The sequence below is a fragment of the Bidens hawaiensis genome, unplaced genomic scaffold, assembly GCF_021521415.1.
Source record: "Bidens hawaiensis isolate Kalapana, Puna unplaced genomic scaffold, B.hawaiensis_p1.1 tig00018141_1, whole genome shotgun sequence".
In the NCBI taxonomy this organism is placed as follows: Eukaryota; Viridiplantae; Streptophyta; class Magnoliopsida; order Asterales; family Asteraceae; genus Bidens; species Bidens hawaiensis.
The window spans coordinates 6222-78310 of NW_027492745.1; the positions used below are offsets into that span (position 1 = coordinate 6222).

The 72089-nt window shown below is 36.1% G+C and overlaps 2 protein-coding genes and 1 pseudogene across 2 annotated transcripts; 2 read left to right on the top strand and 1 right to left on the bottom strand.

The window, feature by feature from the left end:
• The first annotated feature begins 38222 nt into the window (after window positions 1-38222).
• On the top strand, window positions 38223-39383 carry LOC143555543 (uncharacterized). The gene is made up of 2 exons (XM_077045077.1): window positions 38223-38600; window positions 38799-39383. The coding sequence occupies exons 1-2, from the start codon at window positions 38223-38225 to the stop codon at window positions 39381-39383; spliced, it is 963 nt and encodes a 320-aa protein (XP_076901192.1).
• A 1299-nt stretch (window positions 39384-40682) lies between these two features.
• On the top strand, window positions 40683-54482 carry LOC143555545 (formin-like protein 18). The gene is given in 17 exon segments (XM_077045078.1): window positions 40683-40755; window positions 42113-42813; window positions 43696-43917; window positions 43996-46103; window positions 46200-46323; window positions 46433-46504; window positions 46909-47007; window positions 47176-47217; window positions 47646-47726; window positions 47820-47870; window positions 47956-48037; window positions 48868-48962; window positions 49123-49194; window positions 50287-50403; window positions 50653-50721; window positions 53787-53853; window positions 53965-54482. Coding segments are annotated over 17 exon segments (4416 nt in total). The 3' UTR covers window positions 54306-54482.
• Window positions 54483-60066: 5584 nt separating this feature from the next.
• LOC143555551 (CBL-interacting serine/threonine-protein kinase 6 pseudogene) lies at window positions 60067-61402 on the bottom strand (annotated as a pseudogene).
• Between the last annotated feature and the right edge of the window lie 10687 nt (window positions 61403-72089).

The window sequence follows — 72089 nt, forward strand, 5'->3', positions numbered from 1 at the left end:
ATAGTCATTAGAGGTGATCTGATGGCTCAGATATTTTAATCAGAATGTAATTAAAGAATTATATTTAATTATTTTTATATATTATTAGTTTTATAGTTATATAATAATAATGATAATAATAATAATAATAATAATAATAATAATAATAATAATAATAATAATAATAATAATGGTAACAGTGTAAAAGAAAAAAAAAAGAAAAAAAAACAAACACCCTTGACCCGGGTTTCGAACCCGGGTCTGCTGTTTACAACACAGTGAAGTTAACCAGTTGGTCTAAGTGTTCATTCAGTTTGAGCTTAAAAAAGATTATATATATATAATTACCAGATTCATCTTCTTCATCTTACAAGAACATAAACCCTAATTTTCCAATTGGGTTTTCTGTTCCATGTTTGTTTCGGTAAGTTTAGGGGTTTTGTTTATTGGTGTAACGGCATTAAAAAGCATATATCAATTACCTTTAGATGTTAAGATTTGGCCGAAACCCGGTTGCCGGAAAAGAATTTATAAGAATTCCCAATTACAGATTACTCAGTGTATTAGAGGGGGATTGAAAGGAATGGGCGAGTTGTAATGAAGCTTAGGGTCCTATTTATACTAGTAGGAGGAGCGTGGATGCGGTTATTACATTAATGGTGAATCCCGTGAAATCCGGCGTCGATTACGGGGTGTTTTACGGCAAGGAATCACAATTAATTAGTTGGTTATTGCTTAATATTGACGGAGAATCATTTTTATAAAAATAAATTCGAGTTAAAAACGCGTTTAAGGGTGTAACGGCTTCCTCCGGCGCCGGATTCCGGCCACCGGAGGTTCGCCGGAAAATCGGGACAGGGGGGCGGGAGGGGCTGGGTAAGGTTTATTTTTTTAATATAATTTGAATTAAAAATGTTACACTATTAGTCCCTGAAGTTTAAAGAACCTTTAAATGATAATATAAATATCTTTTAAGTTAAATAAAGTTTTCAAGTTTACATTTTTAACCCAAACTTTATAATTAAATTATAAAGTTTTCGGTTTTGGATTATTTACGCGTTTTACTCGCGCGGCTCGATTAACGTTAAGGTTCGGAAATTTATAAACAACGAACAACGAATAATGAACATTAAATGTCGGGAATCACTTTATTAAAATATAGTTAGTACATCGAAACGACCCAACGGGTCGGGTTTACAAATACGAAAACGAATCGAAAAATTGACGAATGTCACAGCATTCCCTACTTTTGAAAATTTCGTCCCGAAATTAGGTTTAAGAATCTGTATCAAACAAATGGGCGTACTTAGTTCGCATTTGGTCTTCCCGCTCCCAAGTAAATTCAGCGCCTCGTTTATATTCCCAACGAACCTTTACCAAGGGTATGCGGCTACGTTTGGTCTCTTTGTCCATGCGGTCCATAATTTCCACCGGCTTCTCAACAAAGTGCATAGATTCATCGATGCGCACTTCGTCAAGTGGTATGTGGAGATTCTCCTCGGCTAAGCATTTCTTAAGGTTCGACACATGGAACGTCGGATGAATATTCGCGAGTTCTTGCGGAAGTTCAAGAGTATAGGCCACGCTACCAACACGATAGAGAATTTTGAAGGGTCCAACATATCGAGGAGATAGTTTGCCTTTCTTACCGAAACGAACAACACCCTTCCAAGGAGATACCTTGAGAAGAACACGATCACCAACATTAAACTCGAGAGGTCGTCGACGATTATCCGCGTAGCTCTTTTGACGACTACGAGCGGCTCAGAGATTTTGTCGAATTTGTGCGATTCGATCAGTGGTCTCTTGGACAAGTTCGGGACCGGTGATTTGGGTTTCACCAATCTCGTTCCAACAAATCAGAAAACGACACTTACGACCATAGAGTGCTTCGAATGGAGCCATACCGATGCTCGTATGAAAACTGTTATTGTAGGAGAACTCAACCAAATGAAGTTTAGAATCCCAGTTTCCACCAAAATCCAAAACACAAGACCTAAGCATATCCTCAAGCGTTTGAATTGTCCGCTCGGATTGCCCATCGGTTTGAGGGTGATAGGCAGTACTAAGGTTCAAACGAGTTCCCAACGCGGTTTGCAAAGATGACCAAAAGTGAGAAGTAAAACGACTATCACGATCGGAAATAATACGCAAGGGTACACCATGACGACACACGATGCGCTGAACATAGATTTGAGGGAGTTGATCAACCGAGAATTTTTCGTTGATCGGAATGAAGTGCGCGGACTTAGTCAAACGGTCAACAATAACCCAAATTCCATCGTGGCGGTTTCGAGTGGTTGGAAGTTTAAACACGAAATCCATGGTCACATCTTCCCATTTCCAAATCGGGATGTGCGGTTGCACGAGTAAACCAGATGGTCGCTGATGCTCGGCCTTAACTTTAGCGCAAGTAAGGCACCTTGCGACGTACAATGCAATGTCTTTCTTCATACCGGGCCACCAAAATGTGGACCGTACGTCGAAATACATCTTATCCGCACCGGGATGAATAGAATATCGCGACTTATGAGCTTCGTCCATGATGAAAGTACGAAGATCGTCACGATTGGGAACCCACAAACGATTAAGGTAATACAACAAACCATTGCGCTTGGTTTCGAGTTGAAGCTCAGCGCCACAAGACATTTCGTCGTGCATATTACCCTCGGTGACAGAGACATGTTGAGCTTCAAAGATTCGGAGTTGGAGATCGGTTTGGACGGTCACACTATGAAGCAAGATAGATTTGACATGAGTTTTTCGGCTAAGGGCATCGGCTACAACATTCACTTTACCGGGGTGGTAGCGAATTTCGCAGTCGTAATCACTAAGTAATTCGGCCCATCGACGTTGCCGCATGTTTAAATCCTTTTGGTCAAAAATGTGTTGAAGACTCTTGTGCTCGGTGAATACCACACATTTTGTGCCATAAAAGTAATGTCTCCAAATTTTTAACGCAAAAACCACAGCACCGAGCTCGAGATCATGCGTCGTGTAATTCCTTTCATGAACTTTGAGTTGCCGTGAGTGTAGGCGATGACTTTACCTCGTTGCATAAGGACACAACCGAGGCCTTGATTAGAAGCATCGCAATAGACAACAAAGTCCTCGTTGCCCTCGGGGAGAGCAAGGATTGGCGCATCGCAAAGCATACGTTTGAGAGTTTGGAATGCTTCATCTTGCTTTGGCCCCCACACGAAAGGCTTATCTTTGTGAGTCAAAGCGGTTAGGGGCAAAGCAATCTTGGAAAAATTAAGGATGAAGCGACGATAATAACCCGCGAGACCAAGAAACGAACGAACTTCAGTAGGAGAGGTTGGAGTCTTCCAATTTCTTGATGGCTTCAACTTTGGCGGGGTCAACATGAATACCCTTTTCGTTTACTATGTGCCCCAAGAACGGAATTTCGCTCAACCAGAATTCACACTTTGAGAACTTCGCGTAAAGTTGTTCCTTCCTCAAGATATCAAGGATGGAATGAAGGTGCTTTGTATGCTCGGTTTTGGACTTAGAATATATGAGGATATCATCAATAAAGACAATCACGAATTTGTCTAAGTATGGCTTGCACACGCGGTTCATGAGGTCCATGAATACCGCGGGTGCATTGGTTAACCCAAAGGGCATAACCCTAAACTCGTAATGTCCGTATCGAGTCCGAAAGGCGGTCTTGGGTACATCATCTTCATGCACGCGTAGTTGATGATAACCCGAACGAAGATCAATCTTGGAGAAGCAAGAAGCTCCTTGAAGTTGATCGAAGAGATCGTCGATGCGAGGCAAGGGGTAACGATTCTTGACCGTAAGCTTGTTGAGCTCGCGGTAGTCGATACACATACGAAAGGAACCATCTTTCTTCTTGACGAACAAAACGGGTGCGCCCCATGGAGACGAACTAGGGCGAATGAACCCTTTTTCCGAAAGTTCTTGGAGTTGGGTAAACAATTCTTGCATCTCGGAGGGTGCAAGACGGTAAGGAGCCTTCGCAATCGGAGTTGCACCAGGCACAAGATCGATGCGGAACTCGACTTCTCGAACGGGAGGAAGACCAGAAACGTCATCGAGAAACACTTCAGGATACTCACGAACAACCGGAATGTCTTCAATCTTTTTCTCCTTCTTTTCAACAACGTGAGCCACGAACGCTACATACTTCTTGCGCAAGTATGTTTGGGCTTGAAAACACGTTATGAGGTTAAGACTCGAAGGAGAAGGCTTTTCACCAATAACACGAAGGGTTTGACCATCGGCAATCGGAATACGAATTATCTTTTCGAAGCAAACAATTTCGGCACGGTGAGAGGACAACCAATCCATGCCTACTATGATGTCGAAACTTCCCAATTGCATCGGGATGAGGTCGATTGAGAACGTGTGGCCATTAAGATTTATCTTGCAACCTCGAATAACAGAGTCGATCGTCACGGATTTACCATTCGCTACTTCAAAGGTGTATGAGCTCTTAAGTCTAGATCGGGGCTTAACAAGCAAGGACTCAAATTCAAAAGACATAAAACTCATATCGGCACCGGTATCAAATAAAATGGTAGCAAAGTGGTCGTCTACAGGAAACGTACCGTTCACCACATCGCCATTTTGTTGCGCTTGGTGGGCATTCATCATGAAAGCACGCCCACGGTTATCTTGAGGAGCTTGAACGGCTTGAGCGACTTGAGCGGCTTGAGCGGCTTGAGCGACTTGAGCGGCTTGACCTCATGAAGTGCAGGTGCTTGAATAGCTAGCAGTGGTGGAGCTTGATTAGCCATCAATTGAGGAACTTGTGGCTGAATTGCTTGGTAGGCTTGGTAAGCTTGGAGCTGGAATTGTGGGGCAGGAGCCAGCCGAAGTGTGTTAACGTTTGCGAGTCGTGGACACGCACTACGAAAGTGGCCAAGTTCACCACAATTATAGCAAGCCCGCATTTGGTTAACGGGTTGGGCATATGGCACGGGTCGGGGATTTGGTTGAGCAGCCCTTGGGGGAGCCGCTATGGTGGTTTCACGACAAGTGGGGCTAAGTTGCCCGTAACGGTTGCAACGGGTGCATTGTCGGCAAGAGGCATAGGCGGGATGGTGACGTTGGCAGGTGCTACAAAACGGGTGAGGTCCGCCATAGGGTTTCTTGAGAGGTGGCATGGGGTTGGCTTGGGTTGAAGGTGCGGGTTGTTGGGTTAGCGCGTAGTTCTTGCGCTTCTTGTTGCGGTTGTGGGAGGAGTAAGCGGGTTTGGATGATTCGGGTTTGGGTTCGGTAGCGGGTCTTTCGATCGGTTTCTTGGATGATTTTAATGTCAAAGTCCCTGCTTTGACATGGTTGTCGGTTAGGGTTGCGGCTAGTTTAATCGCATCGCCAAGTTCCTTAGGCGAACTACTAAAGACACTATCTTGGATTTGTCTTGGTAGTCCCCTAATGTATTTCTTGATGGCACGCGAGGTAGGGGTAACAAGATGCGGTACTAGCACGCTCAACTCGTTGAAACGGGTGGTGTAAGCCAAGTGCTCACCGCCCTCTTGTTTGAGGTTCCAAAACTCAGCCTCCAAGTTCATGAGCTCGTTTGGAGGACAAAACTCTTGGGTCATAAGATCCTTCAATTCGTTCCATGGCAAGGCCATGGCAGCTTCAACACCACGGGTCGACTTTTCCTTGACCCACCATGTAAGTGCGCCTTCCTCGAACATACCTGTAGCGAATCGGGTTCGCTTATCATCAGGACATTCAATTTGGTAAAACACGCTTTCCATCTTTTCGTACCACTGAAGTAGGGCAGTGGCACCTTGAGTACCATTAAACTTGGTAGGTTTGGCATCAGTAAAGTTCTTGTAGGTTACAACAGGAGCTGAAGGTAGGGGAGGAGGAGGGTTAACGTTGGCCATGATGTTCTGGTGCATCTGGGTCATGATATTAAGAAGGACCGCTGTCAAGTGCTTGGTAATCTGGGAGGTTATCTTGCTGCTAGATGATCGACGCTTAAGGTTGCGGGAAGCCATTCTGCGAACAAGGGTGACGAAAATCGTGAGACTCGGAATAGTGCATGATATACATAAAGAAAATAAATCTTTTGTAACGTTTGTTAAAATATAACAATCATAAATACAATAAGTGTTGTGAGAAACTTAGAGTTTTTGATGATCCACCATGGACTCTTGTATTCCAACACAACATCGAAATTTTGAAAGTAAATCGAACCCAAAAGCTGGCTATTCGTGTATCACCACGACTTGACAGACTTTCGGTTAAAGCACATTGTAAAACATAGAGGGTCGGAGTCACACGTTGCATGAACCACCATGACTTGTATGACCCCTAAGAGTGCAACCATATCCTTATCACAAAGAGGACATGATCACGGTTGAAAACATAAAGTGGTGAATCGTATGGCGTTTGGTGTAGTATGCTTTGGCCTAATAAGTTTCATGCCCTTCCCGAACTCTCCAGGTAAGCAACCAGGTCCCGCGGCTGATTGGGATTTATGCGCATTGCTTATCCTTAGGTTTCATTAACCTTGGTGTCAAGAGTTCGGGAAACAAGCACGTCCCCCTTCCAGTTAGTACATACCCGCCATGACGAGTCATCTTTATGCAGAGAATTATCGGAACACCATAATAGAAATTGATTTGAAAATTTTGAAAATTTTTGCTTAGGCATAAGCCTTGGACTTGTGTGTGCTTTGTGTACATGAGGCGTAAACGAATTAAGCAATATAGCAATAATAGTAAGTGCGTGCAAACAATCAAATAAAGGCCCACATAATTTTATAATCATGCAACCTAAACAATTTAAACAATTAAGCTATAGCTAAACTAGAACACTACGTCTAATGTCCTATCTTATAGCCACAGCTCTGATACCAATCTGTAACACCCAGGCTTAAGCGGAAACGCCCGAGTGTGACGTACAGATTGCTCAAACACACGTGGCACTATTAAGTGACCATAATAACATTAATTCATTTAATAAGTCAAGTAACACAAGTTCGAAAGTAACAATACAAGTTTAAACCAAAACATAACCATCATAATAGTTCTTTTATTGAAATACCCTAAGTAATCTAAGTGTCTTCAATACTTCAACCTCTAATCACGGTACCTTTAACATATGTATAAAATATGGTCAGCTATAAATATAGCTGGTGAGTTTCCACAGTTTAAATACGTACATAAAAACCATACAATTCATAGACATGTGATAAACGAGCAAGTAAGTCCTTTCCAGTTGGTACAACCAACGTACATGGATAATCGCGCAAGTAAGGTCCTTTCCAATTGGTAACAACCAACGTACTTGGATAATGAGGCCCTTTTCCACTCGGTACAAATGGACCAGAGTGCAAAGGGGGGCGTATGATCATACTTAATGAGGCTTCCCAATCGTGCAAGTAATATTCGTGCAAGTAATACAAGTAACACACAAGTCCATATACGAATTGTAGTTTTGTAATAGAAGAAACAATGCTTGAATTTTTCATAAGGATACATATGCTACCCCAAAACATTAAAAAATTAAAAAGGGGTGGTGAAAAACTCACCTTAGTAGTTGTAGTGAAAAAGGAATAAGAATAACTTGAAGGCGTCAAAGGAAACCGAAGCGGTCAATCCGTACGAACTATAAATAAGAATAAACACGACTTTTAACGACTATTCTAACGGGATTCTAAAGTTGATTAATTGCACGAATAATTTTTAGAATTTAGTCATTATTTTATAATTTTATTACGAATCTTATGGCTCTTAGATTATTATATTATTATTTATGTTTTAACGACGACTTGGTTATTAATACAATTTAAGCACTTTAATGGCGAGAAAACAAAATTTATATGTTCGAAAAGCTTGAACTATTGTTTATAAGTCGAAAATATAATTGTTGCTTTAACAAAACGATTTTTAGAGAATTAAAGTTTACTTTGCAATTATTAAATGATTTTTAATAGCGGCTTATGAAAACGAGAAACTTGGTTTTTAAGGGTGAGATGGTGAGTTATATTTTATAATTAATTTACGTAATTTTTATTTAATTTAAAAAGACTTTTATGATTTATTTATGATTTTTAAATGATAAAAATTATTATATTAATAAAACTGGTTGAAAAAATAAATAAATAAATAAAGTGTCTGACCCGGGTGGGTTTCGAACCCGGGTCTCTATGCTGCAAGTTCTGAGTGTTAACCAACTGGTCTGGGTCTAATATTCGTTATGAACATGGTTTTAATTATTTTTATATATTATTAGTTTTATAGTTATATAATAATAATAATAATAATAATAATAATAATAATAATAATAATAATAATGGTAACAGTGTAAAAGAAAAAAAAAGAAAAAAAAACAAACAAGCTTGACCCGGGTTTCGAACCCGGGTCTGCTGTTTACAACACAGTGAAGTTAACCAGTTGGTCTAAGTGTTCATTCAGTTTGAGCTTAAAAAAGATTATATATATATAATTACCAGATTCATCTTCTTCATCTTACAAGAACATAAACCCTAATTTTCCAATTGGGGTTTCTGTTCCATGTTTGTTTCGGTAAGTTTAGGGGTTTTGTTTATTGGTGTAACGGCATTAAAAAGCATATATCAATTACCTTTAGATGTTAAGATTTGGCCGAAACCCGGTTGCCGGAAAAGAATTTATAAGAATTCCCAATTACAGATTACTCAGTGTATTAGAGGGGGATTGAAAGGAATGGGCGAGTTGTAATGAAGCTTAGGGTCCTATTTATACTAGTAGGAAGAGCGTGGACTCGGTTATTACGTTAATGGTGAATCCCGTGAAATCCGGCGTCGATTACGGGGTGTTTTACGGCAAGGAATCACAATTAATTAGTTGGTTATTGCTTAATATTGACGGAGAATCATTTTTATAAAAATAAATTCGAGTTAAAAACGCGTTTAAGGGTGTAACGGCTTCCTCCGGCGCCGGATTCCGGCCACCGGAGGTTCGCCGGAAAATCGGGACAGGGGGGGGGGGGGGCGGGAGGGGCTGGGTAAGGTTTATTTTTTTAATATAATTTGAATTAAAAATGTTACACTATTAGTCCCTGAAGTTTAAAGAACCCTTAAATGATAATATAAATATCTTTTAAGTTAAATAAAGTTTTCAAGTTTACACTTTTAACCCAAACTTTATAATTAAATTATAAAGTTTTCGGTTTTGGATTATTTACGCGTTTTACTCGCGCGGCTCGATTATTGTTAAGGTTCGGAAATTTATAAACAACGAACAACGAATAATGAACATTAAATGTCGGGAATCACTTTATTAAAATATAGTTAGTACATCGAAACGACCCAACGGGTCGGGTTTACAAATACGAAAACGAATCGAAAAATTGACGAATGTCACAGCATTCCCTACTTTTGAAAATTTCGTCCCGAAATTAGGTTTAAGAATCTGTATCAAACAAATGGGGGTACTTAGTTCGCATTTGGTCTTCCCGCTCCCAAGTAAATTCAGCGCCTCGTTTATATTCCCAACGAACCTTTACCAAGGGTATGCGGCTACGTTTGGTCTCTTTGTCCATGCGGTCCATAATTTCCACCGGCTTCTCAACAAAGTGCATAGATTCATCGATGCGCACTTCGTCAAGTGGTATGAGGAGATTCTCCTCGGCTAAGCATTTCTTAAGGTTCGACACATGGAACGTCGGATGAATATTCGCGAGTTCTTGCGGAAGTTCAAGAGTATAGGCCACGCTACCAACACGATTGAGAATTTTGAAGGGTCCAACATATCGAGGAGATAGTTTGCCTTTCTTACCAAAACGAACAACACCCTTCCAAGGAGATACCTTGAGAAGAACACGATCACCAACATTAAACTCGAGAGGTCGTCGACGATTATCCGCGTAGCTCTTTTGACGACTACGAGCGGCTAAGAGATTTTGTCGAATTTGTGCGATTCGATCAGTGGTTTCTTGGACAAGTTCGGGACCGGTGATTTGGGTTTCACCAATCTCGTTCCAACAAATCAGAAAACGACACTTACGACCATAGAGTGCTTCGAATGGAGCCATACCGATGCTCGTATGAAAACTGTTATTGTAGGAGAACTCAACCAAATGAAGATTAGAATCCCAGTTTCCACCAAAATCCAAAACACAAGACCTAAGCATATCCTCAAGCGTTTGAATCGTCCGCTCGGATTGCCCATCGGTTTGAGGGTGATAGGCGGTACTAAGGTTCAAACGAGTTCCCAACGCGGTTTGCAAAGATGACCAAAAGTGAGAAGTAAAACGACTATCACGATCGGAAATAATACGCAAGGGTACACCATGACGACACACGATGCGCTGAACATAGATTTGAGGGAGTTGATCAACCGAGAATTTTTCGTTGATCGGAATGAAGTGCGCGGACTTAGTCAAACGGTCAACAATAACCTAAATTCCATCGTGGCGGTTTCGAGTGGTTGGAAGTTTAAACACGAAATCCATGGTCACATCTTCCCATTTCCAAATCGGAATGTGCGGTTGCACGAGTAAACCAGATGGTCGCTGATGCTCGGCCTTAACTTTAGTGCAAGTAAGGCACCTTGCGACGTACAATGCAATGTCTTTCTTCATACCGGGCCACCAAAATGTGGACCGTACGTCGAAATACATCTTATCCGCACCGGGATGAATAGAATATCGCGACTTATGAGCTTCGTCCATGATGAAAGTACGAAGATCGTCACGATTGGGAACCCACAAACGATTAAGGTAATACAACAAACCATTGCGCTTGGTTTCGAGTTGAAGCTCAGCGCCACAAGACATTTCGTCGTGCATATTATCCTCGGTGACAGAGACATGTTGAGCTTCAAAGATTCGGAGTTGGAGATCGGTTTGGACGGTCACACTATGAAGCAAGATAGATTTGACATGAGTTTTTCGGCTAAGGGCATCGGCTACAACATTCGCTTTACCGGGGTGGTAGCGAATTTCGCAGTCGTAATCACTAAGTAATTCGGCCCATCGACGTTGCCGCATGTTTAAATCCTTTTGGTCAAAAATGTGTTGAAGACTCTTGTGGTCGGTGAATACCACACATTTTGTGCCATAAAGGTAATGTCTCCAAATTTTTAACGCAAAAACCACAGCACCGAGCTCGAGATCATGCGTCGTGTAATTCCTTTCATGAACTTTGAGTTGCCGTGAAGCGTAGGCGATGACTTTACCTCGTTGCCAAATCACACCCAGTAGTCCTAGCGGAGGGTGCTAAGCATCCGACGCGCACGCGCACGGGCTTGGGCTCGGGCGAAATGCGATGGGCGCAATGTGGCGCTTTGATTACGCACTTTGCACTTCGCACCCTATGATCAGATCAGGGGGCAACCATAGTTTACTTTTTTTATAGTGTTGTTAACGTTGTTGAAAGCTCATTACTTATTTAAGTAGGCTTCGGTTTTCGGAGCAGCTCCCAGCTCAAACTATGGTGGAGGAGGTGCCGTGAAGATCTAGGAGTGTGAGCAGTACGAGCTGAAAGGCTCCCATACTTACCTCAACAAGGTATGACATTGTGCCATCGTGTAAAGTTTCATGTCTCGTACTTATCATTATAATGTTGGGTTTATACTAATATAGATATACTACATTGTGCTTAATTTAGGTGCTTAACACCGGAAGGCTTGTTAAACATAAACTTGCAAGGTGAGACATTCAAGTTTTTGCACAACTCATATTTGCGTGAGATAATTGATTTTCCAAAACTGTCATGATGCTTTACTAAAAACCATAAAACTCGTGACAGATAGTCTAAATATTTTCAAAGGAATTTAAATATATTACAGTGATTAAGTCTCTGTAGACTTACGGGATGGTTACTACTGGTATTGTGGAGTTTTGTATACAAGGCTTGCCTACTAGGCTATTACACGTTACTTATTGGACAAGTGTTAGCCAATAAGTAATATGACCACAGTCACAGATACGGTCGAGTGACAAGTACATTTTGGTAATTTGCAAGCAGGCAGATATAAAAACATCTTAATGCTGTAACTGTAGAATGTGTCATTTATAAATGAATGTACTAACCAGTATTTCCTGCTGATTAAATATTTTTAAACATGTTTCAGGTGACTTGTTAGAGACAAAGGAATGATGCCTGCGGGCTTCTAGCTTAAATAAGTGGTTTGTCACCAGAATAAAGAAACGTGCTTTATAAATTAGGGTTTATCCCTATAAAAATTATTTTTGTATAGAAATGGGTTTTTATCCCAGTTTATAAAATAAGAATTATGGTGTTTTTATAACTTTGATCAATTTTTCCTAACTACGGTTCTGATGAAATATTCCGCTGCAAATTATTTTAATAAACACCGATACCACCACTCAAGGTTCACGGCTTCCCTCCCGGGGTATAGGGGTCGGGGGCTGTGACAACTGAAGTGGTATTAAGCAATGTAGGTATTTTAACAATACCTAATTATGTGTTAGGAAATAAATGTATTAACCTATGTGTTAACTCTATGAATAAAATCCTAACTATATATATATAAATATAAATTATATGATTTTTTTGGAGTTTGTTGTTTTATTGTTTTTGCTTAACAGCATGAGTGAGCTTACAGAGGCTTTTGAGATATATTGGTCAATACGGAAGATATGGAGACAGTAAACCCAGCAACTGAAGAAAAACCAAATGAACCAATGGTGTTTACTGCCCAGTCCTCAACCAAAACAAAAAAGAAGAAAAAGTTATATGGATTGGAGAAAGGGAATGAGGAAACAAAGAAGAAAAGTCACAACTCCAGTACCACAACCACAGCCACAACCTCAACCACCAATTGAACCACAACCCCCTCAAACACAACCTTTTGCTGACCTCCCCATGGAAGAAAGGCTAGGCTTATGCCTTGACCAATGTGAATTCTTCCAACCAGTAGTTAATAACATGGGGGCAGGAACTTCAACCAACCCTGCTATACCAACCCAAGAAAACTCACTCCCCCCTGATGACCTCATAAACTAATCTCATTTTGAAGAATGGTGGACAAACGACTGACAATTTCACACAATGACAACGAATCCATACGTACCATTCCAGCCTGAAACTGCTAACTACCCCACGATGACACCGGAGATGACAACACAACTCCGTCATTACGGGGAAGAGCTTGTTGAAACCGCCAACCGACTGAGAGACATCAGGGATAGCATGATTTGGAGATTTTATGATAGAGAACCCTATATATAACATAACTAATATAATATATATATATGTGTTTATTATCGTAATTTCCTTTTTGTAAAAAAAATGGTGTGTATGTATAAAAATATAGTGATGCATATATAGATTAGATGTAGACTATAATGATGCATATGTGTAAATAAATAAATAAATATATATATATATAGAGAGAGAGAGTAAATGTCGCAAAGCTCGACGGTTTTGACATATTCTGTGCCTATGTGTTAACATGTTCTATGCTTATGTGTTATTAATATCTCGCTTATTTTATTATTCAATTAAGATATTAATATTCCTTCCTTGTTTGGAATTCAGATGTCAAATGAAGTATCTGTTAACAACCGTGAAAATAATCATGAAAATTCCAATCAAGAAAATGCTCTGAATATGAATGCTATTGACAATATGATAGCTCAGAGAAATGCTGAAGCAATCCCACAAATTGCTGCAGCTATTAGACAACCAGTAACTGTGATTAGGGAAAAGACTGAGAGTAACAGACAGAAGTCTGACGCTGAAGCTAGTAACAGTGTGAATGGAGGAAATAGAAATAAATTACCTAAACAGTTAAAAACTAATGGTTGTACTTACAAGGATTTCTTGGCCTATAAGCCAACCGAATTCTCTGGAAATGAAGGAGCCATTTCAGCACTACGTTGGTTAGAAAAGACAGAAGTTATTATAAGAATTAGTAAATGTGCTGAAGAAGATAAGATATTGTATGCTTCTAATCTCTATATTAGTGAAGCATTAGAATGGTGGAATACAATCCTCCAGGCAAAAGGAAGCAACATAGTTTATGTTATGAGAAAAGATTGCTACTATGTTCTTGAACCACAAGATGGAAGGTGTGAAATGTCGTGAGTATACGACAAAATTCTTTGAATATGCAACAATGGTACCGGCTTTGGCTTCGCTGGAAACAGTACTAATTTCTCGTTACATTTGGGGATTAGTAAGAGAAATCTGTGATCTGGTAAAATTGGCTAGACCTCAGACTATTGAGGAAGCAGTTGAACTAGCCAATACCATGACAGATGGATTAATCCGAACACAGGAAGAGAACAAAAAGAAGGATTTAGCCCAGAAAATTTCCCAAGAATTTCGAAAGAAAGGAGCAGGGCAATCCTATGCTCAGCCTTTCTGTAAAGTCTGCAGAAAAAGGCATTCAGGGAGATGCGCTTTTAAAAAGACTAAATATTGCAACTATTGCAAGATGGCTGGTCATACAGATGAAGAATGTAGAAGGAAAGAAACTCGTGTTTGCTATAACTGCAGAGAACCTGGCCACATCTGTCCAGAATGCCCAAAGTTGACAAAGGTTCCTGACAACAAAGCTAAAAATACAGATGGACCTAAGAGGAATGCACGAGCTTTTCAGCTTACTGCACAAGAGGCAGCAATGATTCCAGACGTCATTGCGGGTACGTGTCTTATTAATGACGTTTACGCTAAAGTACTGTTTGATTCTGGAGCAAATCAAAGTTTCATAAACAAAAATTTTTTCCAAGCCCTAAATCAACCATTAACCAAACTTAATCAAGTTTGCATAGTAGAAACAGCCGACGGGAATTCCAGTTGTATTCATGAAGTACTTCAAGGAAAGAATATAGACTTATTAGGTCACAAGTTTAAAGCAAATTTGCTTCCAATGAAGTTGGTCGGGTTCGATGTTATATTAGGAATGGACTGGTTAGCAGCCAATCATCCTCGAATCCTATGTAATAAGAATTCTGTTGAGATTCGTACGCCAACAGGAGAGACTATTACAATTCAAGGAGACAAAGTTTCTAGACCTGCAAAGTTTATATCAGTAATGAAAGCGGCAAATTACTTAAGAAAGCAAGGCATAGTATATATGATTTCTGTAATCATTAGCGCCAAAGGAAAGGAGCTAAAAGAAATTCCGGTAGTATCGGAATATTCTGATATTTTTCAAGAAGATTTACTGGGACAACCACATGATCGTGAAGTAGAATTCAAAATTCATGTAATCACAGGAACAACACCAATCACTAAAGCACCGTATCGCTTAGCACCAACAGAAATGTTATAATTGAAAAAGCAATTAGATGATTTGTTAGAAAAAGATTTTATACAACCAAGCTCATCACCCCGGGGAGCGCCAGTGCTGTTTGTTAAAAAGAAAGATGGGTCGATGCGTATGTGTATCGATTATAGAGAATTAAATAAGGTCACAATTAAGAATCCGTACCCCTTACCGAGAAGTGATGATCTACTTGATCAACTTCAAGGATGTAAGGCCCCGAACCCGGTAGCCCTACTTTAGCGTCGGATTTACTCATAAACACAGTTCTTCAAATCAGAGTTTATTAAAACTTTTCGCGGAATATAAAACATCAATCATTTGTTACAAAACATTAAATCTTTTCTTTGATACCATAACACAAAACTCTATATTTAAAACATCTTTACTTCTTTCTTCAGATGCCAGCCGTTCAATCCATGTCGTGTGTCATCCTCATGCTAACTCTATAATCAGCTCACCTGCGTGCATACTAAAAGTCAGCTACGTTGAGTGAGTTCTAGTTAATCGAACGCCATACAATACATACACATACATACATATCTGTAGATACATATCCATACTTCACTAGTTACCCTTCTGTTCTACATACATACTTGCTACCATACATACATACATATCTACAATCACTAACCTCAGTCTACCGAGAGTACGTTCATAGTTCACCGTCTATACCTGTACTCAAGGTCGTGAACACGTACAAGGTTCGCAGTCCTTACCTATGTTCACCATTTATGGTACGTACAAGGATCGCGGTCCTTCCCTATACCATAGTACATCCACAACACGTACAAGGTTCGCAGTCCTTCCCTATGTTGCAACCTAATTCATAGCACGTACGAGGTTCGCAGTCCTCCCCTATGCTACAAAATCAGCACGTATAAGGTTCACAGTCCTTTCCTATGCTGAAATACATCCACAACACGTACAAGGTTCGCAGTCCTTCCTTATGTTGCAACCTAATTCATAGCACGTACGAGGTTCGCATTCCTCCCCTATGCTACAAAATCAGCACGTATAAGGTTCACAGTCCTTTCCTATGCTGACACCTATCTACATTACGTATAAGGTTCGCAGTCCTTATCTACGTTTACATATATCATCTACTTCACGTATAAGGCTCGCAGTCCTTAACTACGCCATCACCAGCCGAGTCTATGTCCGACAGAAGCTAGAGGGATTTGCCATCCTAACTTACTATGTCGAACGTAGAACTCACATGCCATTCGTGTACCTAAATACACATACTTACATTATAACATAAGAACACTCTAGGCATTCTTTACCTCATTCATTTAACAACCATACCCCTTGTCGTTACGTGCAATATCCGAAGATCGTTCACGCCCCGACAAGTATTCATTTGAAATATTCATACATCTACGATATATAATATTCGTACCTTTATTTTTAACCTGACAGTACGCGCAATATCCGAAGATCGTTCGCGTACCGACAAACAATCATTCATATCTATCACACATATCACATATGACATACACTTATCACTTAGGATAAATGTATTAACAACACATCGAGTATGCACACAGCCCCGAAAACATAACAAGGAATGGGGCTAGAAACTCACCTGAATTCTGCTTCTTTTTCTGATAGCTGTAAATCCCTTCTCTAACTGAGCTCGGCTGACTGTACAAGTTACACGTATCAATACTCGTCTGATCTAATCTGGTGGCCTAGTATTAGCTTACTTTAACTTATCGCTTTATAATTTATTTTCTAACCAAACTTGGCTTTAGGCGAAGTTAACCCTCGGGCGAACTTAGCTCTAGGCGAAGTTAACCTTAGGCGAACTTAGCTTTAGGCGAAGTTAAACCTCAGGCGAACTTGGCTTTAGGCGAAGTTAAACCTCAGGCGAACTTGGCTTTAGGCGAAGTTAAACCTCAGGCGAACTTAGCTTTAGGCGAAGTTAAACCTCAAGCGAACTTGGCTTTAGGCGAAGTTAAATCTCAGGCGAACTTATCATCAGGCGAACTTAGCTTGCAGGCGAAGTTCATCAGGCGAACTTATCATCAGGCGAACTTAGCTTGCAGGCGAAGTTCATCAGGCGAACTTAGCTTGCAGGCGAAGTTCATCGCTTGAAGGCGAAGTTGCCCAGATGAAGGCGAAGTTGCCCAGATGTCCGCTGTTTCGGTTTCTGATCAACATTTCGGGCGATTTTAACACCCTTGTTAAGGTTCAATACCACCCACTACACTTCCCGACAATTTTCGGTCGTTTATACACTAAAAGCTCGGATCTTTAAACTTCCAAGATCAAGAATCATACCTTTTGAGCTTGTTTGGATCTCGTTTATCTTGGTATCACCACTAATCTTTCTCTCTTACCCGGACCTCGCTCGATCCTTCCTTCTTTCTCGGCCCGGCCGGCGGCGGTTTTGGGTGTGGTGTGTGTGTATGTGTGTGTGGAGTGTGCTTGGATAAAGATAGAATGAAGATATTTTGGGGTGTTAGGGTATTTATATCCCTGAGATCCCATGGACCTAAGGCCCATTCTCATTTAACCCATCTTAATTAATCCAAGTCCACAACCCACATCCATTACCCAACATTAGCCCGACCCATACCAACTCCTATTCTTTTATTTATTTCCTGATAACCCGAGTAAACTTTCCCTCTATTATTAAGTAATATAATTAATATTACTTTGAAATTTCGGGATGTTACAAAGGATCTAGATATTTTTCAAAGATCGACTTACGCTCAGGATACCATCAATTAAAAGTGTAGGAAGAAGGCATTCCTAAAACTGCTTTTAGGACAAGATATGGTCACTACGAGTTTACAGTTATGTCGTTTGGTTTAACCAATGCACCAGCTGCATTCATGGATATGATGAATCGAATATGTAAACCGTATCTGGATAAATTTGTAATCGTTTTTATAGACGATATACTTATTTATTCCAAAACTAGTGATGATCATGTCAAACATATTCATACACTTTTGGCACTGTTGAGGAAAGAGAAGCTTTATGTTAAATTTTCAAAGTGTGAGTTTTGGTTGCAAGAAGTGCAATTTCTGGGTCACTTAATTAACCATGAAGGTATTCATGTGGACCCTGCCAAAATAGAAGCGATCATTAAATGGGAAATTCCTAAAACTCCTACAGAAATTTGAAGTTTCTTAGGATTAGCAGGATATTATAGACGCTTCATTCAAGATTTTTCCCGAATAGCAGTTCTGTTAACAAAGTTAACATGTAAAAATGTTAAATTAGAATGGGGACCCAAGCAAGAAGAAGCTTTTGTAACCTTAAAGAAAAAGTTAACAAATGCCCCAATACTTGCATTGCCAGAAGGAACCGAAAATTTCACAGTATGTTGTGATGCTTCCAAATCAGGGTTAGGATGTGTATTAATGCAACGTGAAAAAGTTATTGCCTATGCATCCAGACGATTGAAGAAGCATGAAAAGAATTGCACAACACATGATTTAGAATTAGGGGCAATATTTTTTGCCCTAAAGATCTGGAGACATTATTTGCATGGTAGCAAGTTTACTGTATTCACATATCATAAAAGTTTAAAATATATATTTAGGCAAAAGGAGCTCAACATGAGGCAAAGACGTTGGACGGAAATTCTTAGCGACTATGATTGTGAAATCCAGTATCGTGAAGGTAAGGCTAATGTAGTAGCTGATGCATTAAGCAGAAAAGAGCACGAAAAACCTAAAAGAGTACGAGCTCTAAGATTAGAACTTCAAATCAATTTAATTGATGAAGTGAAAAATGTTCATAAACAAGCAATGGAAGGAAATATGGCACAGATCTCTCTGCACATTCACTAGGGAAGGCCTATTTATAGGCAGTCCTCCTCATTCGTTAACATCACTAACGAATGAGGCTTCTCATAGCGAATGACCTCCCATTCGCTAAACATCCTTAGCGAATGGGCATTACTTTAACGAGTGAGCCTCCATTCGTTAAACAGTAGTAACGAATGAGCTCTTACATTAACGAATATGTCTAGTCTTTAACGAATGAGGCCCATTCGTTAAACATCCTTAGCGAATGTGCCTCTATACATTAATATAAAGACTAAACAACCCCTATCCTATTCAAACAGCTGCGGACACCAAATCCGTGCACTAACAAACTCCCCCTTGTCCGTAGCTCTCGAATGCTTTCCAATACTTTAGCATCCAATACTTTAATGTCGAATACGTTAACAACGAATACGTTAAAGACCAATACATTAACGTCGAATACGTTAACAACGAATACGTTAAAGTTGAATACTTTAACCGTTAATACTTTAACTGCATATTATCAGCCGTACAACCAACCTCCCCCTTGGTTGATGATTCTCGGGCTTGAGCAAACAGACAAAATATAACTCTTTGTAAGCAAACCAACAACTTGTAGCTACTCGTATCAGATCTCCCCCTCAAACAAGCATGTCCAGGTGATCATTTCGATCATCCAGCTGGCATATGATATGGTTCAATCAAACGAATCAATTAGCAGCAAGTCATCGGCAACCAATACGCTTAGATGCGCTAATGCTTTGGGCATATGATTCAGAGTTCCAACCTTTGTTAATCAATACCGAACAATCACATTCTTCAATCAGATGACAAGCACGTATATTCTTCAACACGATCAACCCATTCAAGAATTGTCCCCTTCAATAGAAGCAACCCGCCGAATACTCGTAGCCAACATTGTCAGGATCAAAGTCCCTCAGAAAGAAGTAAACGGACAGACACTCGTATCCCACATAGTCAGGTTTCAATCTTGAACAAATCAATCACCAATTGAAGAGCAAACACAATCTTGAACTCGGTTAAATATAGCTTTGCAATCACATATTACCACCCGAATTACAGTAATTTTTTCAAGAAATCCTTGCAAATGTAGGAAAGATACCAATCGTTTAAACTCTTTGAAAGTTTTATCTCCCCCTTTTCTTGATAAATTAGGCAAGGTTTTGAACAATTCTTCGAAAATCTTCAAGAAAATTCTCGTTAACTTAGTCGGTTAATCCCCCTCGGCCCCTCGATATGCGTGAAAAGTCGGCCGAAAAATATGTCACCAAAATTTGCCAGAAGAGTATCCCGCATATTTAAAATATCCCTGAAAAATTTCGTTTAAGAAAATTTTCCAAAAATACTCATTCGTTAATACTCATTCGTTAATACTTAACGAATGTGTCATTCGTTACATTAAACCATACGAATGAACTCCTCATTCGTTAATACTTCAACCTATAACGAATAGCCCTCATTCGTTATCTCATTCGTTAAACAGGGTTAACGAATGAGCTTACAATTAGACGAATGTGTTACATTCGTTACAGTTTAACGAATGTAACATTACATTAGAGCGAATGGCCCATTTAGCCATATTTACATTAAGACCCCTATACTTTATACTAAATACATTAATGCCCTGATAAAGACTGAGACGTATAAAACGTGTATCAACAAACTCCCCCTCGTCTCTAGCTCTTTATCATACTTTAGCGTTGAAACATCTTTGTCTTCCAATCAACGCAGCTATGAATCTTGTATGCATAGCAGACACGAACAACCCTCTGAAACTGCATTGCAAGATCATAATCCTTTACATTAGCGAATCTGATCTGACTTGTGAATAACGCGTCATTGTCAGACTCAGATAGATTGACCAGCCACATTGGATCAATTACACGTAACGTCTTCGTGTGTGACCCCTGTCCATAAACAATAACCGCTCACCTGTACGATTATCATAATACCAATAATTAAATGAGGTGAAAAAACTCTGAGGGAATATCTTCATCGGAACCCTCTTCATCGTCTTCAGCGGTTTCACTATTAAAATTAACTTCCTCCATCCTGTGCATGCATCTATCTCGTCAATATATTTGTGTTTCGGCACCTGAGGCTGGAAGAATTTGAAACCAAAGCGGGTTTCATGTAATAACTGCCTGTAGAACCAGCTAGCCCATTTATCTTCTCCACGATTAACAAACGGATGATTAGCTAAGGTTCATAAATCCCATCTAGTCATAGATAATATATCGTGTGGGTGTTTGAAATAATAAATACCGTGCTCCCACTTAACGATATATACCTTAAGATCTGAATCGTACTGCCAGGCCACCATATCACCTTTAACGTCTTTAGCAGGCTTATACTTCTTCATCTGGTATGCAGATTCTCGGGCTTTCTCAACTTTCACATCTTCTCGATCATAATATCTGAAAGTCTCGATCACCTTATTTATCTTTTCAACATTATGCTCAAACATACCATCAAAAGCACGTTTCCTCTTCTTCTCTGTAGTGGACACATAGCTCGATTCAATAGCTTTTAACTTAACTTTTTCTTCCTGTAATCGATGCTCTGCTGCTTTGAAATGCTCAGTTGTAAAGAATGGAATACCTGAATCATTGTTATTATTTGTGTAAAACTCCAGATATTCTTCAACAGTAAAATCTTCCACTTCCACTTCTTCAAAATCAGGTACATTCCCATGAGGAATACCTGTATCAGTATGATCTTCCATCTCCACATGCACATTTTTACCCAATTCCTCAATCTCATCATCATTTAGATCCAGAAGTAAGGCAATGTGTTCTTTTGTTAACGAATGATCAACAAATTCACCTTCTTCGATCTCATCAGCATTCGCCATACTGTAAACAATCCCATCCAATCCTACAAACAGAAGCATATTAGCCGGAATAACATCTATTGGCTTGGCTCTCGTGTAATCTTTATATGGAACAATCTGTAGATTACTCGCTTCTGATCCACCACCAACACCAGCATCAGTCTTATTACCCGCCGACGGTGTAGAACTTCCGCCCGGTTGCTGATCTACCCCACCCCCTGCACCATCCTGGTCATCTTCATTATTTTTCAACTTCTTCAATTCATCTTCTTTGCATGTCAGTTGAAGAATAATCTCCTCTTGTTTGTCTAACCTCTCCCCCTGAGCAGTAACAAGGGCTCAAAGTTCTTTATTATCACGCTGAGCTATAAGAAGATGTCTCAGTAAGTTTCGTTGCGCTAGCTCATGTGCAGCTCGATCTGCATGCATTTGTGTGTGTTGTAAATGCAACAGATTCATCATATGAAACCATTGAGCGTGAGGATCCATGAGATAGAAATTAGGATGTATTGGTTGCATAGGACCCTGAGGACGACTGAATGTCATAAAGGAATGCTCAGGCCTCGGCAACGGTATAGGTGTAACAGGAGTAACAGGTGTAATTGGCTGCGGTGTAGGCATCTGTGCCAATACATTATGTAATATATCTCCAAACTGAATATCAGGCCTCATAGTAGTAAGAGTTGGAGGCATTGGAGACGTAGGCATTTGCACAGGTGTTGGAGAACGAGGAAAATCTGATATAATATTAGGAGTAGGAGATCGTGGAATTTGTGCACCTGGAACTGGAGAAGCAGTAGAAGATATAATAGGAGTAGAAACAGCAGTAGAAGGTACAAAAGGCTGGCTTGGAATCTCAATTCCCGAACCCCTTCTAACTCTTTGTTTCTTGACTTTCTCCCCTTCTTTTGTCATCGGTTCTTTACCTTTACGCTTACGCTTCTGTTCATAACTTAACTCAGCTTGTGGTCCTGGACCACCATCACCACCATCATCTCCACCGTAATTACCATCACCATCTTCACGTTCCAAATCGGAATCATCATGAATCCAACGATCATTAGATGGCGCGACATAATCAACATCTGCTAAATGACAAATCAAACGTTTATACCTTGGGCGATCTTCCAAACTCTGACCTCTATAAGATCTCAACCGTTTCATAGTTTCTTCGTTCATATGTTCTAGCTTCATAACATCAGCTTGATCTTTCTCCAAGTCTAGCACCAAGTCGTTGATCATCATTTGCAGAAAATGAGGATACATTAAGAATTTGTGTCTGCTGGTGATATTCTCTTTCAAATGATAGTAAACCAATTCAGAGAAATTGAATGGTTTATTCAGAACTAGGGCCACGAAAGCAGATTGTAACATCACCCTACACTCGTCGAAACCTCATTTCCGACCACTCAGGCAATGTATAAGAACATGAAGCAGATACTTGTATTGTTCACACAAGTTCACTTTGTTGTACATTGATTTGCCCAAATCACCATTATACTTTACACGACCGAATAATCCTCTTATCAACACTCGATCGAACTCACACCTATCATCAATAGTATCATGAAAACCCAGTGAGTCTTGAATAACTCCAACATCTATCACAACCCGCTTATCCTGAACAACTGCTTCAATCTGATTTTCTGCTTCATTAAAGCTGGCAGTATTCCAGAATTCCCTAATAATCTTCTGATATACAACTGTTCGGGTAGAGATGGCCTTGTAGATTCTCGAGCGGATGAGAAAACGAATCATACCCCCAAAGATAGGAGTATCTTCAAAATTCGGCTCTACAAATGCACATATGTTGTGGCTCTTATTCCAAGACAGTGCCATATCTGTTGAAGAACAACCATACATTAGTAAAATATTCCAAAATAATCAGCATATTAACGAATGACTATCACATTCGCTAAAAACTTTAAACGAATGTGACATTCGTTATACATTAAAAGAGACATTCGTTAATCATTAACCTATTCGTTACAAGTAACGAATCAAGTTTAACGAATAACTCAGATTCAACTATCCATTCGTTACATTAACGAATCAGATAGTTATTCGTTAATCCATTTAACGAATCATAATACATTCGTTATAAAGATAACAACTCAGACTCAATTATCAATTTGACTAACCCAGGAGTCAAATTATAATCAATTTTGACTAATAAAAGTCAAAACCGACGATATTCATCGATTAATCTTCTTGATTTCCAAACATTTTAACAATGAATCAGACCACACATGTTCGGAAATCAGTTGTAAGTACTTAAAACAATGATTTTTGGTCTAATGTTGATTCATTTAAGAATTTCAATAACATTCAATTCATCTTTGAATATTCATAGTTTTACTATAGCAATTAACACTCAAACACCGATGAAATTCCATGAGAATGGTATGGTTATTATCGCCATTACCTGTTGAAGACAAATAGATCAATCAATGAATCTAATATGCAAGCAATGGATTCTGATAAAATTTTGGCAGAGTTTTGTTTGGAAATGGCAATGGAATAGGAAATAGGTGAATGAACCGTCATTCGACTAACCTAGGGATTATATCCAATAATTTCACATGAATCGAGGTCATTCGTTCAAAATTTGAACTAACGAATGGCCTCATTCGTTAACTTTTGAATCTCATTCGTTAAAAATTTTAACGAATCTTCTCTCATTCGTTAAATTGTTAACAAATAACTAAGTCATTCGTTAACCTTTAACGAATAATACATTAACCATTCTTATTCGTTAAGTGTTTAAACGAATGTCTTCCATTCGTTATGCACAACGGAAGCGAATGTCTTTATAATGAATGAGAAACTCATTCGTTATGTTTAAATAACGAAAGGCTTTACATACGTTAAACATGTTAACGAATCACCAAGTTCCTTAGCGAATGAGACAAGATTCTCATTTTAAGGAATTAAATAATCAATTAAATCCAAGTTATGTTTTAATTGCATACATTAAAAATGCCTGATCACCATGGATCGGTAATACTTAACTTAAACAGATTTTTACATTAAATTCATCAATTGTTATCAATTGAAAATACGTTAAGCTCAATTTAACTTAAACTTTTGTTCCAGGGTTTAACTCTTTTTCCTTTTCTCAATGATTAATTCGCTAGCTTGGCAAATCGAAACTATAGCAGAAGAATATAAAATCTTTTTGTATATTTTGAAAATTTTCAAGTAGCAAAGAACTAAACACAGAAAATGAAAAACAATACATATTTTTATGAGTTGAGCAGGGAATCATATTAACTAATAACATCCTAGACTACACTTCAATTTTGACATTATTATGCACGTAACCCAAAGATGATTGCAGATATAATTGTCCAATTTAAACTTTAGACAGATCCGTCCGTAACTTTACGATACATTTTAAAGTTCAATTAAGCACAAATCATATGTGAAACCCACCTGCCAGACACAGTTTCATATCTCTTATACATTGAATTTCACATGTACGTTTTTCTTCTTTGAATTGATTAGTTGTGACTCATACAAAAATAACAAAAAGAAAATAAAACAGAAAGTTAAAATTTTCCCTTAAGATTGGTATTACTACACGCAGATAAGGTTCCATTTTAACAAAAATAAAAGGATAAAATAAGCAGAAGTTGCATAAAATCTTAACTCTCTATTCGGATAATTCCGTATTATTGCGCGGAGAAAGTCTAAGATTATATACGAAACACCAAGAAAATAAAGCAGAATATCCAAATCTTAACCCTCAGGTCGGATAATCTTATCGCGCAGGAGAGAATCCAAGATTTGAATAAAAATAAAGAAAAAATAAAGTTGAATTTCTTTGCAAAATTAAAAATAAAGCAGAATTTTCTTCAAAAATGAATGTATGCACACACAGCAATCTTTAAAGCTTTTTGATACTTAATACAGATATTAACTATGCATCAAGATGTAACACCACTAGATTTGGCAAGCATTTAGGTTTATATCTTTTCAGCACTTATGCGATCTGTTAAGCCTATCATACACATCATACAATTGATCTTACGGCACTTTTTAGTCTACTTTATTCATGTGTTAGGTCCGCTAAGTCAATGTACTATCATTTTCCCTTTTTGCTTCAAAACTCAATTTTGAGGAGCATTTTTCAATGTTTTTGGATTTTTCAATATTTGAATGTTTTTGGATTTTATAGAATTTTTCTGTACAAACGAAACCACACTATTTTTGTATTTTTCTATTTTCTCCCCCTAAAAACAATAAAAAATGAAATGAAATAACAAACAAAACAAAAAAAAATGATCTAACCAAGCTTTTGAATTTCTGTGAAAGATTTTAAACCATTTATACCAAGCAAGTATTTAAAACGCATTTTGTCAAAAGCTTTAGTATAAAGGTCAGCCTTTTGAAAATCCGTATGAATTTTATCAATTGATATTAATTTCTTTTCATAACAATCATGAATAAAGTGATAACGGATTTCAATATGTTTTGTTTTTGAATGTTGAACCGGATTTTTGGTGATAGAAATTTCAGCAGAATTATCAATAAAAATAGGAGTAGTAAGAAACTTCAAACCGTAATCCCGCAAATGTTGCTGGATCCAGAGAACCTGTGAACAGCAACTCGAGGCTGCCACATACTCCGCTTCGGCTATTGAAGTTGAGACCGTTGTCTGCTTCTTACACTGCCAGGAAACAAGCGGGTTTCCTAAGAATTGACATCCCGCCGTTGTCGATTTGAAATTGATCTTGCAACCTCCATAGTCCGAGTCAGTAAAGGCGGTGAGATCAAAGTTGTCGTCTTTGGGGTACCATAACCCGATGTCTGGAGTTCCCCGCAGATAATGTAAGATACGCCATACTACTGCCAGGTGAGTCACTCGTGGACTCGATTGATACCTAGCACACAAACAGACAGCAAACATAATGTCTGGTCGAGAAGCAGTCAAATACAAGAATGATCCAATCATAGCTCGATATAGGGTCGGATCTACGGTATCCTCCAATTCATCCGGTGATAAATTGTGACCCACGGGAAGAGGAGTAGAGGGAATTTTGCCATCGAATATCTTGAATCGTCTCAAGACATCGTTCACATATTTTGTCTGATGGATAAAGATCCCGGCGTCAGACTGGTGAACTTGCAAACCCAGTAAGAAACTCATTTCTCCCATCGAACTCATCTCGAATTTTGTCTGCATTGTTGTCTCGAAGTCTTTGCATAAACTATCGTTTGTCGAACCAAAAATAATATCATCCACGTAAATTTGGACGAGGAGCAGATCATCACCCATATTTTTGTAAAATAACGTACAATCCACAGTTCCCCTCGTGAATCCACTTTCAATCAGATGGTCAGTCAACGTGCTGTACCAGGCTCTCGGGGCCTGATGGAAACCATACAGAGCTTTGTTTAAATGGTAAACACGTTCAGGAAAGTCTGGATCCTCGAAGCTTGGAGGCTGTTTCACGTACACTTCTTCATGAATTGCTCCGTTCAAAAATGCCGATTTTACATCCATTTGATAAATTTTGAAGATTTTGTAGGCTACATAGGCAAGAAATATTTGTATAGCCTCTAGACGTGCCACCGGAGCATACACTTCTGTATAATCTATGCCTTCCTGTTGATTGTAACCAAGAACGACCAAATGCGCCTTATTTCGCACGATAACCCCACGATCATCCTTCTTGCACTTAAAAACCCATTTTGTAGGAATCACCTTTTTAACGCGATCGGGTTTGTCGATTAAGTCCCATACACCCAGTCTAACAAACTGTTGCAGCTCCTCCTGCATAGCTTCAACCCATGATGGTTCCGTGAGTGCCATTGCGACATTTGTTGGTTCTATCTGTGATAAAAAGCAGGTGTATTGTGCAATACTAAGGATACCCGAAGAGTGCAAATCCGCATAAGCACAAACAATCGAATCCTCAGTAGGAGATACATTATGATCAGATTGATCATCACATATGTTAGCCAATTGGTGCCTTGTGCGAACCCCGTCGTTCACATCACCAATTATCTGATCCTGTGGATGTTGCGAATGAATCCGTAAAATAGGATTCGCAGGAACAGATACATGATCACCCAAATTGGTGATATTCTCCTCCGCAGTGTCTAAAGAGACAAATGATGAATCATCACTGATTAGAATAGGCTCGGTAGTCTATTGAGCTTCATCTACCATTACAGATGATGAATCAACAAACTCAGCATCATCGGAAAATTCAGAAACATCGTTTGACGTTTCAGATACATTAGGAGAGTTACTTTCATCAACCGAGGAAAACCATGGACTTGGAAGACATTGATCCTCCAAATACGATCTAACGAGATCTTCAGGTATATCAGTAACTGTTGATGTAAATGAATTAAATAATCGTTCGTAATCGAACATCCAATCGGGTCCTGTACCAGTTGGTGGAGTGGTATAACTTTGACAATAAACGTGATACCGTTCCTCTACACAACCAGAAGAAAGATTGAAAATCTGTTTCTTCGGAGAATTATAACCCAAGAAATAACCCTCAAAAGCTTTCTCATCGAACTTTCCAACATCTTTCTTCAACACAGTACATGGACACCCAAATGGTTCCAAATACTTTAAGTTCGGTTTACAATTATGTAGAAGCTCATAACTAGTCTTCTTTAGCTTCTTTACCGTTAGTACGCGATTCAATGTGTAGCAAGCAGTATTCACAGCTTCGTTCCAGAATTGAACAGGTAGCTTTGAATCAGCCAGCATTGTATGTGCAGCTTCAATCAACGTACGATTCTTTCGCTCAGACACACCATTCTGTTGAGGAACATAAGGTGCACTGAATTCCCGATGAATTCCTTTCTGAATACAAAAGAAATCCAATACATTATTTCTGAACTCAGTTCCATTGTCACTACGAATTCGTCTTTCTTTCAGGTTGTAAAGTGATTCGATCTTTGTAATAAGGTTTTGAATCAGCACAGGAGTTTGATCTTTCGATCCCATAAATAACACCCACGAGTAACGAGAGAAATCATCCGTCACAACCAAACAATAAAAATCTCCTGCAATGCTAGCACGGTTCACTGGACCAAAGAGATCCATATGAAGTCGTTCCAGAGGAGTAACGATATCATTTAGTGATTTGGTCGGGTGAGATTTCTTCTTTTGTTTCCCCTTCTTGCATGCGATGCAATGATCATTAAATTTAAAGTTCTTGAGGGACACACCATTCACTAAATCATTTGTCATCAAAAAGTTCATTTTTCTTAAGTGAATGTGTCCCATGCGTCTATGCCAAAGAATATAGTCTTTCTCTATTGCTTTAGACACGAAGCAAGTAGATGAGGGCGAAACTTTGACATCGTAACTCATGTCAAGTATATAAATATCATTTGATCGAGGTGATCGCATGACAACCATGTCTTCTGGAATTTTGAATCCTGGTTGAAGAATAACACACTCCTTGTCAGTAAAAATGGTGGTAAACTTCTTATCGCAAATCTATGAAACACTTAACAGATTGTGATCCACCTTTTCACAATAATTAACATTTTCAAACGTAATTCTACCGTTTGAAACTTCTCCTTCTTTTGTAATCATTCCTCCTTGATTACTAGCAAACGCCACATAACCCCCTTGAATATCTTTAATGTTGTGCAGAAGGTCTATGTTACCGGTTATATGCCGAGAACATCCGCTATTCAATATCCATTTTTGAGTTGATACGGACCTAGATGTACCCTGCACAATCAAGTAAAATGATTAGTTCAAGAAGGCAGCCCAAGCCTCAGTCTTGGGCTCACCCTTTGAAACCTTTGGACAACTTAATAAATTAACACACATATTCGGTACTTGAGAATAAGTGGCAGTTCTCTTAGATTTCTTCTTAAGATAACCATCACGGATTCTTCTCGAATATGTGTTTGAACAAATGGGTTGAGCACGGTCAACACATGTGTTCAATACATTAAGTGCATCAATCCGAATAACTTTCCTCGGATTGATGTTTGAATACATTTTCAAAGAATCATCAACTTAATTTTCTTTTATGTTAGAAAAATCATTCGTTTTGCAAGTTGAATAATTTTTGATATTATCTATCTTTGCTTTGCATCGTCTTGAAACGTGACCCGGTTCACCACACTTGAAACATAGTCGAGAGTCTAAACTTCGTTGTGATGATGTACCGGTCAGTTGTGATAACAAAGTTTTCAGATTATCAGATTTAGGTATCTCAAAAGTGACCTTTTTTGATGACTCATGTTTTAAACCCTTCTTCGTTTTGTAAAATTCAAGATTTGTCAAATTCGATGAATTTTCCAAACCTGACGATTTGATGAATTTTATAGGTTTAAAAACATTTGTTTTTTGTTTTTGAACATTACTAGTTTTTGAGTAGTTTCATCTTGAAATACACTTTCAATCAATTCTGGTTTAAGAAGATTCAATGGAACTTCTTTGTCTGATAACACTTTTGAGACACCTTTTAATTTAAATACTTTTCCAATTGAAGTTTTCAGTGGAGGATTAATAAATTGCATTAATTCCTCATCAGATACTGAAAGCTTGTCTGTGGAAGTTACATTAACTTGTTCCTTTGGAATTACTTTAGGGAGCTCATTAGGAACACTTGAATTGTTTAAAGAAACATTTGAAGATTTTACATCATAAACAACTTTTTCAAAATCTCTGGTTCACACAAAATGTGATTATCAATTGGAATGTCCTTATTTTTAACAATCACATCTGTTTCAGTCAACTCCTCAATTGAACCGTCCATTTCATTTTTGGTAAACACCTTTTTGCTTTCAATAATAGCTGGTTCACGAGTCGGTTCATATGTCTCAACATTTTCAGGTTTAACAATAGGCATATTTAAAGAATTTTCTGCCTTAGGAATGCTACTGTAATCCTGATTAAATGGAGGAGGAATTTCGACGTATCCCAAACCTGCTTTTCCATTCTTTTTATGTGAATGATTAACCTCAATTATTTCATTCAACAAGAAAGAAGAATCTCTTAATTTACTAAGTTTATGATTTAATTCCATTTTTTCTTGTTCGAGATTGGAAATGCAAGTTCGAAGATGAAGAATCTCCTTTAAATGTTGATCCACTTCAATAATTTTACAATGGACCTTAGCTTTAAGATCATGATTACTATCTGATAATTTCTGAATTTTCAGATTCGTTTGCTCAAGCAATTTTGTCTTTTGCTTATAGCATTCCTTGATAGTAAAGTAATCATTAGTAAATGTATTGTTTTGAGTTAAAGCTGTTTCAAGTTTGGCTTTTAACACAGCACACTCAGAACAATTTACATTAATTTGAGGTATAGGACATACCTCATCAATCTTAGCCATGCAGGCATAAGATGCAGTTTCTTCAGGAGATGATTCTTGTGAAGATGACAGAGATTGATCACTGTCAGTTTTCGAGTCAGAAGAATCACTACCTTCTAATACATTATCGCTACTTGCATCCTCAAACTTCTCCACAGGCTCAACGATAGCAACGTTTGCCTGGTTTCCCAATAAACGCTGAGACCAATCAATTCCATCATTTACCAATAAAGCTTGAGTAACTGGAGATTTTTCTTGATCACCAGAGCTAGTAGTGTTACTTTTATCTCCTCCAGATGAAGACTTTGTAGAAGAACGGTCAGAATTGCGTGAGCCAGAAAAATATTTCTTCGGCTTGTCACACTCTTTGGAAAAATTACCAAATTCACTGCAATTATAACATTTGACTTTTAATTTATCAAATCCAACCCTTTTGTTCAACGTGGGAAGATCTTTTCCCGTTCTTTGCATAAATCTTTTAACCTTTCGAACAATCATGGCCATGTTCCATTTCAAATCCATAAGCTCAAGATCATCTGGGTTGATTTGATCATAGTCCTCATCTGTGAGATCACTCGTAGCAATCTTACTTCCCACCAGTTGTTCATATGAAGTCATGAACGCACATACAAAAGCGAACTGTTGTTCAGCTTCTTGTAAATTAACCTTGGTAGACTTGAAGTATGAGCATTTGAGTTTCCAGTTGCACCACTCGCCATGAAACAAACATTAGGAGAATTGTTTACGTTAGGACCCTCTTGAGATTGAGCAAAGAAAGCATTAATAGGCACTGAGCTTGTCGCATTGTTTGCCGGTAATGCACCACCATAAAGTAACGGATTCTGAGTTGATGACTGCTGATTTTGATTTTCTTTCAAGGTAGATTGACATTTAAGATCAAATTCCCTTTCTTCGATCTTATTAATGAATTGTACAGCAGTCAGTTCAGGTTTCTGAAAGAAACCGTTTTCTTTAAGCACGAACAAAAAAGTTGAATAATCTGTAGGTAAAACATTCTTTAAAGTATCAATCTTATCTTGTTCAGTTGGCTCAAGATCAACAGATGACATCTCAACAATCAAATGGCTAAAACGGTTGATCATTTCTTCTACAGTTTCATTTTTCATCAGGATAAAATTTCTGAATTGAAATTTCACCAAAGTCTTCTTGCTTTTGAGAGTATTTCCCAAACTTCTCGTTTTCAAGGTAGTAAACAGTGAAGCACAGACTTTGATCGTACTATATTGATGAAAAATATGTTCCAGTAAAGCCATAGTGAGTGTAGAATATGCTTTCGTTTCACTTTCAAAGTCCTTCAACTCATGTGTCTCATAATCCTTAAAAGGTTTCAGAGTCCAACTTGTATTGTCATTACCGATCAGTGGTGCAGCATAAACATCATCAAGAAAACGAACACTGCTAGGATGCACGGATCCCAGATGTGCACGGAATCTTGGTTCCCAACGGGCAAAGTCCGATAGTTTCAACAGCTTGGGACACTTATTGTGACTGCCAATCTCGTTATCCATTGTCAGCATCTGTTGCAATAAGACATTCTATGATGCTAACGCATAATAAGATGAATTCTGAGCAGCCATGATAAACTTCAGGGATTAAAATTGTCAAACTTTCAAAGATTATTCGTTTACTGTTCACACGAATGAACCAGTAACGAATGAGATATTCGTTAATACTTTAACGAATGGAAGATTCGTTAAAAAATTGATTACTTTAACGAATGGGATATTCGTTAACAAATTTATCTAACGAATCAAGCTTAACAAATAAGCTTAAACGAATCAGGCTTTAACGACTAAGCTTGAACGAATCAGACTTTAACGAATAAGATTGAACGAATAAGGTTAGGTCTTCACGAATAAGATTGAACGAATGAGATTGAAGTTATAGAGAATGAGTGGTTAGGACTTAGCGAATGAGTGTAAACAGTGTAACGAATCAGGCTTCATCCTAATGAATAAGACTTCATCTTAACGAATCAGTCTTCAACGATTCAAACTTCCAACTCGTCCGAATTTTACTGAAACTACTTAAAACTTCTATCAAAACAATCCAAAACCAAATCCGAACCTTAATTGCCTAGTCCGAACTCACAAACACAAAAAAAACTAGTTCAAATCCTCATTAAAAATATTCTCTGTTTCTACCATTATCAGTTTACCTTAAAACTCAAACAGTTCATCATGAAACCGAATCAATTGAATACGATTAACACTCGATTATGTATCGTAGATCAGATTCAAGGCTCTGATACCACTTGAAAGAACCTTTAACACGGATCTAGATCTTGATAACAACGATACACATGCTGATTGATATACGATTAGGCTGGATTACGTTATGGAGATGACAGAGTAACGAGAGAGAATGAACTGAAAATTTGGAAACTTGAAAAACTTTCATTAATGAATAATTTAAAGAATATATATAGGGGATGACCACATTCGTTAACTTAACAGTTAACGAATGTGTCATTCGTTACATTAAACCATACGAATGAACTCCTCATTCGTTAATACTTTAACCTATAACGAATAGCCCTCATTCGTTATCTCATTCGTTAAACAGGGTTAACGAATGAGCTTACAATTAGATGAATGTGTTACATTCGTTACTGTTTAACGAATGTAACATTACATTAGAGCGAATGGCCCATTTAGCCATATTTACATTAAGACCCCTATACTTTATACTAAATACATTAATGCCCTGATAAAGATTGAGACGTACAAAATGTGTACCAACATAGATTAAGAAAGTCGGCTCATTTCATACCAATGAAGGAAACTTTCAAAATGGAGCAATTAGCTAAGTTATATGTAGACAAAGTTGTCTCATTACATGGAGTTCCATTATCCATTGTATCTGATCGGGATAGCCGTTTTACTTCTCATTTTTGGAAAAGTTTCCAAATAGCCATGGGAACAAGGTTAAACTTGAGCACAACATACCATCCATAGACTGACGATCAAAGTGAAAGGACCATACAAACATTGGAAGACATGCTAAGAGCTTGTGTGATAGATTTTGGTGGAAATTGGGATGACCACTTACCACTGATAGAATTTCCTACAATAAAAGTTATCATACAAGTATTAATGCTGCCCCATTTGAAGCACTTTATGGACGAAAATCCAGAACACCAGTGTGTTAGGTAGAAATAGGAGGAAAACAATTATCAGGTCCTGAAATCATACAAGAAACTATTGACAAGATAATTCAAGTCAAGGAAAGATTAAAGACCGCACGAGATCGTCTGAAGAGCTATGCATATCATAGACGCAAACCATTAGAATTCCAAGTTGGAGATAAAGTGCTACTGAAGGTATCTCCATGGAAAGGAGTAGTCCGATTTGGTAAGAAAGGAAAGTTAAGTCCAAGGTTTGTTGGACCATTTCAAATTATTAAACGAGTTGGACCAGTAGCCTATTAGCTAGAATTACCCGAAGAAATGACAAGTATACATGATGTATTTCATGTAAGCAACTTAAGGAAATGTTTAGCTGATGAATCATTAAAAGTACCCCTTCAAGATATAAAGGTAAATGAAAAATTGAAATTCGTTGAGAAACCACTACAAATTGAAGATAGAAAGGTCAAGAATCTCAAGCATAAAAGAATAGTTCTGGTCAAAGTATGGGATTCAAGACGTGGACCAGAATATACTTGGGAATTGGAATCAGAAATGAAACGGAAGTACCCACACCTATTCCAATAGATCTCAAGGACGAGGTTCAAAATAAGGAGGGGAGACTACAACAAGCCATAAAATAATCCAAAAGAAATAGAATAATCAAAAAGAAGAAGTGAAGAAATAAAACAAAGGAAGAATGGAGAATGTAAAGGAAGTAAAAATTCCATCCCACATTGGTGGAGGAAAGAAAATGGAAGGCTTCTATCATGGTATAAATAGAATTTTCAAAACTTGTTCCATTTCGCTAGATTAAAAAACTTGTAAGATCTTTATAAGGAAGAAACTTTGCATGATAATATTCTTATGTGTCAAATCACACCCAGTAGTCCTAGCGGAGGGTGCTAAGCACCCGATGCGCACGAACACGGGCTCAGGCTTGGGCAAAGTGCGATGGGCGCAATGTGGCGCTTTGATGGCGCATTTTGCACTTCGCATCGTCACGGGCCGCCTTAGTATTTTTGTTCCTTCGCTCGACGCGAAGGAGCAGGCTTAAGATTCTTTGCGCGACGCAAAGTTGCAACGTGAAAGTTACGCAACGGTGACACGTTACCTGACACGTGTCGTGTCACGTGGCATAGATAGGGCTGACTCGACAACCCTACTTCAACTTCGCGCGACACGAAGATTTCTTCGCGCGACGCGAAGATGCTCAATTTCAAGTATAAATAGGGAGGAATTCTGAACTTCATAACTCGTTCATTTTCACTATCTCTCTAAATTTCTCATATAGGGCTGATATTATACCCGAGTAGTTGTAACGGTACCTCTCCGATCGAAAGAAACTCATACTCGAATCCAAAAGCTCTACCTCAACAAGGTATGACATTGTGTCATCGTGTAAAGTTTCATGTCTCGTGATTATCGTTATAATTTTGGGTTTATACTAATATAGATATACTACATTGTGCTTAATTTATGTGCTTAAAACCAGAAGGCTTGTTAAACATAAACTTGCAAGGTGAGACATTCGAATTTTTGCACAACTCACATTTGCATGAGATAAATGATTTTCCAAAACTGTCATGATGCTTTGCTAAAAACCATAAAACTCGTGATAGATAGTCTAAATATTTTCAAAGGAATTTAAATACATTACAGTGATTAAGTCTCTGTAGACTTACGGGATGGTTACTACTGGTATTGTGGGGTTTTGTATACAAGGCTTTCCTACTAGGCTATTACACGTTACTTACTGGACAAGTGTTAGCCAATAAGTAATATGACCACAGTCACAGATACGGTCGAGTGACAAGTACATTTTGGTAATTTGCAAGCAGACAGATATAAAAACATCTTAATGCTGTAACTGTAGAATGTGTCATTTATAAATGAATGTACTAACCAGTATTTCCTGCTGATCAAATATTTTTAAACATGTTTCAGGTGACTTGTTAGAGACAAAGGAATGATGCATGCGGGCTTCCAGCTTAAATAAGTGGCTTGTCACCAGAATAAAGAAACGTGCTTTATAAATTAGGTTTTATCCCTATAAAACTTATGTTTGTATAGAAATGGGTTTTTATCCCAGTTTATAAAATAAGAATTATGGTGTTTTTATAACTCTGATCAATTTTTCCTAACTACGGTTCTGATGAAATATTCCGCTGCAAATTATTTTAATAAACACCGATACCACTACTCAACGTTCGCGGCTTCCCTCCCAGGGTATAGGGGTCGGGGGCTGTGACACAATTGGCCAAAAGTGAAAAGGTTTCTTAAGGATACTACCTTAAAGTCGAAGGATAGACCTGATATATTATGCAGACTTTTTAAGCTCAAGCTTGATTCAATGATTAAAGAGTTGAAGGAAAAGTTTTTGTTTGAAAAGGTTCAAGCAGTTAACATCTTTTTATCTTATGACTATTAAATATTAAAAAAATTTACTTATGTATATTTTATATATTTAATGTTTTAATATTAAGATAATATTGTTTAATAGTTTTTTTTCTTTTTTCTTTTTTTTTGCAGTTGTTTACACGATTAATTTCAGAAAAGGGGGCTACCTCACGCGCATATTTGCATGTTTATGCATGCAAAAAGCAAGATTCCTAATCCACAACTGATACATAATTTTATCTTTGCTGAAATTCCAAACAGGAACACTAAACCGGAACTATACAAGCTTGTATCTGATCACATGATTCACGGTCCATGTGGTGAGGCTAACCCTAAATGCACCTGCATGGTTAATAAAAGACGTTCCAAGAATTTTCCAAAAAGATTTCAGAATAAAATAAGTATTGATTCCGAAGGCTTTCCTGTCTGCAAAAGAAGAGATAATGGAGAATATGTTGTCAGATATAAATTTAGATAATAGAAGTGTTGTTCCCTATAACAAGACTCTATTAAAAAAATTTCAAGCCCATCTAAAGTCGAGTTGTGAAATCAAGATGGGTCAATCAAGTATTTGTTTCAATACATTAATAAGGGTCCAGATCGAGTGACAATTTCGCTTGTATAAAATAAAAATTATAATAACCAAGATCCTAATTTGGACGAAATTAAAGCATTTTATGACTGCAGATATGTTTCGGCATGCGAAGCCACATGGAGAATATTTGCATTTGATGTGCATTATAGGCTTCCGTAAATAATGAGGCTTGCTTTTCATTTACCTAGTGAACACCAAGTAATATATGGTGCTAAGAAGATATTGAAGATGTACTTAACAAAACCACTAATGCGTCTTCAATGTTTACTGGTTGGTTTGAGTGTAATAAGAAGTACGAGTCTGCAAGCCATCTCACTTACTCTGAGTTTCCAACAAAGTTTGTATGGAAATAAACCAACGTAAATGGGAATTGCGACAAAGGGGGTTTGCAATAGGTAGAGTTCATGCTATTCCACCCGCGTTCGATGAAGCTTACTACCTAAGAATTCTACTAAATAAGGTTAAAGGTCCTAAATGTTTTAAACACATTCGAACAGTTGATGGAGTTATTTGTGATACTTTTCGAGAGGCACACTATAGAAGAGGCCGTTTAGATGACGACAAAGAGTATATAGAAGCCATTCAAAAAGCAAGTTATACTTCCACCGGTTATTATCTTCGGCATTTATTTGCTATAATGTTGATTGCATATAGTTTATCAAGACCTAATTTTGTTTGGGAAAGCACATGACAAATTTTAGTTGAAAACATTCTATACAAACAACAAAAGGATCAAAATAATCTGGGTACGCTTTAAATAATTTTAATCCATTTTCTTACTGCACAATTATGTATTTTGTAAAAATTTTGTTTATACTTTTTCTAAATATATGATGTTATTTTGTTTTGCAAAGTTAAGTCTTAACGAAGAACAACTAAAGAACCTAGCATTGCTTGAAATTGAAAATTTTTTAGTTTCTAATAACTCAACTCTCAGAAAGTATAAGGAGATGCCTTTTCCAGACAAGGATTCTATTTCTAGAGCAACTAATCCATTGACGGTTGAAGAACTTTCTTATGATACCGAAACCATGTCTAACGAATTTAATAATCTTTTTAATTCGTTAACAAATGAACAGCAAGGTGTTTTTAATGAAATAATGAATTTATTGGTTGCTAAAAGAGGTGGTGTATTTTTTGTTTATGGCTATGGTGGTACGGGCAAAACGTATTTATGGAAAGCCGTATCTGCTTCTATAAGGTCTAATGGAGAAGTTGTATTGAACGTTGCTTCAAGCGAAATCGCTTCTTTGTTATTGGAGGGTGGTAGAACAGCCCACTCAAGATTTCTCATTCCGATTAATCTAACTGAAGATTCTCAATGTCCGGTATTATTTATCATACGCTATATCTCATCATGCAAATCTTATTCACACCTTTTGTTTTTTCCTTTGAGTTAACAAAAATGTCCATTTAGAAATATTATAAGTATATTTTGTTCTTAATATTCAATTTCATATGTTTGAATTTCAATTTTAATATACATTCGTTGCATTAAACATGTTTTTATTTGTTTTCCTAATTAGGTTAAGGGAAATACAGACGTGTATGAATTATTGAAAAAGACAACCTTAATTATTTGGGATGAAGCTCCCATGATTCATAAGCACGCATTTGAAGCATTGGACAGGACGTTAAAAGATGTTATGACAGGTGATCCCGCAAATACTTCAGAAACTTTATTTGGAGGTAGGGTGGTTGTTTTTTGTGGTGATTTCCGACAAATTTTGCCCGTTGTTACAAATGGTACTAGAAGTGAATTTGTAAATGCTTCTATAAATTCTTCGTACATTTGGTCAAAATGTAAATTACTTAAACTTACAAAGAACATGATGCTTACAGTTGGATGTGGATCCTCAAATCTTGAAGAGATCAAAGAGTTTGCGGATTGGCTATCGGATATAGGTGAAGGGAACGTTGGTGGTCCAAATGATGGAGAATCAATTGTTGAGATTCCATATGATCTTCTAATTTTGAATTCATTAGATCCAATTGGTGATTTAATTCAGTTTGTCTATCCTAAAATGTTAGACAAATTCAACAAAGTTACTTACTTTCAAGATCGGGCACTATTGGCACCTTTAAATGAGGTTGCTCAGAGCGTAGGTTAGCACTGTTTCCCGGTGACGAAGTCGAGTATCTAAGTTCAAATAGTTTAGATCAAGCTGAAACTGTTTTTGATAATTTTGACCCGCAATTGTACTCTCCTGATTTTCTAAATGGGATAAAAACGTCTGGAATGCCATATCACAAATTGGTTCTTAAAGTTGGTGTCCCAATTATGCTACTACGGAATATTGATCATAAAAAAGGATTGTGCAACGGTACACGCCTACAAGTCGTTAGTCTCGGTAGAAGTGTAATTGATGCTATAGTTGTTTCTGGTACTCATATCAGATATCGTACCTTGATTAGTCGCATCAGTCAGACGCCATCGGATAAGAAACTTCCTTTTAAGTTAAAAAGAAGACAGTTTCCTATTGCATTTTATTTTGCCATGACCATCAACAAAAGTCAAGGTTAATCATTATCTAGAGTTGGCTATACTTAAAAGATCTAGTTTTTTCACATGGCCAACTTTATGTAGCTTTGTCAAAAGTGAAGAGTAGAGCCGGGTATTAAGTTAGTCATACTTGACAAAGAATCACAGCTTACAAATAAACCAACAAACGTTGTTTACAAGGAGATTTTCGGAAACTTAATGTGATAAAGTTTAAAGCTGGTATGTATTTGTAAGCTTTGTTTTCAATTAATATTACAAAATCTTTTACTAATATGTGTTTTTTATTTTTTTTCAGGTTTAATGATTCATTTATGTTATATTATTTCTTCACTGCGTTATTTATTTATAAAGTATTTTCTTTTTATATTATAAACATAGTTTAACTTCTTTTGTAACATTTATTGGTAAAAATCTTATTTCAAATATTTGTGTTGACGGAATATGTCGTTTATATTTTATATTGTTTGTTGATATATTTTTCACCCGTGTATAACACAATTATTATCCTTCTGTCATCTAATTAAGCAAACACAAATTTTCCTTCGTATTCGTTTTTTATTAAATAGACGTAGAACGTAAACTAACTTCCCCGTAACTGTTTTTATAATGATTTGTAATTTCTGAGCAACGATCACTCTCGTCCCGAAGCTGATGTTATTCATCACACACGTACCAATAGAAAATCATAAACTCACACTCAAATAATAATAATAATAACAATCGCCATTGATATTCTACACGCCGAGCTCGTTAATCCTCAAAAGCAGCAATTCAATCACATACAGAATCATAATCGTTTACCGCATGCACGTGCACGATGATTTGGTGGTGGATTTAGAGCCTACATTGCACTTTCTAGGGTTTCAAATCGCAATTAAATAATATTATAACCGATTGATTGATAGTAATGACATTGTTACGGAAATTGTTCTACAAGAAGCCGCCTGATGGACTTCTCGAGATTTCAGAAAGAGTTTATGGTATTATTATTATTATTATTATTAACGGTATTTTTTTTTAATTATTAATTTGTTGGATTTGTATATGTGTAACTGGTAAATGTGTTTGGTTTATGTAGAAATTGGGCTTTAGGTGTTAGATATTGATTAATATGAGTGATTTTAGGTTTTTAGAGTTGGATTATGGTTTATTATGATGGTTAATATGCAAAGCAATTAGTGTTTACAAGTTAATGAAGTGATTCAACCGTTTTTAAATCCATTTGTTAAACTTATATCCGCATAGATGAGAATTTTGTTTGTTTTAGGTATGTCCGGCATAACATGGCCTAACATGTTAGACACGACACGATAAGACAAGATTACTGTAGGCACTAGACACGAACACGACATGATACTTGATCGTGTCATTTTCTCCAAACCTATTAACCTCAAACATGTTAATATCCGTGTCCTGTCGTGTTAGCAGGTTCATGTCAAATTGTTAGACCTAGTTTAGGTAGTGGAAAGCCATGGTATGTAAAAATTTGAGCATATAATTATCAAATTTAAAATAGCGTGACTGCTTTTAGGTTTTTTGCAGTTGATTGTGCTTTATCATAGTGGTTAACAGTTTGTTCCTGCTAATTTGGTTTTCAATATGCAAAGGAAAGTAGCTTTTTAGTGTTTTGGAGTTATTGAGTTAATGCATCTCCGTTCAACCGCTTTATATCCATTGAATTTATAAGCGTATAGATGGAAATTTTGTTTGCTTTAGGCAGTCAGGAGAACAGTATGTAGAAATTGGAGGATATAATCGTCAAATTTTGAATTAACTTTAGTGATTTTAGTTTTTACAGTTGGATTATGCTTTATCATAATGGTTAACAGTTTGTTCCTGCTAATTAGGTTTTCAATATGCAAAACAACTACTTTATCAGTTTTGTAAGTTAACGAATTAATGCAGTAGCCATTATTAACTTGTATGAAATAAGGAATCTAGGAATAAGGTTATGAATCTTCTTTAGGTTATCAATGTATGGAAAATTTGGTTTCTATCAACACTCTTAAGACAATATTGAGTTGTTTTTGGCTTTCACAAACCAAATGTGATAACAAAATCAAGAGGTCTGGAACAGTTTATGGTATCATTTAACCGTTTTTCAGCATACATATAGCTTGAAAATTGTTTGTTTTAGGTAGTCAAGAGCTACAAGTGTGTAGAAATTGAGGCATATAATTGTCAAATTTTGAATTAACATGATTTTTACAGTTGGATTTTCAATATGCAAAGCAAACTAGTTCATCAGCCTTTTGAAGCTAATGTGCTAAATGTGAAATAAACAGCCATTTACACTCTTTTTACATTCACTTACAAGATTGTATGTTTCATGTGTAGTCTTTGACTGTTGTTTCACCACCGATGCATGGGATCAAGAAAACTACAAAACTTATGTGGGTGACATAGCAAACCAACTTAAAGATCATTATCCAGACGCTTCAATTCTTGTTTTTAACTTTCGTGAAGGCAACACAACAAGCCAACTCGCCTCGGCTCTATCAACTCACGATATGACCATAGTTGAATACCCTCGTCACTACGAAGGTTGCCCATTACTCACGATGGAAGCCATCCACCATTATCTACGATCATGTGAAAGCTGGCTTTCGTTTGGCATGCGATACGTTCTTTTAATGCATTGTGAACGCGGTGCGTGGCCTGTTTTGGCTTTCATGTTGGCTGCATTATTGATTTACAGTAAAAATTACTCTGGAGAATCAAAGACTTTGGATACGGTTTATAAACAAGCTCGTAGTGAGTTATTACATTGCTTTTCATCGTTGAATCCTATACCTTCGCAATTGAGGTATTTACAATATGTATCAAGGAGAAATGTGGCAACCGAATGGCCACCATTGGATCGAGCACTCTGTCTGGATTGTGTGATAATGAGATTGATTCCTGATGTTGATGGAAACGGTGGATGCTGTCCTATATTTAGTATTTATGGACAAGATCCTTACATGCCCGGTGATAAAACTACCAAACTTTTGTTCACAACACCAAAGAGGAGTAAGAATGTTCGATATTACAAACAGGCATGATTTACTTTTATTCTATTTAGTACATAATAGTGTAATGCTAAATCTAGAAGTGGCAATTTTGATCCATTTGATTAGGCCTGTAAATGAACCGAGCGTTCAGTGAACAAAGTTCAGCGGGAAGTTCGTTTACTTAATAAATGAACGAACATGAGCAAAAGTTTTGTTCATTAAGTTAAACGAACGAACATGAACACATGTCTCGTTCATTCTTTTCCGAGCGTTCGTTTATGTTCATTATGCTCGTTATTTTATGTTTGTTTAAGTTCGTTAATATATTCGTTTAAAATTTTTTGGCCTGTTACTATTTAGTTTAGTTTTAACTTATTTTAGCTCAGTTATATTCGTTTGTCTACGTTCGTGAACCATTTGTTTGTACTGTTAACGAACGAACATAAACGAACACGAACAAGAAAACCCTGTTCATTTAATTGTTCGTGTTTGACCGTTGTTCGGTTAAAGTTAAACAAACGGACATGAAAATGCTTTGTTCGTGTTCGTTCAGTTCGTTACTAGCCTGAATTTGCTTATGAGTGTCTTGATTCAGGTTATGGTTTTTTTACATAAGAAAACTAGCTTGAAACGAAATGAGTTCGACCGAGCATGTCAATGCAAAGCATTGTTGTCATATTTGATCTGCTACTTATATATGAAATCTAAAAAGGGATATTATTATTTGGGGAAAGTTAACGTACAAATTAAATTAACATGCTAACTGTGAGAATCAAGTAGTGTAATTACACTATGTTGCAATTACACTACACTATAATTACACTACTTGATTCTCACAGTTAGCACGTTAATTTAATTTGTATTTGATCCAAACCCTTATTATTATTATTATTATTTCTGTAATGACATCTTTTTATTTTTTTACAGGCAGACTGTGAAGTTGTAATAATAGATATCAATTGCCAAATTCAAGGTGACATTGTGCTGGAGTGTATCAACTTACATGATGACTGGGAGCATGAAAACTTAGTGTATCGTGCTATGTTTAATACATCATTTATCAGATCAAATATTTTAGTTCTTAATCGTTATGAAATTGACATACTATGGGATGCTGACTATCACTTTCCTGAGGACTTCAAGGCTGAGGTATTTTTTTGTTGACAGTTATATTTATTTTATAGTATAGCTTATAAAAGAATTTATTTTTTAGTCTTATACGTACAGTTTCTTTTCTCGGAAATGGATCATGCAGCTTCTATAGCGCCAGTCGATTCATATTTTTTTCAGAAAGCAGAGGGTCTCCCTATCGAAGCATTTGATACGGTCCAAGAAATGTTTAATTCTGTGGATTGGCTAGTTCCTAAAAGTGATGTGGCATTTAATACGCGCAATCAAATAAGTGCACCTGACTCTGGATCAGTTAGTGTTGTGTTTTATCTAAAACGGGTTAATTAAATATTTAGCTACTAATTTCTTTTTTGTAAATTGTTTCAGGCGTTAAAAGATAATTCAGTGAGCCCGAAGGAGAAGCCCGTTAGCGCTTCAACAAGTCCTACACATGAAACTGTGCATCCTTACCTCCTAGGAATGCATGTTGCTGATGATAAAGAATCTCATTTGACCAAGTTTGACAAGTCTTTACAGAAACCTGCTGATATTGAGGTTAGAATGCGTCCGCATGAACCACCTTCTCAAATGGGTTCTCCAACTCGGTCTTCATTCATGCAACCTAGCCCGCGATTAAGGGATATTAATACCAAGGCGGGACACTCTCGTCATTTATCATCTGAGCAATCTTCTGCACCGCAAACACCGCGCACACCACAAACACCGCGTACACCACAAACACCACGTACACCAGGCGGTTCACTAATATCACCACCACCATCTCCTCCAACTCCACCTTTGAGAGAGAAGTTAGCAATGGGAGATGGGCCCACTCCACCACAGTCACCGACTCGTTCGCCACAAGAGAAGCCGGATATGAAAAGTGGACCCACTTCACCAGGGTCACCACCTCCCGCAACAATAGAAAAGACCAGCCAATTATCATCACAACCAATATCACCATCACCTCCTACAACTGCACCTACGAAAGACAAGACCAGTAACCCATCATCGCAACCAGTATCACCACCACCTCCTACAACTGTACTTACGAAAGACAAGACCAGTCAACCATCATCACAACCAGTATTACGACCTCCTACAACTGCACCTACAAAAGACAAGACTAGTCAAACATCGTCACCACCTCCTACGACTGCACATTTGAAAGACAAGACTGCTCCACCACCATCATCACAACCAATATCACGATCTGCACCAACAGCACCTATAAAAGAGACGACGACTCCACCACTATCACAACCAGTATCACCACCTTCTAAAACTGCACTTATAAAAGAGAATGCCACTCTACCACCATCACAACCTCCTATATCTGTACCTACAAAAGAGAAGACAACTCCACCACCATCGCAACCAATAGCACCACCTCCACCAAGTGCGCTTGCAAAAGAGAAGATAACTCCATCACCATCACAACCAGTGTCACCGCCTCATACAACTGCACCTACAAAAGAGAAGACAAGTCCACAGTCGCAACCAGTAGCACCACCTCCTACAAACACACCTGCAAAAGAGAAGATAACTCCACCTCCAACTGCACCTGCGAAAGAAAAGATAACTCCACCACCGTCACAACCAGTAGCACCACCTCTTACAACTGCACCTACAAAAGAGAAGACAACTCCACCACCTCCTACAACTGCACCTGCAAAAGAGAAGACAACTCCATCACCATCACAACCTGCATCACCCCCTCATACAACTACACTTACGAACGAGAAGCGAGAAAATAAATCAGGATCTTATACACCAGCACCTGCACCACCAGCGCTACCAACACCACCTCCAACAAGTGCACCATCTCCACCACCACCGCCGCCTCCAGTGCCACCATCACCTCCCCCTGCTTTGGTATCCTCATCCCCAGTTCCACCACCGCCACCACCAATGGGAGGTGGTGTTCCGCCACCGCCACATCCACCACCAAGAGGAGGCGGTGTCCCCCCACCGCCACCACCATTGGGAGGTGGTGTTCCGCCACCGCCACCACCAAGAGGGGGTGGTGTTCCGCCACCACCACCACCAAGAGGAGGCGGTTTGCCCGGAGCTCCAGCTCCACCACCATTAGGTAGGGGGCGTGGTCTATCAGTGGCAAAAAATCAAAATTTAAAGAAACTTAAGCCTTTACATTGGCTGAAGTTAACAAGAGCAGTACAAGGAAGCTTGTGGGCTGAAACATCAAAATGTGGTGAAGCTGTGAAGTAAGTTTTCTTTTCATCTTTCTTGAAAAAGGATGACATTTTCTACTAAGCCTCATTTTCTTTTTTCTCATTGATTTTATGATATACTTGCATTAGGACACCCGAGATCGATATAAAAGAACTTGAGAATCTATTCTCAGCTGCAAATCCGAATGCAGATAAGGGGCCTGCAAAACCAAAATCTGCGTCAATAGCTAATAAGCCTGAAAAAGTACAACTGGTAAGATATTATGCTCATTTTGTGCTATAAACTGGTACCTTTATTCTGATTTCTGGATATCATCAAGCTGATATTATAAATTATTTTGACACTTTTGAACTTCTTTCAGATTGATCATCGACGTGCATACAACTGTGAAATTATGCTCTCAAAGGTGAAGATACCGTTGCATGAACTAATGGTAAGCTTAACTATTTTCATTTCCATAAGTATTGGCTAACAAATACAAAAGGCGCCGGTCAATGATTAAAACATGTGAAGTAACTGCAACTTACTCTTAAAACATGAATAATCAATGTTTTATAAATTAGACACTAAAATAATCTAATTAAAAAGAACCTTGGGCGAACAAAATATTTAAACAAATTGTTCTTTAGTTGGAGAAATGCTATCTTCACACCTTTTTGTTACAGAATGGAGGAGGTTGTGCTCCATTGTTGTTAATACTTAATATGCGCTATAAAAGTTTTTAGTTTTAGATATATAATGAATGACAATCATACATTTGAAAATTTGAACTTGTGCTTGATCTCAAAGTCTGGATATGTGGATTTTCATTTCATATCTATATATGAAACTTGGTAGGATTATGTCCTTGCTTTAGATGAGTCAGCACTGGATGCTGATCAGGTGGAAAACCTTATAAAGTTTTGTCCTACTAAAGAAGAGATGGAATTACTAAAGGTAATATATCTTTTTTTTTCTATTAATTCTTTTGTAAATAATGGTGGTTTCTTGCACCTTTGAGCCAACTAGTTCATGGGTCAATGCAAAACACAAGCTCCACGTGGACTGCACATGTGGCTTTTCATCATTTACTTGTCTATTGACCTTTATATCCTTTATTCGCAGGGCTACAAAGGAGAGAAGGAAAAACTGGGAAAATGTGAACAGGTTTGTAAACTGAACCGAGTCATAACAGACTTGTCTATCAACTAACTTAGGTGTTTTTTTTTTCAAATTTTTTTTTATATACTGAAAGGGGAATGTGTCATATTGATCGAACATGTCAAACAGGTTGAAAGTTGCGGGAAGCCTATTCTAAAGCAGTTGACTTCCTAAGTTTTATAATATTTAATTTATAATATGATACTATATTAGCATTGTAAAAGTATGTTATTTGCAATCATAATTAACACATTAAATGTTTATATTGTTTTTGAAAAGATGGATCAACGGTGTTTGCTGGTCAACCCAACTCGGCCTGTTTTGACCGATTCCAAATTTGACCACGTATCAGTGCAAACCTGTTATGACTCGTTAGTCGTTACCATACCTGACCCGTATTAATCATATGAAATTTACATTTTATTTTGTTACAGTTCTTCATGGAGCTAATGAAAGTTCCACGTACCGAAGCTAAGCTCAGAGTTTTCTCTTTCAAGTTACAGTTTGGATCACAGGTCGAGAAGCAATTACATGTTACATATTTACATGCATTTCCTTCTTTATAACTTCTGAATTTTAATGCAATGAAGGTCTTTTTTTTTTTTTAGGTTTCTGACCTTAGGAAGAGCTTAAACTCAGTAAACACAGCAGTGGAACAGGCAAATTATTTTCATGTTAATTTAATATTCAATTCTGCAACAATTTAAAATAATTAAACTTTTGTGAAAATGATGGTTTTCTCAGGTTAGGAGTTCCTCTAAATTTAAGAGAGTCATGCAAACAATTCTCACCTTGGGAAATGCTTTAAACCAGGGTACAGCAAGAGGTATGTTATTACTTGAGTTGTAGAAAACGTACTCTCATTATAATTCGGATCTTTTCATAGGTCGGTTGGGTAATAGGTCAAAACAGGTAACTGTAAGTACGTGTTCAAACGGATTGGGACTAGTCATGTTTAGCAAATCACTTTTATTTCAACTAATCAAAATTTTCAGTTACCAAATTAGGTTTTTAAAAGAATTTGAGAGGATTTATGCATTAAAATTACACTTTTAAGCGACTTTCCAATTTCCATATATTTCCTTTTAACTTAGTTCTTTTGATTTACTTTTTTTGATCTGCTAACCAAACATACATGAATGGAGCGTGTTCGTGTTCATTCATTTAACTTTAATCGAATAAATGGTTGAACATGAACAATTACACCAACAATCACACGAATGCGCGTGCGTTCACTTATGTTTGTTCATTAATGGTATAAACATACGGTTGGGCCTAAAACTTTATTAGAACTATGCAAACACCAGTTAAAAGTAAACATGAACATAAATATGTTGGGCCTAAAACTTTAGATGACTATGTAACTAAATGAACTTAAACAAATGTAAATTAATGAACCTGACGCACACAAACGGACGAAGGTAAACAACCATAAATGAACAAATGAGATGTGTTCATACACGTTTGTTTAAACGAAGTTCCCACCCGTTCATAAGTAAATGGGTCAAAATTGCCACCTGTACCAATAGAAAAGTAAGGATAGCTAGATGCATTATTTTTACATTGATAATGGATACATGATTCTAGTTTCTAACTCTTAATACCCTCATCAACAAGCTATTATTTCAGTTCTTAATGCTTTGGTTTTTGTTTTAGGCTCTGCTGTCGGGTTCAGATTGGATAGCCTCCTCAAACTTACAGATACCCGTGCAAGGAACGCCAGAATGACTCTCATGCATTATCTTTGTAAGGTATTTTTATCTTGAAACATTTAAACCAAAAGCTTGTTTAAATAAACTACCATATGTTTCTCAAGATTAAGGCAAAGTAATAATATATAAAGACCAGGTGGAAAGTTTTGTGCTTGTTTTCACTTTTGTTCATGCTAACTCTGGTGGATATTGCCTATAGGTGCTTGCTGAGAAACTACCAGAACTTCTAGATTTTTCCAAGGATCTTGACAATTTGGAACGTGCATCAAAGGTGATCTTTTTGGATTTCATATATTTAATGAGGGAGGTGATTGTTACACAACAAATATACTTCTTCTATTGGCATTTTTATCTAGGGTTGTAAACGAGCCGAGCCTAGCCAGGTTGGGCTTAGGCTTGGTTCGTTTACAAACCTAACCGAGCCGGGCTCGTTTATCTTAAGAGCTGAAATGCTAAGCTCAGGCTAGCTAGTATATTTAAAAATAATACTTTTATATTTTTGGTTTATTGGATTTTAATAATACCAACTAAAGGCTATTGGCCGATAATAATCCCAACTTAGCTTATCGCTAGTGGCGGTCCCAAATTTAAAAAAAAATGGCTCTAAGAGTCTCGGTGGTCCCCCGTTAAAAAAAAACCTAACGGTGTTAACTTTTTTCCCTCAAACTGATTTTTTAGGCTTTTGATCGGAAGGAGGATACAAGTCGATTAATGTAAACTTAGCTCAAAACGATGCTACAAATTTAGCCTTTTGGAGCATCGTTTCGAGCTAAGTTTTACATCAATCGACTCGTATCCTCCTTCCTATCAAAAGCCCTAAAAAATCAGTTTGAAATTCGGAAAAGAGTTTAACATCGTTAGGTTTTCTTTAAAGGGGGACCCCTGAGAGCCAATTTTTTTAAATTTGGGACCACTAATGGCGATAAAACTCAGTTGGGATTATTATCGGCTAATAGCCTTTAGTTGGGATTATTAAAATCCAATAAGCCTATATTTTTACACTAACATACATGTAATGCATAAATAATAAGCTATAAAAGTTTTGATTATACATGCGGGTTATAATTTATATTTATTAAAATTTGGGCTTTAATTTAAACGAGCCAAACTTGCCTTGGCTCAGGCTCAGCTCATTACAAACCAAACGACTTGGCTCATTTGCAAGCAAAGCCGATTCCGAGCAAGCAATGAGTCACGGGAATTTTTAAAACCCCTAACTTTATCCTTACATGTTAAGAAAAGACAAAAGTGTTTGCGGTACGAGGGCAAAACTGTCAAAAGCAATAATTCTGTTGTGTACGGATCGATCTTATATAAAGATTGTTTGCTTGTGTGGATTTTAATGATTATTTTCTCTCTTTAGGTACAACTGAAATATTTGGCTGAGGAAATGCAAACTGTAAGCAAAGGGCTCGAGAAAGTTGTCCAGGAATTGTCCACAGCCGAAAATGATGGACCTGTCTGTGAAAAATTTCAAACCGTAAGATTTAAGAAAACTGTCGATACGAGATGTAGTTTTCTGGTAACGGGTCAGAAACGTAAAATGTAGAAAATTAGCAAAGATGAAACGGCTCGAATGGGTTGAAAAGATGTAATAACATAGTTTTTGCAATATCTTATTGTGTAACAATAGTTTTAATAATATGGTTTTGTTAGTTATATTCATACATTAATTGTTTGTTTATTCTTTGTTAGGCATTGAAGGAATTGTTTGTTTATTCTTTGTTAGGCATTGAAGGAATTTCTTTCTTCAGCAGAAGGTGAAGCAAGGACCTTGGCCTCACTCTACTCTTTGGTGGTATGTTTCTCTAACTAACTTTCATGTTTCTCAAAATATAACCTAAATCGACCCGTTTACAAATTAACACCATAAAATTACCGCCACCATCTTTTATATACTTAATCAGGTGTACATGGGTTGGTTTTGGGCTCAAACCAAACAAAAAACCAATTATATATATATATATATAACCAAGGGTTTGGATCAAATACAAATTAAATTAAAGTGCTAACTGTGAGAATCTAGTGTAATTATATATACAACATAGTGTAATTATAGTGTAGTGTAATTACACTATGATGTAATTACATAGTTACACTATTTGTATATATAATTACACTACTTGAGTCTCACAGTTAGCACACTAATTTAATTTGTCGTTAACTTTCCCATATATATATAGGAGAGATTTCAAATAAGAACCCCTTTGAGTTTTTTTTACACATGCGTAATATATGTAAGTTACATACACGTAAAAAAATTACATAATTTTTTACGCACCGAGTCGACTTTTTACACATGTGTAACGGACGCAAAAGTTGGTGTAACTACTTACATCTTTATCCTCTCTCCTACTTTGACTTTTTTGCCAGATTTAATCTAAATCTCAACCACATATTCCATTCCATTTAATTAAATGTGTGGCCTAGAATTGAGTTCTTAAGTTCTTAAAACTCAATATGGTTCTTAAAAAATCCCTCCCCTATATAGGGAAGATTTCAAATACGAACCCTTTTGAGTTTTAAGAACTCGAAAGAACTCAGTGTAACGATTTTTTTTTTGAATTTTTTTTTACACACGCGTAATACATGTAAGTTACATAAACGTAAAAAAATTACATAATTTTTTACGCACCGAGTCGACTTTTTACACATGTGTAACGGACGCAAAAGTTGGTGTAACTACTTACATCTTTATTCTCTCTCCTACTTTGATTTTTTTGCCAGATTTAATCTCAACCACATATTCCATTCCATTTAATTAAATGTGTGGCCTAGAATTGAGTTCTTAAAACTCAATATGGTTCTCAAAAAATCCCTCCCCTATATAGGGGAGATTTCAAATAAGAGCCCCTTTGAGTTTTAAGAACTCGAAAGAACTCAGTGTAACGATTTTTTTTTTCGAATTTTTTTTTACACACGCGTAATACATGTAAGTTACATAAACATAAAAAAATTACATAATTTTTTACGCACCGAGTCGACTTTTTACACATGTGTAACGGACGCAAAAGTTGGTGTAACTACTTACATCTTTATTCTCTCTCCTACTTTGATTTTTTTGCCAGATTTAATCTCAACCACATATTCCATTCCATTTAATTAAATGTGTGGCCTAGAATTGAGTTCTTAAGTTCTTAAAACTCAATATGGTTCTCAAAAAATCCCTCCCCTATATAGGGGAGATTTCAAATAAGAGCCCCTTTGAGTTTTAAGAACTCAGTGTAACGATTCTTTGTTTCGAATTTTTTTTTACACATGCGTAATATATGTAAGTTACATACACGTAAAAAAATTTTAAAATTTTTACGCACCGAGTCGACTTTTTACACATCTGTAACGGACGCAAAAGTTGGTGTAACTACTTACATCTTTATTCTCTCTCCTACTTTGATTTTTTTGTCAGATTTAATCTCAACCACATATTCCATTCCATTTAATTAAATGTGTGGCCTAGAATTGAGTTCTTAAGTTCTTAAAACTCAATATGGTTCTCAAAAAATCCCTCCCCTATATAGGGAAGATTTCAAATAAGAACCCTTTGAGTTTTAAGAACTCGAAAGAACTCAGTGTAACGATTCTTTTTTTCAAATTTTTTTTACACATGCGTAATATATGTAAGTTTCATACACGTAAAAAAATTACATAATTTTTTACGCACCGAGTCGACTTTTTACACATGTGTAACGGACGCAAAAGTTGGTGTAACTACTTACATCTTTATTCTCTCTCCTACTTTGACTTTTTTGCCAGATTTAATCTCAACCACATATTCCATTCCATTTAATTAAATGTGTAGCCTAGAATTGAGTTCTTAAGTTCTTAAAACTCAATATGGTTCTCAAAAAATCCCTCCCCTATATAGGGGAGATTTCAAATAAGAGCCCCTTTGAGTTTTAAGAACTCGAAAGAACTCAGTGTAACGATTCTTTTTTTCGAATTTTTTTTATACATGCGTAATATATGTAAGTTACATACACGTAAAAAAATTACATAATTTTTTACGCACCGAGTCGACTTTTTACACATGTGTAACGGACGCAAAAGTTGGTGTAACTACTTACATCTTTATTCTCTTTCCTACTTTGACTTTTTTGTCAGATTTAATCTCAACCACATATTCCATTCCAATTAATTAAATGTGTGGCCTAGAATTGAGTTCTTAAGTTCTTAAAACTCAATATGGTTCTCAAAAAATCCCTCCCCTATATATATATATATATATATATTGAGATTTTGAAAATTTAGGTTTTACCATTTGGGCTTGAACTTTTTGGGCCAAAAACATTTGGTCCACAATAATGAAATTGGGCCTAAAACTTTGGAGCTAAATCTTTTTGTTAGTTTATCTTACTTTAGTTATTATACATTTGGGCTAAAATATATGGGTTATTCTATTTATTAAATTCTTATAAATTACTCAACATTCAAAAGAAAAATGAAAATTCATAAATTCAGTTAGGTTTGGTTTTTCTGTTTTAATTGGGACAGAAAAATCTGGCCTAGAATAATGAATTTGGGCTTAAAACTTTAGACCTAAATCTTTTTTTTACTGCTGAATTTTATTCAGTTAATTGTTTATTATACACTTGAGCCAAAAAATTTGGGTTACGCTATTTATTATTTTTTTTTATAAATTACTTCACGTTCAAAATGAAAATTCATAAATTTGGTTAGGGTTGGTTTTTTCGGTTTTTGTTACAGGCAAAATCGAAACCGAACTGAAATGGTTTTTACGAAAACATAAAACCAAACCGTCGGTTTTTGTTTTGGTTCGTCTTTTTGGTCACGGATTGTTTTTTTCGGTTTCATGCACACCTCTAAATTTCATTTAGTTTTTCATAACACCACATTGTTTTATAGGGTAAAAGTGTCGATGCGTTAATTCTTTACTTCGGAGAGGATCCAGCCCGTTGCCCATACGAGCATGGTAATTGCTACTTACTTACCTTTAAATGCCAACTCTTTTAATCTTTAAAACCGTTGACTTTTTCCTAGGATGGTTGACTTTACATCAAATCCATATTATGTTTCTTTTCAGTTGTTTCAACTTTGAAGAACTTTGTGAGAATGTTCAATCAAGCACATGAAGACAACTTGAAGAAAATAGAGGCCGATAAAAAGAAGGCAGAGAAAGAGCAGGAAGCCACAAATGAAATGTCGAAAAGTGATTCGAATAAAGATTTAAAAAATATGAAAAAGAAGGCAGAGAAAGAGAAGGAAGCCGCAAATGAAATGTCAAAAAGTGATTCGAATAAGGATTTTAAAAATATGAAAAAGAAGGCAGAGAAAGAGAAGGGATCCGCAGATGAAATGTCAAAAAGTGATTCGAATAAGGATTTAAAAAATATGAAAAAAAGTTTTATCAGAACCGCTGAGTAAGTTATTTTTTCCTTTTTTTCCCAATTTATTAAATTTTTTGGTGGGAATGAAAAATGGCCCGGTGCCTATACGTTACATAGAGGTATTATTCTCATGAGCTCTCGTAATTTGTATCAACCGTGTAAAGTTGTATGCTATCACTGAATCTGCTGCAACATTTATGGTCGTCGCGTGGTCATCAAAGGTTAGTATCTAAACCCTTTGCTCATTTCACTATTTTCTTTCCTTATGCAAAAAGTCGAGTTTTCAAAAACTTTTGAAGTTGAGTTGATCAAACCAGGTCGAATGGGTCGATTTTGCTTGTTTTAGATTTATGTTGCACGGTTCATGCCTTCATGGTTTGAATCTTGGAACCGACCATGCAAACTAAACTGGTTGTTTAACTTTGTTATTTGTTTTATTAATTTGGAATATGCAGTTATGCATATGAATAATGTCATGAACCTTCTTTATCAATTATTAAAATTTAATACTAATGATTTGAAATCAGAAAGAAAAAATGGGTTCAAACTATCTAAAACAAATCGTTTTGGCCAATCCGTCCGACCCCACCACTAACCTCACTGGTTTGGTTTGCGGTTTTCAGAAATGTCTTTAGCAGTTAGTCAATATTTTCGTCAAAATCGACTGAACCAGACCGTGAACACCACAAGTTAAAAGAACACATTTTGACTTTTCAGGTCAAGCATATGAATTTCCAGTTTTAAATTCACATGTTTATTGAATAATTGACTCTTTTTTAATTAAAAAGTAGTATTATACATTTGCGCTATGATATTTGAGTTCCATTATTTATTAAATTCTTATGAGTTACATAAAGTACAAATTTTATAATGAAAATCCAAAAATTTGATTCAGTTCATTATGTGCAAAACTAAAACCAAACCGAAAGTATGGTTTTTACCCAATCATAAAACCAAACCGTCAGTTTTTGTTTAGTTTCAATTGTTTCAATTACGGACTGGTTTTTTCGGCCTCATGCACGCCTCATATATATAAAATACATATATCACTTTTTTTGGTTTCATGCGCACACACATACAAACACACACATTGTTTTGGCTATTTAGTTATGAAGTTTTATATGATGTTCAGTTCTCAGCCAATTTTGGTATAAACATTTCTGTGCAGCAAAGATGAATCAAGTCATCGACACAGGTGGCAATTTTGTAAATACTTAGGAACCCAGATATCGAGCATCAGAGCTACTAGATAAACTACATCAACGTGCTCTTGCCTTTTTGTTTGAACACGAAAGCGTGTGTCGTTGGTGATAAATGCACTTAATAAAGAGCCATTTTGGTCATCCTCTGTTTGACCCTGCAAATTGTTTTCTTTGTTTGTGTCTATGTTTTGTTGGTCACCGATCGATGAACGTCGTGGCATAAAAGGAAACGAGACCCGCTTTGTGGTTCGAATTGGCCAAACACTAAACCGCGTGGCTTTGTCATGTTAAGCCATAGCAAGATTGGTTCTGTTAAGGATGTTTAGTTGACATTGAAGTGGTATATGTCTGTTATAATAGGTGTCCAACAAAAGCTTAATTTGTACTTGACGTTTGACAAGTTTACATATAATGTATTAACTAATAAAGTGATATATTTTTGTCACTCATGTCACCATCCATAGAAGTTGATGATGTGGCATCACCTACACCATGCATTTGTATTAAGCATGGTAACCGGGTGACAAGTTGAAACGGGTTTATGTTGATACAGATTACATGTAAAATGAGTTCAAGTCAAACATTTTATTATTACGTCAAATAATAATATGAAGGGAATTATTGCATTGCTTAAGTTTAATGCTAGTTGTTGATCCTCTTTTATAAGTAACAACCAATCAATGAGAAAGGCACCTACCGATTTGTTGACTCGTTGACCTAAGGTATGTTTGGCAAAACTAACTGTTAGCTGAAAGCTGGTGACTGGTAGCTGTAGCTTTTTAGATATATTTAGGTGTTTGACAGAGTAACTGGAGCTTTTAATAAAACTAGTTGGGCGCCCGTGCGGTGCGGTCGAGTGCGCGTGCATACATAACCCGAATGCAGATGCTTAATTCGTGCAAAAGTAGTAAGCGTGTAATCGGTGATGAAAATCAAGAAACAAAACTGAAATATACAGTAATTTCAAGTAGATAATTTTTTAAACCAACCTTTTTTGATCTGAAACCCTTTCCGACCCGACATCGTTTTAATCTGAAACATGTTCTGATCTGGCCCCTTTCGACTCAAAACCGTACCGACACGAACTGAACTAAATTAACCCATTTTATCAACTCATTCTGACCCTAATTTGGTCTTACACATGACCTGAGCTCGTCTGACTCGACTTGTTGTCAATCATAACCGGTAAAGAAATATCATACTCAAATTAAAGAGAATAAAATGCTTTTTTTTATGATGTAATTTGTTTAAAAAAATATTAAGATGTGAAAAAGTTATGGACTTTTAAAAAGTCATAGAGTAGTTAGTTTTGAATAAGGGTAAAATATGTAACTATTATATAAATTAACAAAAGTTAATGAAAATTCAAGTACCAAACTTGTAAATTCAAATGTAAAAGCTTCTAGCTTCTCAAACTCTAGTAGTAGTAGCATTTAAAAAAAGTAGTTTTTTCTTCAAACATAAAAGCTTGAAGTTTTTTCAACCAAACAAAGTTTTTTATTGAGTATGATCTTTTTCTTAAAAGCTTGAAGCTTAAAGCTTTCCGTTCTTTTTTTCATAATGTTTTATCATCATACATTTAGGTTGTGTTGGTAATTAACTGAGTCGGGCTTATTGGGTTGGGACCTAAGTATTTCATTTATGGTGTATGGGAACACGAGGCTATATGGTAGTTAGTTATAACTAAAGTAGTTGGCCATAAGGTTAGTAGTTAGATATTTACGCAAGTAGTTGGATATGAATAAATGTACGTAGTTGGCAAGTTGGCTAACTAGTATAAATACATCTACTAAGTTAGGTTTAGATCATCACCAGTTCACCACCACTATCACAACCAAAGTTATTGTAATCAGTTTTGAGTTATTTTCGGGTAATAATAAAAGTCGATTATACATATATTGCTTGTTAATTATCTTTTATCAGTCTTAAGGTTGTTCGTGCATCTCCTTTGCAGTTTCATCTTCGTGACTTGCTTTAGATTTAATTGAAAACTGGATTAGAACTTAAATTAAAAATATTTAAGAAAAGTAAAATAAAATTTAAGATGTTTTGAATGAATATGATTATATATTTATAGTTTTATACGGGTTATTACAATTTGAGAAAATAAACAAAAGAGTCGTGCCATTTTATTCTTGAAAATTCGGATTGGGATAGACCTAATTCCCAAATGATTAGCTACTTTTGATAAACTATAATAGCATCATCAATGGGAGAGTAGGGTGCGATCTCTGCGCGTCTACAACTATCAAAGTCACACGATCAATCTCTGCTCCCTTTTTCACGGTCTCCATCTATAACAGTCTTTCATTACAAATTTCTTTCTAGTCACTTCTCCACATCAACCTTTGCGTGATCATGGACAACGACGAAACTCGCATCAAAGGTGCTATGAAACATATATTGTTTCAAACGGTTTCAATTCATGTTGATTGTTTGGCACGCTTATTGATTGGCATGCCAAACGAACCCTTCTACGGTTTTACTGAATTTACCTGTTAAGTCTAGCAAATCATCTTCTACTTTTTTACCCACAAGAAGGATGTGTATCATTTAGCTTCACCCTTATTTGATTTCATGTGTTGACAAGAACTTGGCTTCTGGACTGGGCAATACCCTAGGAGTGGGACAAGATCTTTGTCCTTTTGCATAGGTTTTGTAGTATTATTCAATTATTAACCTTTATCATATTAAAATTGGTTGGGGGCTCCCTAATTGACATGATTTAATCCTGTAACCCAATAATTGTTTCACACCACCCTATGTGCTTTTCATTTGGGTTATTCTATTGGAAACTTCAACTTTACAAGTAACCTTGAACATAATGTAGTTTTATTTATTTAATTTAAACATTTAATATTGGTATTTATAAACATTTGAACAAATGGTTAAAAAATATGTATTTTTATCAATATTTTACTATATGTTTTGTTGTAAAATCTCCAATGTGTCAAGAACTGTGAGCTATAAAATCTTTGGTGTATGTGTTTGCGTAAAATCGTCGATCTAGAAATGAAGAACAGAGGTTTGATATCAATGTTGTCGTCCATAGTACCCTTAAAAAACAGATAAGGTCTTTTTCTTTTTTCTAAATTTTCAGTTGCAACGTTTTTAAAATTGGATTACAAACTGAAATGGTCACTTTATTAGTTTGTTGCCGTTAACACAAAATTTCTAAAAGGAAAAAAAAATGTGAAAAAAAATGTTAGCCTTGTCATATCATCAACCAAACATGTACTACTTGATGCACTTACATTTAATGTAACATCTAATATAGAAGCAAACCAAGCCATTCATTTTATCATATAAAACAAACAACCACATCCTTTGTCGGGCCCTTGGCCCCTTCTTACCCATCTTTTTCTATATTTTTCAATCACTTTGATCATATGTTTTAAACTTTTTGTATGTACCAACCGTTTAAGATTAGGTAAAGTGTGAGATGAAAGGTGAAAATTTTGCATTATTAACTTATCCAATTTGCTAGAATGTAGACCATTGGTGTTGTCTTGTTACCTAGAGAGGTTGATTAAGACCTAACAACGTTCGACGTCAATGTAATGGCCCATCGTGTGGTCACACCGTGAACAAATATAGCTACCCAACATCACATGGAGTTTGAGAAACCTAAGTATTATCAAATTACATCAACCTGATTCAGCACCACATATTATAAAAGATCTCGCAATAACAAAAGGAATCGTATTAACGATTATTATACTTGATATGTGTATTACGTTTTTTATTTTACTCTATTTTAATACACTTTTATTGTTTAATATTTCTTTCTTTATTTTTTTTAAAACCTAAAACCCATTTGCTCTTGCATTTTGAACGCAACCTATGGACAAACATTATATCACTAGGTCAGACAAAAATGTGTGTGTTTTTTTTTGCGCAAACTCCATGCCACCAATTTATATGACACATCTGTTAATTTATTTTTATTAATAACTAACAATATCATGAAGTAAAAGTCGAAGAAAAGTACATAAAAATTAAGAAATCTAAATATTATCGAACTAAATCAAACTCATTTAACTCCAAATAATATAAATGATCGCGTATTAATTAACAAATGGAATCGTATTAAAGTTTATTATACTCTACTTTAATACATATTTAATATTTTATATATATGTTATTTCTTTATTTTTTTTCCCTAAATCCAACTTAAAAGGGTATATGATATAAATAACAATAAATCCTATAAGATTAATGGTCAATGATTAAAAAAAAATCCATTAATCATCTAAATGTCTTGAGCTCGAGTCCAAAAACTAAAGCAATATGTCAGTTTATAAAAGATAATCTACAATAATCATGACATAAAAAGTTAAATAAAATGTGACAAAGAGATTCATAATGAATAACACCAAAAGATTTAAAGTCACACACTCACATGAAAGATATACATCATCATCATCGTACTCAATATATCTCATCAATAGCAAAGATATGATAGGGTCAGAGGAGGATAAGATGTAGGCAGCCTTACCTCTACCACATGAAAGATATACCATAGCTAAAATTCTAGTCACAAAATCACATAATTCCAAACATAACACATGATAGAGTCCACCAATAATTAAACAACAATTTAAACAACAATAATAATAACAATAATATTAATCACGCCGGAAAAGAGTGACCGGCGGCAGACCTCCACACAATATCCCTAAGCGCCGGCCGGAGCTCCTTACTACAGAACTGATCATACTCCAACGTATCCCCACTCGCCTTCTTCACTTCCACCACTAAAAACGACGGCGTTACCGCGAACAACTCCGCGTCTATCCCCAGCTTCCCTTTCCTCCCCGCCTCACTCCCCTGTAGCCGCACGCTGCAGCTCTCGTCTCCGCTCTTTTCAACGCTAAATTTCATAGACTTTGCCACTTCCTCCAGCTTAGACACCACCGCAGTCACTGGCTCAGTTGTCGCAAATCGTATTTCTTCTTTTTGCTCCCTTAGTTTCTCCTCGAAGAGGGGCGACAAGTCGAACCCTTCGGATAAGGATATTATGTGAAACGCGTTGAGCGTTTTGGTTTCTAATTGTTTTGGTTGGGTTTTAATAGGTTCTTGATCAATATATATTGTTTTGGATTTCTTAATCCAAGTGGACTCCATTATTTTCGAAATGGGAATCCGAGTATTCGGATTCGGATCCAGTAGTTTTGTGACCAGTCGTCGCGCGTCCGGAGAGAACCACGGCGGGCACTTGAAGTCCCCGCGGTAGATCTTCCGGTACATCGCAACGATGTTGTCCTCCTGGAACGGTAAAAACCCCGCCAGAAGGACATACAGGATTACCCCACACGACCAGATATCCGCTTTCGCACCGTCGTATCCTTTTTTACTAATAATCTCCGGTGCGACGTAAGCCGGAGTACCGCAGGTTGTGTGGAGTAATCCATCTTGTCGAAGATGGTCGCAGAAAGCGCTCAGACCGAAATCGGTAACTTTTAAGTTACCGTTTTCGTCTAAGAGCAGATTTTCTGGCTTCAAGTCACGGTGAAACACACTGCGGCTATGGCAAAAATCAACAGCTGATATCAGCTGTTGAAAATAGCTTCTAGCTGTGTCTTCGTGTAGGCGTCCTTTCGCTATTTTCGAAAAAAGCTCGCCTCCACGTACGAGTTCCATGGCGAAGTAAATCTTGGATTTACTCGCCATGACCTCGTACAGCTCCACTATATTCGGATGCCTAACCATTTTCATAACTGAGATTTCGCGCTTGATTTGATCCGTCATTCCAACCTTAATAACCTTCTCTTTACCAACGACCTTAATCGCGACGTTTTTACCCGTATGCACGTTTTTCGCATGGTATACTTTTGCGAATGTACCATGCCCTAGCTGCCTGCCGAGCTCGTATTTGCCATGTAACACGCCCGTGGCTTTATCTTCTGTCGCCATGCGAAAGACAAAATACTTAAAAATTAAATGAAAATAAATCGAACTACTAATCGAAAAACACTGGATTCAGGTGAATAATTCGAATAATTCACCCGTCTTCAACGTGTTTTCGGTGGCAATTCCTGCCGCTGATCAATCGTTTCGCCCGCTCTCGGTTAAACAGCCGCGAGTCTCCTCTCATCTCTCTGCATTCCCTAAATTGAAATTGAAATCTGGTAATGGTTTTTGTGAATTAGGGTTTTGAGGAAATGGTGGTATTTATAGAAGGTTTTGGATTGGTGAAATGACGGTTTTGTCCCTGAGATTAGGGTTTGATACTTTGATCTAACGGTTGTGAGTGAAGGTTTGTACCTGGACAGTGTCCCTGTATAACGGTTTGATTGAATATTTGGTGGACACGTTGCAGATGATCATAGGTGGAAGTGTAGAGCATAACATATGATGAAAGTTATTTTTGATGGCGTTTAAATAAATAAAATATTAAAAAATTAATAATTGAAATTTTTGAATTAGAAAATTAAAAAGACAACTTAGAGCATATCTTAGATCATTCTCAACTCATCCTATAAAATGTGAGTGAAGTTTGTAAACTATAGTGTGCGGTTTTTAATGGTTATGAGTGTAAATTATAAGATTAAGAGAGAAAAAGTAGTGATTTTTTGTAAATTTGGAAAAACTTTATTTGCTCTATTTATTTTTTTAAAGAAGTGAGAAAACTGTAATGATAAATGTATAAAAAGTTATTATTTAATTGAATAAGAGAGAGAAACATAATGTTTTTTAGTGTAATTATAGAGATATGGATGGGGGGCGTACCAAGAATGTTCTTAAAATGAAATGATGTATAATAAGTTATCAAATTTAAATTAGCATGTTAATCGGGTGAAATAAGAGAGAAGATATACAAAATTATGAACTTTGAGAATGACATGTGGTGTAATTGGTTACTTTAAAATTATGTGTAAATTAAGTTATTTTAAATAATCTTCATTCATTACACGTTATTAAGTTATCACTTAAATGGAGTTGTACTTTGGTAACATTCATTTTATCTATCACACATTATTAGCAACCCTTATCCTAGATCAAATAAATATACACGGTACGTAGAGGTAGGGACCAAATTTTTTTTTTGAACGGCAAATTTAGGATCACTCACGGACCACTGGAGTATAGTACCAGCAGAACCACGCGATCATATCCATCTCCACTAGGCAATAATGCCTAACCACCAATTCAGGAGGAAAGCCAACAAAAGTTGGGAAAACCCCCTTTTATGGGATTCGAACCCAGGACCTTATGGTCCCTAAGCCTTATCCCACCACCAAGATGCCACTAGGCTACAAAGCCATGGACAGGTAGGGACCAAATTAAAAGACCTAATTGATTATTGATTATTTTTAACATATCACCTTTTCCTAGTTACTCATAACTTAGATCTCCAACTTATGGTGATAAGATGCTTAGGTTTTTAAATGGAGACTCAAGTTTGATTTTCACTTATGTTATTTTTTGTGGATATTAATCATGAAGGATTTGAGTCATGCCTTGTCTAAAGGTTGTCAGTTTGAACTCTCAGCCCACCCGGGTTTTTGTTTCACCATGTGTTACGTCATAGAGTTCTGCTATTGTGGTGGTACAACGACTGTCAAGTGGCAGCCGGCGATATGATTTCTCGGGGGACGTCCAAGCCAAATCTGAAATGCAGCATGGGCCCGGTTAAGACAACATAGTCTGGCTAGAGTAGGGCAACGAGACTCTCCAAATTTGAAAAGTGCGGTAGTCTAAATACAAGAAAGGTATCGTTCTAAAAAAAGTTACTTATCTTTAGAATTCTAAATAACTTGGATAACCTTTTAAATTCTAAAACTAAGGGCTATTCAGCAATCTAGTACTGAATTCTTAGAATTCTGATGATTAAAAGGTAACTTCTGAATAGTTTAACATGTTTATGAAACTGTCACACTGAAAGATTTCATAAACCATTAAAAGATGTAATTAACTAAACACATTTGACATCTGGCTCTGACCGATTTAAAGATAACATCTTCATTGAATGGAGACTACCATACAGTCCCCAACAAAGTGTTGTAACATTTTGTATATTTTTTAATCTAAGGAAAATTGTAATGATTATGTTAAGGTTTTTAGAAAACCCTCACATGTTTTATCTAAATTATTATTGTATTAAAATGAATAGACACGTATATAAACTTAAATTTGGAATCAAACAAATATTCTTGACAACAATTATGTTTTCTTGTTTGTTTGTGACATTGTGACAGGGGCCCACTCATGTGACTGATTGGAGTTCCCACCAAATTCATCACACCCTTCCAAGAACAACTCATGTGGTTAACTTAAAAAAACAACTTGGGTTGAGCATGTAATCAATAAAGAAAACTATATTATCATCAACTTAAACAATAAAATTATTAAGAAATATTAGTTAAATGAACGGAAGGGTTTAAGTTTTAAGTATTAAAGGATTGTGCCACTTATTACTTGTACATATCATTTAAGCCACGAGAACCCTATCAAAAATTTCACAAGATCCTAAATTTTGTTAGGGTACTATAGGGTATTTGTAAGAATGCCTATTTTCTTTTTTTTTGGAACGACCAACTAAGTAACGCCGGATACTTCGTACGCGGCTTCTCAATTTTCATTCCATCCCTCTAAATCTTGTGGGAGTTTGTAAATTATATGATAAAGTTTTGAGTGTTTGTGAGTATAAATTACAGGATTAGAAGAGAAAAGTTAGTGATTTTTGTAAATTCGGGAAAACAAAGTTTGTCCCTATTTATTTTTTTTAATATTTGCTGAATGAGTTGTGAGTACAGAAGAGAGAAAACTGTAATAATAAAAGTATAAAAAATATTATTTAATTAAACAGAAGGGAAAAATATGGTGTTTTTTAGTGTAATTATAGGACGTGGATGAGTGATATGTTAAAAATGTTCTTAGGCCAAAGGTTATGAGTTATTAGAGAGGGCGGGGCACCAATATGAATAGGGTGTATGGCTTTCAAATCACATGGTAACACAGTCGCCACCCCATGTGAGTAGGGTGCATGACTTCATTTAATGACAAAGGTTTGTCGTATAAAATTGATTCATTTTTTGCATTTATTGTACTTGAAGAACTAAAAAAGCAAATAAAAAATTATAGGGTACTTGTGGGTAGGTCTTACCAGTGATTTTGTGGTTTGTGGGCACTTAAGATTAGAAATGAGGTGACAGTGCAGAGTTGAGCAGTATATCGACAGCACCCATGAGTGCTCATTCCCCCCCCCCCCCTTATGGCCGACTAGCGATACTAATTGGAACACTACGCCCCCGCTTTCAGATCACTCGTGACATGATCCTTGTGACCACCGTCATGCACATTACTAACCAATAATTTCTTCCTTTTTTTCAGTTTTTTATTAAATAATATAAATAAATAGAATGATGGAGAAAGAATTATAACATGTGTTGAGTTGTGAGATTAAATGATGAAGGAAAACCTGAGGTGACGTTGATATGACGAATGATCCAGAATGATAGAGAGTGACCATAACACATAGCATTACGGTTTAAAGACAGATTAAACTGTATGTGATGGATTCGAACATTTAGGTCACTGCTAAAGGGATTAAAGCGATTGTCACTCTTCCACTTAGTCCATATGACTTTTTATTTTTTTATTTTAAACTTCATTTTTAAAAATAATAAAAACTAGTAAAATAAATAAAATCACTAGCAAAAACAATAATAGATCCAACATATTAAAAGTCGTTGTAGTTATAAATTAATAAAAACAAAAAGAACATATATATGACGTCATCCATGGGTTATTAATTCTATGAGTGCAAATGAGCCCACAACTTTAAAGGAGACAGTTTCTGTAACATCCTTATCTCCCTCTATTATTTCACATGGCCATACGATCTCCCAAATCGGGGTCTAGACTGCCTTTAAATTTTTTAATATATCTTTTACCTTTCTTCATTTGTTGAATGTGACCCATTTGAACTTTCAAGACAGAGTCTAGTTGGAAACCATGGGTAACAAAACAAAACCATATATCCTCATAATATAACGTGATTGAAAAAAAGCAAAATTTAATGTTAAAATAAATTCGATTTCTTGGAAAATACTAAGATGTGTTTGGGTAAAAAAATTATGTTGAAGGTTCATTTGGGTTTATTAAAATTACATAACGGGTTAATTTGAGCTGACTTATATTAAACAAAATGTTCAAATAGGATGCTACTAAAAAACTTGTTAAGTTGAAGTGAGTCCAAAATGATGAGGAACTTCCACGACTATTGTTTGATTCACCACCTATTGGTTGTCGCCACCTGGACAGACGTAATCATAGCCGCCACCACCACCTTCACTTCCATCTCCCCCATCGTTGGCACCGTTGCCACCTTCTCCGACATCACTAATGGCACTGCCATTGCTATCGCCACCACCGTTGCGGTTACCACCATTGTCGACCTGTCGTCGCTATTTATGTAACCTCCTCCATAAGGTTTTAACATGTTCGACATGTGTACATGAAAAGATTTTTCATATCACTATAAACGCACTAACAACTGCTTGAAGAATTCTACCTAAACCCATTCTGACCTGAAACTGTTTTGGCTCGAACCGGTTTTAACTTGAACTAAAATAACATTTTTTATGTATCCCAATCTGAAGCGACATGCTGTCTGACCCGACCAATGAATATTATTATATACCAAAAATAATATTAAAAGAAAAATGAATACAAAATAGTTTGAAATTAAAATATTAAATCAACTAATTAATAAATACTATATATTATGACATAAATAAAAATTATATTTGTATAATTTATGCCATTAAATATTAAATATTCTATTCATTAAATATTATGTCATAGAATATTATGCATATTGAATATTTCATTATCATATGAGGGACAAATGGTAAACGACAAGTTGCTTATGTATTAAGAGTTACCAAATGCATCACAAATTTTCTTAAGCGTCTTAAAATTGAAAGCAAATTACCAACATGTCCTTTCATGCTTTACATAGTAGTAAGTATAGTTTAGATATAATGATACTAGTCCCGTGTATTACACGGGGAATTAAAAAAAATTATAATATTTAAACATTAAGCAAAATACAATCAATAACACATAACACAATTATCATATATTATTAATACAATTACAAATTACATTAAAATTACAGGAATTACAAAACAAATATTACGCAACTATTTTACAAATAAGAAAAAATTTCCTTGTACACTACATTTGTGGTTGTATTGGTCAGATTACCTTGTTTATCAATAATCAGAATCTTTAGCCCACACCTGCTTGTAACTCTTGACAAGGCGACATATAGCTGTCATGTGAGAAAAAGGGTTCCTTCAAGTACAAACCAACCCTAGATAATGATTGAACTTGGCTTTTGTTTATGGTCATCGCAAAACATACTGCAAGAGGAAAATGTCATATTTGAAAGTTATATGCTATTTTGTTGTCTGTTGGAGTCAGTGGTGATATGTGGATCAAAACTCTATGACCAATGTTAGTTCCAGAAATAATTTTTGCTTCAACTACATGAGTACCTAAAGATATAATTTGTAGTTGAGTACCGTTACATAAGCCTTCTTTCTTGTTAAGATTTCTTAGGAGCATAATAGGAACACCGGTTTGAACCCGATATTACAAAAACCGGTTTGTAGTTATAAACCACGGGGTTAGGACCGGTTTGGAGTTTATATTTTTTTTTAGCTAAAACCGGTTTGAAGCCGATATTTTGGAACCGGTTAGACAAAAACAGGTTTCATCCGGTTTAAAACCCTGTTTGTAGCTCAAAACTAATTTATAGCTCACATATCATATCCATTTATAGCTCATTAACCATTTCATGTAATGCCCCATTGAAAAATCAATTTATTGTAAAGGAAAATATGATTCTAATTATAATAATGATATTAACAATTGCTTATGTTACAATAAGAAAGAGATTTTGGAACCGGTTAGTCAAAAACAGGTTTAAAACCCGTTTGTCTATATACGTCAGCTTCAAAACTAATTTATAACTCACATATCATATCCATTTATAGCTCATTAGCCATTCCATGCAATGTCAGGTTGAAATTTGGTAATCAATTTATTGTAAACGAAAATAGGAAATATCAATTGAAAATCAATATATGGTAATTAGTTCCGGCCGTAATGACAGTATCAATACATAGATACCAACACTGATCGGATAATATCAATTGGCGTAAGTGTTGGTTGACGTACGTGAAGACCCAAATCTATTGGTAGCATATGGTAAGTAAAAGATTCTTGGTAATGCTTTGGTTGACAGTTTCTCAAGGTTATAAAAAAAGATGATGATATATATAATCTATCAAAACTTCTTTATAAAATATAGGCCTTTAAAGTGTAAAGAACCGGACGTTCAATGAGCTGCTCGGGTTTAAATCGAAAACCGGTTTGCGCACCTCTAGTAACAAATGTGTCAACTACTATTTTAAAAAGGAAGCGGTAAATAGCAAATGCTGTTTAATAAGTTATTGTTGTTGTATAATAAAGGAAAATAACCTAAAATGAAAAGTGACATACTTTTACACTAAATGTGTTAACGGGTGCACCAATAGTAATGGAGTCGGATTCTTGATGCTATTGAATGAATTAAACAAACAAATTTAATTAAGACTAAACAAATCAAAATATCGATTGATTTGAAATTGGAAATAATTCATCATTAAAAAGTGTTGATTGGCCATGAAAAGTTTAAAATATCAATTGAAAAAGTGTTGGTTCACCATTCTTTTAGGCAATTAGCAAACCAAGGTAGGATAACAATAAGCTATTGACAAAAATCAAAAATAATTTCTTTTGAAAATTAAAGTTGAAATCCAAGCATTAGTGAAAAATAATTGAATAGAAAAAATTCCAGAAAGTTAAATCCCCATAGAAAAAATTCCAAGCAGAACAAATTTAGATTTTAATTAAAACAGATAAACTTTATTTTAAAAGATCAACATTTTTAGTCGTCAGTATTGCTTTAACTTTTGAACAGTTATTAAGTCAAATTCGATACTTACAAGTTAATATTTTAAAAGTTAATACAATATAATTGCTAATATATTAAATGCATAATTAAATTAAATTGATTTATCTAGTGAATATGAGCTAGAAAAAGGGAGAGTCATGAGAGCATGACAAGTAGCAAAACATGGTACTATTTTATTAGAGTAGTAAGATAACATTTAATTTGTTAGGATACTCTTTTTTTTTTCTCTAAAAGAACTCAGTTAGCCAATAATAACCAAATTTGTTAAAGATTCGATAACATATTTTATTAAGAAAAAACAGGTCTCGATTTTATTATTATTGTTGTTGTTTTAAACCACCACAAATTAGTTTCATCAATTAAGTACCAGCATATAATACTTAAGGGGTGTTTGGGATTGCTTATTTTCATCAACTTATAACTTATAAACTTTTTAAAAAGTAATAAGATGTTTGGGATTGCTTATATTGTGAGATGAAAGTTCCATAAGTTACACTTTTGTAACTTATTAACTTAATGAAAAGTTATAAGGAGTTAAAATAAGGAATGCCATACACCCACTTAGAAAACATAAGTGTTTACTTTAAAATCATTTTTAGCTTCCCGGCCTTAAAATATATTTTACAAAACACATGCATATTTTCGTGATATGTGTCTGTATTTCGTCCGAGCGCTTGATCATTATCCATCTTCTTGTCCATGAACATTACCTAAGGCATTACAGCACCACAAGTTAGTATTAATACTGTGTAAGGCCATATATGAATAACACACACAAGGTCCAACTTAAAACAAACAAAATATCAAAATTCAAATACCCCCGCGCAGTCTACGCAGGGCTCAACGTAGGTTATGTCGTGTTGATGAATATTTCGAAGTATGGGTGGCGTAATGTGACATTCGTGACAAAATCAGGTATACCTTAGTATTTACATGTCGAATAAACGATTAACCGTTTATTACATAACGAACAAACGAATAACCAAATGATACTGGTTATGGCCTAGATATCTTGGGGGGGGGGGGTGGGGGTCTATAAGTGATATGCATATTATAAGCTAACATATTGATATTATGGCCATAGTGCATAGAAAACCAGTTAAACGAAAAGATTCTCGTTTAACAATACGCTATGACTTTAAACGTGAAAGCTAGTTAAAGGCATTGTATCATCCGTTAAGCCGAAAAAGACTTACAAAACACACATCCAAGATGTTTTAAGCGACATATGAAAATATTTTGGATTTTTACAACCAAATTGTATGTTTTTACTAGTTTAAAAAAATTTGGTAGAAAAACACTTGTTTTCGCGCTATTTGTCGCACACGATCTATTTTTCTTGCCAAAAATCGAACCTGAAATAAATTTGGACTTGGGATTTCGCGTACGACACACAAAACGAGGTAAATAACCACATGAGGGGCCCAGAAAGAAGAAGAGAAGCCATAATAATAATAAGCAAGTGTTTTTAGGACTTATAAATTACTCGTGGGCGTTGATTACGAGGCATGAAATTATTTAGTCATGACGAGTAAATGATTGGTAAACGTGTTCGTTACAGTTAATTTAAGAACACGTGGCAAGTTCTAATTGGTTTCTACAAACTACTCGTCACGACTTGTTTATAATACCTATTTTTGGAATTTTTTGAGAATGATACCTAAAACTAGAATTTTGTTTTCATAAATGCTTATTTTGGGAATTTTGCCATTCCCTTTTCTTTTCTTTAACTTGAGGAATAATAGGTAAAAAACAATCGTTCTTCAAAGATAAAAAAAGAAAGTGAAATAAGTGAAGGAGAATTGAGAGGCAAGAAAAAAAAAACAATTTTGCCCATCATATGAGAGGAATGTGCAGCTACTAACATGTTTAAATGGATGACATCAGTCTCAGTGGACAAAACCGCTAACAAAATAAACGACAGAAGTTCATTTGTCCAAATATTCTATTTTAAACAGAATAGGTTATAGAAGCTAAACCATAAGGTCAAGATAACAATTTACTTTCAAATAGAATACTTTGGTCGTTGGGTGAAGTCATAACACATGTTTGGACGGGTTTACGATTGCCATTTAAAAATGAGACCTCCAATGCATGCTTTAAAAAAAAGTGAAGTTACAAGAACTTTTTCTAGTAAAATATCTTAAATAAAAAATTTTGATGTGCCAAACTTATACCCTAAACAAGACAAATTCTCTTAGGCATGTAAACGAACTGATTCTACAATGCATCCCTTATCCATATCTCTATAACTAAATCTGTAAATGAACCGAACGAACACGAACAAGAGCATACTCGTGGACGTTTATCTAACTTAAAATGAATATGAACACTTAACCAGACAAATATTTGTGTTCATGTTTGTTTAAAAAATGAACATGTTCATGTTCATTTGTTTAAAATCTAAACGAACATATATAAACAAACGTAAATAAACAAAAACAAGCATAAATAAACATACTTAAATGAACACAAATAAACAAATGTAAAACCATTAAGTACATGACTCGTCTAGATAATATTTTAAGTATTTTCTATTAATATATAAACCAACATAAACGAACATAAATACACGAACATATACAAACGCTCACAAACATAATGAGCGAACGAAATATGTGTTCATGTTCATTCGTCTAATTAAACGAACACAATTTTTTGTTCATGTTCATTCGTTTAATTAATAAACGAGCATAAACGAAGTTCCAACCAAACAGTTCACGAACAATTCACTAAACATTCGGTTCATTTACAGACTTATCTATAATTTAACTAAAACACATCATTTCTAAATTTATCTCTTATCTTCTTAAAACTTCTCACAACCCATCCCTCATATATATCCACTAGCAAAATTACCCGCGCGTTGCGGCGGGAATTCAGTGAGTATTGATTCGGTTCAGTTGATTATGACATTGGCATAGTATCAACATTTATATAGCAACCGAAAAAAACCTTGATGCAGTGGGACTGTATATACTATACTATAGCTGAATTTATTTAACATATAATTTCTATTAATACAATAATTTTGAAAAATAAATGCAAAATAAAATAGATCAAAATCATACAAGTAGATTTTATATATTATCCCTATAATTAATCAATTGTCTACATGTAAAAAATTAAATCATCCACTCCACATGTTTGTTCGTTTAACAATCTTTATCACACACACCTCTACAAACCAAAAAAATTCACCCAAAACCCTAAAAGTTTATATGTTGAAAAAAATTATCCAATAACGTATACGATGATTGCGTTAATCGCTACCCGTGCGTTACAATAGTTTATTTGTGTTTGGTTAGATGGTAATATTACGTTTACATACGATATTTATATTTGAACATAATTGTGACCATGCAACAAATTAATATTAATATCGCACTGAAAAAGAAAGTAACTGATTTTAACTTTTATTTTTTTGTTATATCATAAATTTCATCATGAATTTTCTTTAAAAACAAAAAACTTTAACAGGTAGTTTTATTAGTGATGCCATCTATTCATGTAATGCAAATTCTTAAACATAGACACATGAGATTTCTGGCAATCTTCCGAGACCCAGTCACAACTAACCTATTCCACATTCACCAACAACGTTTAGCCCTTCGGTTGCACGGTTCTTATTGTTGTCACCATGAAC

Bases quoted from the DNA above. Each gene is read 5' to 3' on its own strand.
- LOC143555543 (XM_077045077.1), top strand. From the start codon at position 38,223: ATGCCTTTTCCAGACAAGGATTCTATTTCTAGAGCAACTAATCCATTG. The intron at 38,601-38,798 runs GTATTATTTATC...TTTCCTAATTAG, and splicing joins CTGAAGATTCTCAATGTCCG to GTTAAGGGAAATACAGACGT.